The sequence below is a fragment of the Balaenoptera borealis genome, assembly GCF_965194805.1.
Source record: "Balaenoptera borealis genome assembly, chromosome: 5".
In the NCBI taxonomy this organism is placed as follows: domain Eukaryota; kingdom Metazoa; phylum Chordata; class Mammalia; order Artiodactyla; family Balaenopteridae; genus Balaenoptera; species Balaenoptera borealis.
In genome coordinates, this window is record NC_138862.1 from 79,813,503 (window position 1) to 79,885,591 (window position 72,089).

The 72,089-nt window shown below is 44.1% G+C and overlaps 2 long non-coding RNA genes across 2 annotated transcripts; both read left to right on the top strand.

Moving 5' to 3' along the window:
- Positions 1–3,813: 3,813 nt before the first annotated feature.
- On the top strand, positions 3,814–8,891 carry LOC309629383. The gene is made up of 2 exons (XR_014245026.1): positions 3,814–5,685; positions 8,266–8,891. It is a non-coding gene; the product is annotated as an uncharacterized lncRNA (long non-coding RNA).
- A 28,810-nt stretch (positions 8,892–37,701) lies between these two features.
- LOC309629388 lies at positions 37,702–55,855 on the top strand. The gene is made up of 3 exons (XR_014245040.1): positions 37,702–41,035; positions 46,651–55,475; positions 55,785–55,855. It is a non-coding gene; the product is annotated as an uncharacterized lncRNA (long non-coding RNA).
- Positions 55,856–72,089: the final 16,234 nt, after the last annotated feature.

Sequence of the window (72,089 nt, forward strand, 5' to 3'; positions counted from 1 at the left end):
CTATTTCAGCTCTGATATTCAAAGGCCCTGGGGAGGATTTAATAAGAAGCTAACATGAGTCAAGATTATTTTGGTTGCAAATGACAGAAACCTACCGGAAATAGCCCAAGCCAAAGAGGGTATTAATTAACTCAGTAATAGAAAAGCCTAAGAGTAGTCTTGCTTTGGGCTTGGCTGTATCTAGGGGCTCAGATAATATCATTAGGTTTTCTTCTCTCCAGCTCTCTCCATATATGGGCAGGATGATCACCTGTAAGACTCACATTATATCAACTAAGAAAACCCAATGAGAAAAACTAATCATCTTCCCTAAAAGCAGAAAGGTCATGGTGAGCCATTGGATTGACTTGCTTTGGTCTCATGTTCACCGTCATCTTCATATGGTGACCTGGCCCAGGACATATATTTGCCTCTTTGCCTATGTGGGAAGAGTCTGTTTCCATATATAGTACACAGGATAGATTTTCCACTGAATAAGAACTTTCTATATGAGAAGAAAGAGAGAGGGTGCTGGGCAAGAAACAGAGACGTTGACTCCAAGAAACTTCACCTCCCACTTAAGAGGAAGACTGACAAAATGGGCATTCTGGGGCTGAACTTTCATCTCAGAATCACAAGCTGTGCTGTTGGTCTTCAGTATTAGAAATAAGTCATTGCTATATATGTCTTTTGGAAAGTTTTCCTCCATCTTCAGGGACTTTTGGACTTTATTTTGGTTGTTATTTTGGTTGTTATTTTGCCCTATAGTTACAGTTCCTTGGAGAAATATGTACAGCAATGATCTCAGCACAGGTAATAAATTAGGCAATAAATGATCAAGCTTTGAGCAAAGTTTGCCAGAGCTGTATTTATGAGGAATCAGCCAATTAGGCAACTTGGTAATGCCTCTGATTTAATTCACCACCCCCCTGGTTTGTACTGGAGAGGGTGACCAGCCCCTTTGCCTGTTTTAGCTGGCACAAGTAGTTACTTGTGCTAATCAGCAGTAGGGCAAAGGGGCACGAAATATCCACCAACAAGATGTGACGGGTGACAAAAACCTCTCCTGGGCACTGACTTCTAGGACGCTAATGGATAGAAAAGTGTTTGATCAGCCCCCCACTCAAAAACACCTATACTTACCATTTGGATACTCACAGCTTATTAGAGCTAGAAGAATGTTTAGACATTACCTAATACAACTCTTTTATTTTTCAGTTGAAGAAACTGAGGCCCAGGGAGGGCAAATAACTTGGTCAAGGGAGTGCTGCTAAGGAGTAGCTGAACCAGAACTTCAACCCAAGGCTCCTTATTCATTTTCCAAATGCTCATCCCTGCATGGCAAGCTCCCTTTGGTTTTGCCCTCAGGACTCTGGTAAACATTTTGAATTATGGAAGCTTTGCCCAGGAGGAAACTTCATTTAATTTGATCTTCCCTGGAAGTGCAGGGAAGAGAAATAAGAAGTGTCTGTTGCAGTGCCTTAGACTTAAATATTCTCAGCTCTCGCTTCTGCAAGCTCAAGGAAGGAAATAATAGCTTGAGGCTCTTCAACATTAGAAAATCAAAAGGTAATTCATGAATCTTTGAAAGGTACGGAAGGGATATAAGTTATGTTTACTTTCCTAAGTCTATTTATGTTTAGTTAGTATTAAAAGAGTGCTAAAGGAGGAGTTTGGGGATCTAAATTCTACTTGGATGTGGATCTTGATGGGTAATCTTGGCTAACTCATTCTCTCTGGGTTTTGATTTCCTAGTCTGTAAGTTTAGCCAATTCTTAAGACCCCGGTCAACCTCAAGCTTCAGGGGTCTAAAGAAATTTCTATGCTTTGAGTATCATTGTTATGGGTAGAGAAGGAACTTTTTGGATGGAAGGTAGCCAGCCTAAAGCCAGTCTGCCTTTGCAGATTAAGTGCTCTCCTTACTAATTTGGCCCAATGGAGGAAGTACAGGGCCAAGAGCCTAGGACATGACTGTGCTTCCATTTGCTCCCTGACCTTGGGCAAGTTCTTAACTTTCTCTAGGCCTTAAAAAAAAAAAAAAAAAAAAAACTCTCAAATGGTATTAACGCCTTCACAGCCTTGCCTCATAGGGCTGTAGCCTGGAGCTAAAGGATGTAGAAATTCTTTATGATATGCAGGCTCTTTTATATGTGTGACTTAATACTGAGTTTGCCTTTGGTGACTGAGAACAATGCAAAAACAACCTGTAGATCCAAGTTTCCATGTGGCCAAGACCACACTGAGGGAACTAAAATCTTTTTTCCTCAAGGTCATTTTGTTTTCTTGCTTTTCCAGTTATAGTGCAAGTTGAAACAGGGTTTAATAAAATGTCCATACATCCAGTTTGCCTGGTACAATCCTATTTGTTATGGTCATAATTATTAACAATTTTTCACATTCAAAAGTGTCTCTATTCTGGCAGTAAATTACACTGTTACCCTTAGACATAAATATCATTCTATTCAACCTCTTCACTTCACATATTGGAAAATGGAGGCTCAGAGAAGAGAAATGACTTCCCCAATCCACTCAGAGTTTGCCCAGAGCCTGGACTTGGCAAACTCTTCTCCTTGTGCCTGGGAAGAAAGTGAAGGGGAAAGCAGGGTGAGAGAATGCTCCCTTTGTCTGCCCTCTAGCTTCCCAAAGCAACCCCTCAGCAGGAGCAGCACCCCCTCTCTCTTGATTTCCTGGAAAGTTATCAGCAATCCTGTGGCTGCCAGTGGCCCAGAGGGAGCTGGGGGATGGAGCAAGCATTGCAGGATGCTGGAAAAGGAAGCTTTTTCTCTTCTGTACCCAGAAGAACAACCCCAAGGGGAGAACAACTCCCTATTAATAACTAGCTCTTATTTAGGCACATAGGTTTTTTTGAATTAATATTATTGTTCACAGAGCACGTTTATATCCATAATCTTAATCGGTCTAATTCTTACTGCCTTTGGAAAAGGTCTTGGAGACATGATTATTCCCATTTTGTAGTTGAGAAATTGAAGACCTACAAAGACAGTTGATTTGCTTTAGGTTTCACAGTCAGTGTCAGAGATGGGAACAGGGCTTGATCTCCTGACTCCTGGCCCAATGTTCCTCCTACTTCTCCTTGCTTCCTGCAGGGTCTACCTTTAGGCATCTCCTAGGAGAAACCTCATTATAATACGGTATTTTGGTGTTCAAGTAACTAAACCCTTTGGATGCAGCCCAAGGCAGAGCCATCTTATACCCTGAATTTGTCTCTGTGGCAAACAGTAGTGTCAGAACACCGTTCATGATTAGCCATGGTCTTCGTTCTGTTGACATCATCTCTGAGAAAATGAGTATGTGGATGGGGAAAACGATATTGAATCCCGGTATAAGATTTTTGTCTTTAAAATTATTGCTGGGATCATGGGGAATAGACTGTCACGACAGTCCTTAACTGCGCTGTGCTTGCAAATCACTAACCTGATAATTTGCCCAATCCCCGTTTCAGAAAGGTTTGTTCTAGCGGAGACTGAAATTCTTTATTTGGAACTTGACACATCCCAGACCCATAAGAACTCAGCATGACAAGATATGCAGCTACATCCATCATTACTCAGCCCTAAGCCGGCAACAATGCAGGGCAAGGCTTTGATGGGCAAAAGTCAGGGACCCCAGGTACGTCCCCATTGTGTGTGTGACTCGTGTGATGTTAGGAAAGCCACTCTTCTGTTAGGAAGCTCAGTTGCTTCAACTGTCACATGTTGAGATTGGATTAATCAATATGCTGCTAACTTTGAAAGCCACTTGATTCTTTTTTCTGAGAATGCTGTGGGAACCTAGGATGTAGAAATGGTAAAACAGGTAAGGCTAAGGACTTGTGTTGCCATGTGACATCTGCATGGACGATATCAGTGTGGAAATGACTGGATAATTTCCCAAAGCCCTTTTAGTCCCCAACACTGGCATTCCGAGGACCAGTAATATTGTGGATAGATTGAACAGCCGAGGGCTTGCAGTGAGCCCAGAATTCAGGTTCCAGAACTGGGCAGACAGGGGAAGGGGTTATAATGGCGTCACGAAGAGTAGAATTTGGGGTGGAGGGCAGCATGATAACAGTTGTTACCCTTCACAGGTGCACAGCACTTTTTAGTTTTTGTGCATCAGTTATAAGTGTTTGCGCATCAGTTGTCTCTTTCGGGCTTGCCCAGCACTGTATATTCAGATATTTACACGATGACCATTCATAAGGAGACGGTGGTATGACCCATACTGTGGTCGTGCTCGGAATAGAAAGAGGATCCATTCGATCCTCAAGAAGCTCGTCTTCTGATGAAGGAAAAGGCATGTAAACATATCATTGCAATTGCAAAACTGAAAGCCTCTTAGAGAGGTGCGTGCAAACGTTGAGGGGAGAAGAGAAAGAAACGATTCACTTCTCCTGGGGAGGGGAAGAGGCATACTTAGGGTGCGGCTCTGCAGGTGGCCCTCCCTAGGGGGTTAATCAACGTCATTCTACCTGCTCAGTCCCGGCTACCTGAGAAAGCCAGCGGGGGAGAGGGGAAGGGTTTGGGGAACCCGGCCAGCGGGGAGCAAACAGAGGTGAAGCTGTGAAGGTAGATTCACTGGGAAGGGCTTTGCGTGCCATGCAGAGAGTTCGGACCCCGTGGCAATGAGCTCCTAGTTTTCCAGTTGAGGAGACAGGCCCACAGGCGCCTGAAGCTTCGCTGACGCCACAGGCTGCGGAAGTAAACTGCAAGGCCGGCCCAGCCGGCGTCCCGCCGCTCTTCCTGCTACCCTGGGCTGCTTTCAGCAGGCCTGAGCCGGGCAGGCCCCGGTGGGAGAGGCCTCCGGGCTGTTGATCCGGCTCAGTGGCGCAGGCCCCGGCGGGGAATGGAAGTGGGTGGGGTGAGGCGGTGGAGGAGAGGAGGGGCCTGACAACAAGGGCGACATTCAAGGCCTGCACTGCAGGCGGCCGAGGAGAATGGAAAGCTACAGCCTGTCGGAGCGTCCAGCCTTGGCAAGGCGGCCGGGGCCTTATAAGGAAATGTTGTTCTCTCCCAGCCAGAGGCGCTGGGACGGAGCCCTGTGCCCACAGGACAGAGCTGCCCTTGTGGGAGTAGGCCGGGGTGCCACCCGCCCTCGGCTGTGAGTGGGAGCTCTCAGTGGGCCGCTTCTGCAGGCTCAGCGTTCCCTCTCATCCCCAGCCGGCCTGCAGCCTCCACCCGCTCCGTGCCCTCCCACTCCCCGGTGCCCCGGGCTGATTGGAGGAAAGGAAACAAAACAAAACAAAACAAAGACTTGGCCAGATTTCAGGCCTCAGTGCTGTTTGATACCGAATTACCCCGAAAACAGGCTCAAGTCAGATTCCCTCTCCTGTCCCCGCAGGGAGCACGAGGGAAGGGATGGCTCTGTGCCCTCCGTCCCTGCCCTGCGCCCGGTCTCTTCCCTGTGACCACAGGACTCCCAGCGCTGGGCCCTGTGGGCGCAGAGAGCCGGGGAGGAGGAGGCCTGGTGCTGGTGCTGAGGAAGGGCAGAGCCACGGGCGCGTTCGTCGGAGCAGGGCGACTCTTCGGGCTCCTCGCCAGTGCCCGGCAGGCCAGAGGGCCTGGGAGACTCGGGGGGGGGGGGGGCGCAGAGGAAGAACACAGCCAGCCCACAAAGCAACGGAGAGGGCTCCCTGGGAGAGGGCGGCCGGCATGAGTCAGCTCCTGGAAGGAGCCCCTCTCCATAGCTGCGCCACCGCCGTGAGGAGTGAGTTAAAGCTCCCTCGATCCCTAAGGGAGCTCCCTGAACCTGGGATTGGGGGTGGAAGCAGAAAAGATGCTTAGCGCGGCCTTTTGCTTTGCCTATTCATAGCCTCACAGGCACATGAAACCCTGGAGCTACCAGGAAACAGGTCAGCCAGCTCAGCTCTCTACCTAAAGCTAACGTGGCAGAACTTCAGGAGGCCTGTGCTCTCCCCGTGCCCACGAACGTGGTCCCTCCGGCCAGTCCCTCCGGTATCTACAGGTGACCTTGCATGTCAGCCATCACGAGCCCCCTGAGGGCACTCTCCAGGGCCGAGCCATGAGAGGCACACAGGGAACAAAATGCCAAGGAGAAAGTTACGAACACTGAGAAAAACACCCAAAAAATGCTCTTAAGAGTTGAGAGAGAGGGACATTCCTCTTGAATAGGTGACCAGAGCAGTGGACAGTAATGGCCCGGGGGGAAGAGAAAACATTTGCGGTGCAGAAGGGCTCGGAGCTCAAGAAGTGACGTTCTGAAAGCTCGGAGAGTAGGGGAGATGGTTTCTGGGGGGTGCTGGCACAGGTAGGTGGGGGGACGGGACGGCATGGGGCTGGCTTGGTACATGGAGGGACGGTCTTGGCTGCTGTAGAGAGCTGGGAGAGGGGAGCTTTGTCGCCATCCAGGTTAGCACCAGACTTTGGAGGCCCTGAGTGTCAGAGGGAAGAAGAGGCTCAAGTGAAAGACAGCCGGGAGCCATGGAAGGCTCTTGAGCATCAGAGAGGCTGGGTTTTCGGCAGTGTGATCCGGTAGCGCGTGCAGGAAGAGGCATCTTTCTCCCCACTTCAGTCAAGTCAGGAAAGTGCTCCTTCCCCAGGCAGAGCTCCGGGTGGGCCACATTCCCCTTCCTGGGGTCTGGAGGCCTGGCTCTCCAGACGGCCACCCAGACCCCAGGATTTCGAGGGCCGCTGGATTTTCGAGGTGCCTTTTGAACAAGCAGTGACATTTCCCCCAGGAGAGGGCTAGGACTGGCTGCTTTGCTTCATTTCTCTTTTCGAATTGAGGCTTTTGTACACAAGTTGCTCTGTTCAGATGGGGTTAAGAAACCTCATCTTCAGTCCTTTTCAGCAAGAAGTGATTAAAAAGCACCCAGGGTTGAAAGGCAAAGACACAGCGATGCCATCTCATCTCAGAGAGCCTGTCCTTTGCTGGGCACCCACCGATCACACACTGGCGCTTGTCTCGCTGCTGATGGCAGACGGGCGGCCTCCTCCATTTTCCCTCTATTGCTTCCTTCTCTTCCTTTTGAGGCCCGTCCCCATCGTGGCACCACCGAGGAGAGAAAAGGAGGCCCTTTGCAGAGGAGAGCAGGGCTGACCCCTTGCCCGTGGGGAACCCGGAGGGGCTCTCGGGCAGAGCAGCGAGCTCGCTCGGTGTTCCAGCCCTGGGTTCCGTGGTCCACTGCCCGGGATAGCTGCCTCTGCATCAGGCTTGGGAAGAACTTGAGCTTGATCCTCACAGCTGGTTCCTGCCTCGTGGCCTTGAGGGCAGAAACTGAGGAGTTGTTGTTGTGAATCTCAGTAGCACATCTTGCTTCCCATCAACTTTTTCTTCCCCCTCAATGCAGGCACTGACCCTTAGGGTCATGGAGACCCAGTTTCAGTCCTCCTGCAGTAGGCAGGGTTCAGCTTGAATTTGCATTAGATGAAAATGAATTTATCACTTCCCTTTCAAGGGCCCATGTGAGTATTTTATGGTGAGATATTGTCTTAACTCTAAAGAGTGAATTTCAAATAATAATAAGCTCAGACGGTGGCTAAGGTCCTATTATGTGATATCTTCTTGGAACACCTCAATTTTTATTGCCACCTCTTAAATTGCCTACTAACCTCAGCCTCCATTTCAGGGAAATGTCACTGGCAAATCTCTGCAGATTTTCATTTTGTTTAATTTTACCTAACTGTTCATTCCTTATTCACCCATTTATTTGAGTTGGTAATGAGTAGTTCAAAAAAAATAGAAAAGCAGAAAGGGAATGCAGTAAAAGTCTCCCTCTTACCCTTTCTTCAGTTTCCTCTTGTCCTCCCCCAAAGCAGCCTGTGTTACCATCTGCTTGTGTATCCTTCTCCTCTGTGATGATTTTATGGAAACCGTTATCAAGGACTTTCCTCATCCAGTAGATATAGGTTCAGATTCAGAAAGATGCAAGCTTGTTCAAACAAAAGTTTCTAGGGGCAGTTGCTCTCCCAGGTTTGCCTTCCCCGGATGCTGATCCCTGATTCTGGATGTCGGAGAGCCTCACCTGATCCAGGTGTCTATAGAGCAATCCCTGATGTCCTAAAGGACTTTATCATGGCGTGCTGAGGATGCCTGAGAGCAGCCTCTTGAATGAGATTTAAATACCACCCCCTGCGTGATCTTATAGAAAATGAATCGTACAGAGACTGTACAGTGAGTTCTGTTGCCAAATTAGGAAAGATGTGGTATCCAGGTGGCTAGGGTTGAGGGAAGAGTCCCTGAGGGGTTAACATCCTCTTCTCTGGGGCAGAATTCTCTGGTTCTTCATGGTTTGAACTGGACTGAAATGCCCATCACTTGTTCTAGACTTCTACTTACTGACCACAGAGGAATCGATGCCTGCTCACCCTGGGAATGGAAGCTCCACTATCGCTGCAGCAACTCACCCATCTCATGGGAGCACTTCCTTGCCCACCCATCACACGGGAGCACCGCTGGCTCACTGATCGTGCAGGGGCACCATCTTGTTCAGCGATGGTGTTGGAGCTGCCTTTCCTCAGCGAGAATCAGGATTCATCAGTCCTGGCAGCTCTGGTCTCTGCATACTGGTTGCTGGGAAGGTTTTGAAAGACTCTTTGGTGGGAAGACTTCCTGATCCGAGTCCAAACTGAAAATGTATACTCCATTTGCAAAACAGTGACACTTCCAGTGGGGTATCATCAAACATCTCCCAAGCAACAGCAGCCTGGAACATTATTGTTTAACCACTTCTTGCTCAACATTGTGTGGGTTTCACTTACAGAAGGATCTACGTGGTAAGTGAGGTAGGAGCAGGTCAGCACAAACAGAACTATAAATATCTTGATAGAGACAGGTGTATGAAATCGAACTCGGTGGGGAAAACAGACGTAGATAAACAGCTGGATAAGAACACAGGCTTGAACCTACTGAAATACTAAGATGATATAAAAGATAATATTAAAGAAAAGTTACCTGTGGTTCTTTTATTTTTTGCAACAATTTTTATTTTCCACAGTCCCTTTAATCTTGTCCATGTACAGTGCACATTTTTACATAGCTGCAATCCTATCACATATACTATTCAGTCTGTGTTTTTGCTTAATATTAAAAGCACTTACCATATTGCACCAACCTTTATTTTATGGCTGCAGAAATGCCATTGTGGTGATTCACAATACATTTCTTGTTTTTACCTATTGTTTCCATTTTATGTCTCCAGCTGCTTAGTGTTATGGATAATTTGGCAAAGAACATCTTAGGATCCTTTGTGCTTTTGTTGATTTCCTTCAGATCAATTTCATGGAAGGAGATGATTTGGCCAAAGAGTATGGACAGCCTTATGAGGAGTAGCATTCCCTCTGGCACAAGGCTAACTGTTGGGCAGAGCTCTGAGCCTCATACCGATCTTTTTTTTTCAAAGATTTATTTATTATTTATTTATTTATTTTTGGCTGCGTCGGGTCTTAGTTGTGGCACGCGGGATCCTCATTGAGGCACGAGGGATCTTTCGTTGTGGCGTGCGGGCTTCTCTCTTGTTGTGGCGGTGGGTTTTCTCTTCTCTAGTTGTGGCGTGCAGACTCCAGGGTGCCTGGGCTCTGTAGTTGTGGTACACGGGTTCCAGAGCGCGTGGGCTCTGTAGTTGGCAGCACGCAGGCTCTCTAGTTGAGGCGCGTGAGCTCAGTAGTTGTGGCACGCGGGCTTAGTTGTCCCGCGGCCTGTGGGATCTTAGTTCCCTGACCAGGGATCGAACCTGTGTCCCTTGCATTGTAAGGTGGATTCTTTACCACTGGACCACCAGGGAAGTCCCTCATACTAATCTTATTGGCCTGCCGCTCTAAGCCAGCAAATAGCATGTCACTGGTAACTGAGCAGAAGAACAGAGGTTTATTAGGCCCTGAGGGAGACCTGTTACTGCACAAGTTCTCTACTTTTGACAACAGAGTATATATGGGTGCCATTCCAGGGGTCTGCTTTATTTGCAAAGGTTGTTCATCTGTGGTTGCCATATAAGGGCCTCTGAACCAACCATTGTTTGGGAGCAAAAGCAAACCAGTGCTGAGATCCCAGCTCTTGTACTGTGGCTGCAGGGCGAGGGCTGCATGGGGTATAGAGGTGCAAGTCACTGCATTCTTGGTGCAAGGACACGGTGGGCCTCATCAGTGGCACTGACCAGGGGCACGGCCCTTGGGGCAGATGTCCAATTATGTTCAACCCAGATGTCAGCCGAGGCCCTTGGAGATTTTCTTAAACTTGACCCAAACCCCAATGCCAAGCCTCGTGGGAGCCTCAAATCCATCGCCCTACTTGCGCGAGTGCCCACAGTGTATGACGTCACACCTCGCTCAGCCTCCATGCCCGCTCGCTGGAGTGTGTTATTCAGTTCTGCCCCACATCGGTTCCAGGAGCAAAGCCTGGTTCCTTCCCTGGTCTTCACAAAAATCCCCTTGCACCCAGGCCTTTGTGAATTTGGTAACTTTACTGAAGATGGAGGGTCATGGGGAGGAGTCTCCTCGTGGACTGGGCAGCCTTTTTTTCTCTTTAGTGCCGCCCGTCTCTCTTTGTCAACCTCGTGACCCCTGGGCAACACGCAGCTGATTCCCTGCTGTCTTCTTCAGAACAGTTCTCCCACATTCAGGCTCCTTCTGTGCCATCCAGGGAAATACATGTCACTCCCTGAAAGGGATTCTGCTGGATAAGATTTCTCTGTCCATTGTCAGTACCATGGCCTTGCAGGAAGCTGGCAAGTGTGGAGTTTTATTTTGTTTTGTTTTTTAAAATGAAATAAAACTTCACACAGGGAAGAGGTGTTTGCAGGGTACTTTATAGATATCATCTAATTCAGGTCTCCCAGTGACCTTGACAGGTGATCAATTGGACAGGCATTCTTATCCTGACTTAGAGGTGTGGAAACTGTGGCAAGGAGAGGGGAAAGACCTGTCTTAGGCCACTCAGTTGACTATCTGATGAGCTGAAACTGGAAGCCAGATCTCCCCTGGGCTCAGTGAGTGGTCCTTTTTCACATCATGCTGCCCAGCCATCTGTTTGGGCGCCTCATGGAGCTTTAACCATGGCAGGCATCGATAAATGCCCATTGACCGTGCCATCGCCTTGTGCCTGCCTTTAAAGAGTGCAGAGGGAAGGACGTATGAATAAATCGAGGGACTTCTTATTACCCCAGTACCAACTTAGTTAAAACCAGGTGTGATAGACCAAATATGGTATGTACATACAAAGGAATATTACTTAGCCACAAAAAGGAGTGAAGTGCTGACATCATGCTACAACATGGCTAGACCTCAAACACACGATACTAAGTGAAAGAAGCAAGACCCAAAAGGCCACATATTCAAAGATTCCATTTATACAAAGGGTCCAGAAAAGGCAAATCCATAGAGACAGGAAACTGGTGGTTGCCATTCTGGGCCAGGGTGTGTGTGTGTGTGTGGAATTGATGACTGAATAGGTATGAGGTTTGCTCTGGGGGCGGTGAAAATATCTTGGAACTAGATGGAGGTGATGGTTGCACCATACTGTGAATCTACTAAATGCCACTCAGTTGTAGACTTTCATTTGATGTTATGTGGCTTTTACTTCAATTTTCAAAAAAAGGAAAACCAAGCCAGCAAATAAAAGCCAGGTGTGAATTTCATCTCCCCGTCTTCTGCTCTCTACTTCCTTGCCTGGTTCCATGTCGTGATATTCCCTCCCTGCACGAGGAATGAACATGCAGACACAATTCTCAATTCTGTCATTTATCAGCTGTGTGGCCTTGAATAGTTTATGCCTCTCTCTGGACCTCAGCCTCCCGATCTCCAAGATGAGGAGAATGACTCAGATTTTACCCAAAGTGCCTCCTGGGTCAGCTTCTGGGATCTGGAGGGAAGAAAGGGGATGAAATTCACTGAGGGGAGGGAGGCATCCTCTGAGTTTCTTTTGAACCTTTCTCTTCTCAGCTAGTGGAGTGTGGTGACTTTCAATTTCCTCTGTCCTCGGGCACCAGGGAAAGAGTCACAGAGATAACAGCCTTGGCCCCTGACCTGGCTGGCACCGCTGGGGCTCCCACCATGCTTGATTGAGCAACGTGAGCCCCTCAGTAATCCTGTTAAGCCGCTGGGGCTGTGAGTCATTTCCATACCACCCAAGCACCTTTCTGTCCCGAGGAGGAGAGGCGCTCCAGCCAGAACGTTAAGATTTGACCTGCAGCAACATTCTAAACATAAATTGGAGCTTTTAACTGGGCTGTGACTTGGAAACCCATCATGCCCAAATTAGTGTTTAGAAGAGCTCAAGCTGTGCTCATTTGTTTACTTATGACCCCTTTTCTGAGCCTCTGTGACATCCCAAGCCCTGTGCTAAGCTTCAGGAAGACACAGCTATATCTGAGCCTCTGTCTTCAAGAAATTCAAGGACCTCTGGGAGAGACAGACTTGTAAACAGGGGGGAAATGTAGCAGTACAAAGGCAGGGGAAAAAAATGTAAAATAGGACAGGGAGCAGTCCAGAGGAGAGAAGCATTACCTCTGGGGGTGGAGGGAGGGCTGGGGTGGAAGGTCAAGGAAAGTCTTTACAGATGCGGGGACACCTAGGCTGGGTTTTGAAGGATGAGGCGGGCTTCCCTGTTCCAGTGGGGCTCCAAGGGAGCGTGATGTTTAAAGCGGTGCCTGAGCGGGGAGACGTGTTTTGTCACTGTCCGTGTTTAGAATTGCCAGTGCAAGGTGCCAATAAAAAGAAGGCTACATTTTAGTTGGTTTTATTACTGATTTTAAATTCCTACAAACAGTGCACCCCCTTATTGCCTAGTCTGAGCCAGATTGCTCTTTCCCTCACTACTACCAGGCATACAAGGTTGGGAAGGGCATTCAAAACAGTGGGAACAGAATGTACCCAAAGCCCAGAAGTATGAAACTTGAGAATATATTAGTGGAATGGCAAGCAATTTGGTAGGATGGGACATGGCGTATTTGGAGAAGGAGACCTGGAGATGAACTGAAAATGAAGCCTCTTTCCTTGCGGGCCCAAGTTACTGTATTACGTCTGGGTTTTATCCTAGAAGGCAATGGGGAGCCACAGACGGTTGTAAGCAGGAGCACGATATAATCGCCTCTTTTGTTGATGTAGCACTTTGACAGCTGATAGGATAGGATGGAAATGAGGATGGAGGAAGGAGACTGGTTGGGAAGCCCTTGCTGTCATCTGGGAGAGAAGATGAGGATTATATCAAAGCTGGGTCCCGAGGGGAGAAGCAGAAGATGGGCTCTAGGGATACGTAGAACCTCAACTCCAAAGGCTTAGAGTCTGATTGGAGGTGTGGATGGGAGAACGAAGGTCTAAATGATGACTCCGACTTCTCTTCCCATACAAATGTCAGAGTTGGAGGGATGTTCAGGACCACCCACTCAACTGCTGTGGGCCAAGGAAGCTCTTGAGTCATTGGTGGAGTCAGTGGGAATCCCTGTCTCTAAAGCCCCTGTTGCAGGGCTCTCTTCCACTGTGGCAGCCCTCCTGTTGCCTTGAATCTGCCCTCCACCCACCTCTGCTGGCTGAGCAGTGCACTGGACAGGCCTGCGTTCCCGCCCAGATGCTGCCCACAGGACAGAGTGACCTCCAGGAAGACCCTCCCTTCTTTGAGTCTCTGTCTTCCCATCCCCCAACGAAAGGCCTGCAAATGTGTGGTGTCTCCATTTTTTTTCTCTTGCTTTCTGGTTTTTGAGTTTTTATTTCGCTACATTCCGTGGCCATTTCCTCTTGCTTTACATTAAGCTCACTTCACTCATTTATACTCTCTGCTTGGACCTGTGGGCATTTGTGCCTGGGAGTCCCTGGGCTGGATCGCCTCCCAAGCCTCTCCGTCTTATCTCTAGCAATCTGGGCTTGTCCGGGTAGAGGATATGGTTTTCCAGAGCTGGACCTCCTCTCTGGCTCAGAAAGGCTACCTCCTTCTCTTCTGTGGCTCCCCCTGGGTTCTCTACCCTCAGAGCAAAGTCACCGAATGCAGGTGGTGTGGATCTGTAACTGTGTCTGCTGGGCCCAGCGTAGCTCTGACCAAGCTTGCTCAGGAGGAAACAGCTTTGGGGCCTGTGATCTGTGAAGACAGGGCCCTCGGTGTGGATGAGCCCAGCTTGCCTGCTCTCTTGGGGCGTCACAGTCTCTTGGGTCAGGTGCCTTAGAGGCAGATCTCAAGGAGAGAAAGTGGCTCAGGTGGGCTTCCTCATCTAACCTTCTTCCTCCCCCTTCCTGCCCCTCCCTTCCCAAGTGGCAGGAGACTCAGAATGCAGGGAGGGGTGAGGGTTCCCAGAGGCCCTGGGGCCACCCTGGCAGCCAATGCAGGATCACTTCTTCGGCTTTCCTGTCCTTTAGTCTCTTAGCCTCACTTGAACACTTCATATACTTCATGTGTGCCTGTTTGGGGCATCTTGTCCTGTCCTCGTTTAGAACTGTCTTCCAGATGAAACTGCCTTCTTGTAACTCCCAGTGACTGGTCCTCTTAGAACGTACCAGATCCCTCTCTGGCAAGACCGTCTTTTGAATGTATGAAAAAAGGATTTTATATTCTACTCCCATCCAACTCCTTTCTCTTCTGCAGGTTATCACACCTCTTATGTCATGTAGTTGCCATACTCTTGGAATGTGGTGCTTCCAGAAGGCAAAGATTCCAGATATGGGTTAAATAACTTCTGAAACAAACAAACCAGAAATGCCAGTGGCCTAACACAAAGGAAGTGTACTTCTCCATATATAACTGGTCCTGGCCAGTGGGTGGTCTTCTTCCACACGGTGATTCAGGGTTCCAGGTCCCTGCTAACTTGGATCTCCATCATCCCCTCCCCACTGCCAGGGACAGAAAGGGAGGGTGGAGAGGGCACAGAGACCCCCCCCTGGAAGGGCATCTCTAGCCCTCCACTCTCATTCCATTGGTGAGAGCCAGTCACGTGGTCTCACCTCATACTCACATGAACTGGGAACTACAGTCCCCAGCTGGTCTGCTGTCCCTTGGAGACAAATTTATGAGGGGGAGTGGGAAGGTGGGGGACACCTGGAGGGCAGCAGGCCACCTTGGCCACACCTGAGTCACTCTCCTGCCTCTCACTTCTGAGCACCCAGCTTGGGGGACATGTTAGAGGCTGAGAATGGGGCCCCCTCTTGTTTCTAATTGGTAAACAGTGTTTTCCTGAACTTCAGTTCTGCAAACACCACTTTGGAGACTTTGGGTGTATTTGCATAACACCTGTACTGTAATTGACATAATAGTCTCTTTAAATCGATTCACTTTTTAATTTAGTTTCACCTGAATAATATATCTAGGAAATCATGGTTTTGATGTGCTAATTATATTTTTCCTAATATACTCTGAAATAAATTTATAGTTACTCCAGTAAAAATACTTGCACATATACCACCCCAAGTATTTGCACACACAGGTAGTATGCATTGCACATTTGGGGAAATATGATGATTGAGTCTGTATAAAACCCTCCATGATCTAGCCCTAGACTTTCTCTCTGACCTCATGTTCTGCCCCTTCCCACAACCCTCCATGTCCACAGATTTTTTTAGTTCCTCAAACCTGCCAAGCTCATTCCTACCTCAGGGCCTTTGCACCATCTGCTATCTCTGTAAGGAGCACTCCCCCCACCACCCTCACATCTGCACATGTCTGACTCTTTCTAGATATTAAAGTATTAGCTCAGATGGCTCTTCCACAGGGAAACACCTAGTCTAGCTGTCTCACACCCTAGTCCACTCCACCCTTCAAAGTCACTCCTTGTGTCAGGCCCTTCAAAGCACTTTTCAAGATCTGACATGCTCTGTTTATTTGTTTGCTGATTGATTTACTGTTTCTCTGTGCCCAGTAACATGTAGACTCTGTAAATGCAGGGATTTTTTTTCTATTCTATTAACCCCGCTTTCCCAGCACTTAGCACTGGGCCTGACACATAATACATGCTCCATAAATATTTGTTACATGAATAAAAACTGTAGAAAATAGACACATAGGTCACTAGTCAAATGAGATCTAAAATACAATTTTATCAACTGCTTGGCAATCCCTGATATGCATCTCGTCAACTGCTGGAGAAGGCAGCTTGGAGGTGAGGCCACCATGATGTCTCCAATTCCATCCCTGCAATTCACAGGTGTGCTGGTCACCTGACTTGCTCACCCAGACACAGAGAGAGAAGCTGGATAAGGGAGAGCTGAAGAGCCAGATCCACCCCTAGAAGACACTTGCAGCAAGGAGGCAAGAGGTGAGGAGAGAACAGGCCAAGGACCAATCACCCCTGCTTGGGGCCGTGAGCAGCCATGGTGGCTCAGAGAGCCTGCCCACTGGAGCACGTGGTCCAGAGGCCATCAACCTCCTGCCCCTACTCCTTGGTGTGTGTGTGTGGCGGCACTAGTGGGGCTGGAGATGGAGGTGAGGTGTAAATAAGGGATGTCGAAAAACCTGAAAGTACCCAATCCACACCCTTAAATGGGACCTGGGATCTGGGAGTGAAAGTCTCCTTTCTTTATGAAGAGAGTGGTCATAGTTTTCCTTGCAAAAGGAGTCAGTCCACAAAAGAAATCCAAGTTGCGGGAAAAGGTCAACGTTTCCATCTCCTCACCTCTCCGGAAGTACATTTGTCACGGATGCCGTGATGCACCTGCCTGACCCCCCTTCAGAACCAAGGTGCTCATTCCTGCCACTCAATGCTGCTGGATCACAGCTGAGTCTCTTCCCAGGAATCGTCCTAGGCCAAAGGGAGCTGCCTTACTCAAGGTAATACTCCCACCCCGGGGACAGTTCACATTCAATGTGGGGTACAAAGTCCTGGCCCTTTGCCTCGACTGAGGACAATTCTGAAGGGCCAAGCCAGTTTTAGACCAACCTTGTCTGCTGTCCAATCCTCTCCTTCTATCCAATCCTGCTTCCTTCTCATTCCCAATAGACTCCTTGCTTCCCAGATCTTGGAGTCTCTTCCCAGGGAACCCTAGGACAACATGGGTCAAACCCTAGTTGGCTCTGTCCTGCACCATCAGTTGCCCTATTGCCTAAGTGAGAACTAATTTCTCACCAAGTCTTTTATTAGATTTGCTTCCTGTACTTGAAGTTGAGACAAGCCACATACAAACAAATGACGTGTGGGTGTGCCTAAGAGAATGGTGGTCATTCCCTTAAAACTACTCAAGACAATAAAGGTTAAAATTAAAGGAAGGCGATAAAAATAAAGTAATATTTCTAGAGCAGTTGACATTTTTCAAATCTGTTTCACATGAAGCACTGGACTCTGTTTATGTTTTGCCCCATTTGCGTGGCCCCACCTGTTCCCCCTGGGCCCTCCACATACTCAGGGAAGAGACCCTGTGTGTCCTACCTCCACCAGTTTTCTCAGACACCCTCACCCTGTCAGGCTGGGCCTGAGCTTGGACATGACCTCCCCACACTCAGTGCATGGGACCCCCCCACTGTCGCAGCTCCAGTGCCCGGGACCCACCAGACAGGACCATGTAAGCTTGTCTCCTCTCATGGTGTCTAGATGTAGATGATGAGTCAGATCTTGGATCCCCAGTGGCTGCCCAGAGGAATGGGGCGATACCACCTGGAAATCCAGGAAAGCTCGTTCTCCATGGGGTGAAGTTTGACCGTCTAGAGACTGGTAACTGTTTTACTCTCACCCTTCCGCTGTCCCCTCCTTGCCCCAACAATGGATGCCTAGCAGAGGTTCTATCTGTCCTACCCAAGGACGTCTCACCAAATAGCACTGGCCGCATGATCTGGCGATGCTGTGGCCAGTGTGGTGCTCACCTTCGTGGACTTGTTTCCCCTCCTTTCTGCCTCACTTCTCTTTTCACCTCTTGCTACCCTGAGATTACAACCCCTCAGGAAAGCATCAGCATGTAAGCTACATGTAAGCTTTGCTTTGCGTATTTCTCCCTAGACAACCCAGATGAAGACATGGCATTTGCTTATTTGATTGATTTTCACAAAAAGTCATTCTATGGGGGTAGGAATTCTTACTGCCATCTTTCAGTTGAGTAAACTAGAGTTAAAATGAACTACTCAAGACCAAAGCTACACAGTAAGTGGCAGATCAGGATGCAGTCTACCTGTTTCATCTCCACATTGGGTGTTTTTCTTACACTTGAATGTAAGTTTCCATTAAGAGTTACAAGAACCAGTTAACTATTTCTTTTCCTGTAAAGATGGTGTCTAGGGAGGAGGTGGGGCAGTAATTACTAGAAAGTGGATTATTGAAGAGCCTCCTGAAAGGATGAGTTGAGGTGAGAGGCCCATAGACTCTGGCTAGCTTTTACTTTCCGTAGGTTCAAGGTCAAATGTATACAGTTTGGACCGATGAGAGTACAGAGAACAGTGTTGTCAGGTGTATTAGTTCCCCAGGGCTTCCTTAACAAATTACCATAACTTGGGTGACTTAACATCAGAAACGTATCCTTTCACAATTCTGGAGGTCAGAAGTCTCAAATCAAGGTATCGGCAGGACCATGATTCTTCAGGAGGCTTTAGGGGAGAACCTCTCCCTTGCTTCTTACAGCTCCTGCTGGTCGTAATCCTGGACTTGTTGGTTGAATCTCTCTCTGCTCAGTCTTTGTATGGCCTTTCTTCTGTGTGTCTGCATTATCTTCCTTTGCCTTTCTCTTATAAGGACACTTGTGATGGCATTTAAGGCCCTCACGGATAATCCAGGGTAATCTCATCTCAGTATGCTTAATTTAATTACATCTGCAAAGACTCTTTTCCCAAAAAGGTAACATTTATAAATTCCAGGCATTAGGACTTAGTATTTCTGGGTGGCCATTATTCAGTCAACTACACTATATGAGGCCACTTTGCCTGGAGACATCAGTGTGTGCTTAAACATGCTTAAAGACAGTTCTGAGTGTTCCTCTACATTACACTTTTTGTCTTATCCACTGGCACAGCAGAGGAGTAATCGGGGTGGTAGAGGTGGCCGAACCTGAGCTGTCTGCATATTCAGCAGTGAGCTGGAAGGGGCACCAGACTGGAATTTGCCCTGCCCCTCCCTCCTAGCCTTAGTTATGGGAGAAGGTCTCTCAGATATTGTCAAGATGGTGACACAATTCCCCTACTGCTGGGATCGTGGAGGACACTGGGCTGTATTGCTTGTGTTTGAATTCTCAGTTGCCATCAATCACTCTGATCCAAAGTGTATATTTTGCAGAACTATCTCATGGCAAGTTTTGGAGGAAAGACTCCTCCTAATCACAAGTATTTGCAGTACTTGACCTCTTTGCACTTTGGCCAGTGATGTTGAAAATGGGTCATGTGCTGCCCTGAGGGACCCTACAGACATGTCTGTTTGGAGGGTTTACTGGCCATGTCATCTTTAGGCCTCTCGTGGAAAGGACAGAGGTGCTGAAAGGAAAAGAACATGCTGTGCCTGACAGAGGGCCAGATGCCATGCACAGAAAGTCTTCACAAATCCCAGCTTCCTTCTTTTGTTTATTCTCAGGCAGCTTCTATTCCTAGCTTGTTGAATGTTGTTGTTGTTTTTTTTTTTTTTAAATCAGGAAATTGTGTTGGCTTTTGTTAAATGCTTTTTCTGTGTATTTTGAAATGATCACCTTTTTTGTTCTTTTTTTTTTTTAATTTTTTTTTAAAAATTAATTAATTAATTAATTAATTTTTGGCTGTGTTGGGTCTTCGTTTCTGTGCGAGGGCTTTCTCCAGTTGTGGCAAGCGGGGGCCACTCCTCATCGCAGTGCGCGGGCCTCTCACTATCGCGGCCTCTCTTGTTGCGGAGCACAGGCTCCAGACGCGCAGGCTCAGTAATTGTGGCTCACGGGCCCAGCCGCTCCGCGGCATGTGGGATCCTCCCAGACCAGGGCTCGAACCCGTGTCCCCTGCATTAGCAGGCAGATTCTCAACCACTGCGCCACCAGGGAAGCCCACCTTTTTTGTTCTTTATTCTATTAATATGGTGCATTGATTTTCATATGTCGAACCAACTTTCCATCCCTGGGATATATCCCGCTTGGTCATGGTGTATAATCCTTTTTATGTATTGCTCAAGTCTCTCTTTCTCTTATATCTTCCATATTTTTTCCCATTGATTTCTTTCCTTTAGCTGATAAACTTGCTCACATTTCTTTCATAATAACAGAGAACAAAACAAACTTACCTCATGGGCTCTATGCCCCCAAACTACTGTCTTCTCTCTCTTCTTCCATTTTTATTCAAGTTTTGGAAAGGGTTGTTCTCTTTCTGGCTTAATATCGATTTGTAACTTAATCATAATGGAAACTGCTTTCGTTAAGATCAGGAAGGACTTTCTAACTACCGAAGTCCTTATTTTACCAGACTTACATATCATTCTCCAGTTTCCTACTTCCTTCTTCTTTGAAACTTTCAAATTCCTGGTTTTCTTTGTATCTTTTTGATTATAGTGTCTTGCTCTCCTTTGTGGGCACTTTCTCCCCTGCTTATAAAATAGTGGTATTCCTTAATGTTCTGTCTTTAGTTCACTTCTCTTCTCACTTTATACCTTGTCTGGGAAAACTTACAGATACTCATCACTTTTATTATCATCTGCATGCTAATGAGTACTGAATTGTTACCTTTTCTTGGATCCAGCCAGGTATATTCAAACAACACCTCCTGGACATCGCCACTTGAAAGTTCCGCAGGATTGTCAAATATAAGAGGTCAAAACAAAACTTTGAAACCTTCTTATCCTGCCTAACGTGTCCTTCTTCCAGCCTGAGGCAAATCTCTGGAATTTAGGGAAATTTCAATGGCTTCCTAAATGAGGTGAGGATTGCCTTAGTTTACCAAGGCAGGTTGGCAGTCCTGCCTTTTCATTGGTGTGAGATGCTGGGCAGCAGAAAGAGAGAATTCAACATTTTACCCTAACTTCAGAGAGCTTTTAGTCTTAGGTAAGAGACAGGAAGAGACACAGCTGACTTTATTCCAAGGCAGGTTAAGAAAGAGAAACAAAAATGAATGATAATAGGAGATCAAAGGAGAATGAGCTTGAGTCTGCCTGGGAAGGTAGCAGATGGGAGTGGGGAGACCTCCCAGACAGAGATGGTGATTCTGAACTGACACAGGAAGGTGAGCGGGACTTAGACGTGCAGGAAGGTAGAGAATTGGCTGAGCTTTCATAGGGGATAAATCCAGTATGTTCAGGGAGGAGCATATGGTTTGATGTGTCTGGTGGGAGATTGAAAAAGTAGCAGGTAAAAAAAAAAAAAAAAAAAGTAGCAGGTATCCAGGTGAGGGCCAGAATTTGAAGGGTCTTGAATGGCCCCATGGAGAATTTGAGATTTTATTCTGTAGACAGGAGAGATTCATTAAAGCTGTTAGGCAGTGTGGTGTCAGGGTCTGAGCCATATTCCGGGAACACTCAAAGAGTCCTACGCATCTAGAGTTTACATGCATTTAAAGTTATTCTTGGGCCTCTCAGAGTTAGTGATGTGAAAAAGGTCTTGAGAAGTCACCTGTCCTTGTTATTGCTCTGGAAGGTGTGGTTCTTATATTTAAAAATAGGAAAATAATGAAGCTGCATTGGACATTAGCCTTTGAAAGATTGACCATCTCTGCCCAGGGGCTCTTCCTCCCCACACTCTTCTGGCACTGTGTCCTGAAGTGCCACTGAAATGTGTGTCACTATTTTCCGAGGGCGGTAGGAAAATATATGTGAGACAAACAGGAACAAAAGAGGCCCAAAGAAAAACCCACCAACAGCCATACATGGCAGGTGTACTGACTCTTCCTCATTCAACAGCCTTCCCCCACCCTCCCACCCTGTAAAGTTGCTGAGGTCAAAGTAGAACATGTACAAAGAGGGGCTTCCTCAGGGTATAAAGCACAGAACTCTTTGTATGCTTCATAACCTCCAGGGCTCCCTCTTCCTTAAAGACTCCCAGTTCTTCCCCAATAGGAAGAGATCTCTCCCTTCTCTGCTTTCACAAGACACTCTGATATCTGTGAAGTTCTCATGGCATTTGTTCCTGACTGCTGTGAACCCAAGAACAGGACTGTGTCATCCATCACTGTATACTCCATGGCGTTCGGGCTCCTTAGGGCAGTGATCTGCAAATGTGCGCAGCCTTGGGGGATGTAAACAACAATCTTTTGGAGAGTGGGAAGAAAGTATTAGAACTTCATTTATGCTTATTTCTAATCCAAGATAAGCAAGAAATCAAACTTTATTATTCTTTAATATATAGATCGACAAGAGTATGTAGATACAAAATACAAATAAATAAATAATAAATGAGGAAAGCTCAAAAAATTTTGTTGTTGAGATTTGATTAAGAAAATGGGATCACAGCTCTAGGTGCTGAATTAATGATTGTTGCATGAAATAACTCTAAAGTATTTGACGATGAATAGGAAATTTATTGCCAAAGAAGAACCTGGGTCATTAATTTATTCATTTATTCTTGTCAACAAACAGATACAAGCATTACATAGTGCCTTTTATGTACCAGGCAATGTGCCAGACTCTGTGGGTTGTTTTGTTGTTCAAAGATGAATACAACATATGTACGAATACTTTGAAGAAGTTTTAAATCCACATAATATAATAGAATGGGAGCGAGGTTACAGGGGAGCATATGGGGAAATGGGCACCTTTGTCTCTTCAAAGATCTTTAAAAAGTCCATACATTGACCCAGCAAGTCTACTTCTAAAAATATATCTAAAGTATAATTAAGGATTCGTGCAAATATTTAGCTACAAGAGTGATTATCACAGCATCATTTCTTTTTTTTTTTATGTGTACGTATTTTTAATTTTAATAAGATTATCAGATTGCCTTCCCAAAAAGGTTGTCACAATTTCCAGTTCTACTAACAATACACGAGTCCTCTTTCCCCTGTATTCCACCAACAATAGATATTAGGAGCTTTATAGTTTTTGCAAGGCTGTTTGGTATAAAGTAATACCTACTACTTGATTTTTCATATCCCTATGAGTGAATTTGTACATATTTTTGTGTGGTTTTCTTTTTTATGGGGGGAGGGAAATGATGGTATTTGATTTGCTGTTCTCTAAGTTGACTTTAATACTTTTTGCCTATTTTTTTTGAGTTATTTTCTCCTTGTCAGTTTGAAAGATATCTTTATTATATATAATAGCTATCTTAATAGCTATATATTATATATATTATAACTATTAAGTTATATTTTTATTATATTTTTCTCCAAATCTAGTATTTGATTATTGACTTTAACTTTTCTTGCTGTGCATTTTTTTTCTTTTTTTTTAACATCTTTATTGGAGTATAATTGCTTTACAATGGTGTGTTAGTTTCTGCTGTATAACAAAGTGAATCAGCTATACATATACATATATCCCCATATCTCCACCTTCTTGTGTCTCCCTCCCACCCTCCTTATTCCACCCCTCTAGGTGGACGCAAAGCACCGAGCTGATCTCCCTGTGCTATGCGGCTTCTTCCCACTAGCTATCTATTTTACATTTGGTAGTGTATATATGTCCATGCCACTCTCTCACTTTGTCCCAGCTTACCCTTCTCTCTCCCCGTGTCCTCAAGTCCATTCTCTCCGTCTGCGTCTTTATTCTTGTCCTGCCCCTAGGTTCTTCAGAACCTTTTTTTTTTTTTAGATTCCATATATACGTGTTAGCTAGCATACGGTATTTGTTTTTCTCTTTCTGACTTACTTCACTCTGTATGACAGTCTATAGGTCCATCCACCTCACTACAAATAACTCAATTTCATTTCTTTTTATGGCTGAGTAATATTCCATTGTATATATGTGCCACATCTTCTTTATCCATTCATCTGTCGATGGACACTTAGGTTGCTTCCATGACCTGGCTATTGTAAATAGTGCTGCAATGAACATTGTGGTACATGACTCTTTTTGAATTACAGTTTTCTCTGGGTATATGCCCAGTAGTGGGATTGCTGGGTCGTATGGTAGTTCTATTTTTAGTTTTTTGAGGAACCTCCATACTGTTCTCCATAGGGGCTGTATCAATTTACCTTCCCACCAACAGTGCAAGAGGGTTCCCTTTTCTCCACACCCTCTCCAGCATTTATTGTTTGTAGATTTTTTGATGATGGCCATTCTGACTGGTGTGAGGTGATACCTCATTGTAGTTTTGATTTGCATTTCTCTAATGATTAGTGATGTTGAGCATCCTTTCATGTGTTTGTTGGCAATCTGTATATCTTCTTTGGAGAAATGTCTATTTAGGTCTTTTGCCCATTTTTGGATTGGGTTGTTTGTTTTTTTGATATTGAGCTGCATGAGCTGTTTATATATTTTGGAGATTAATCCTTTGCCAGTTGCTTCATTTGCAAATATTTTCTCCCATTCTGAGGGTTGTCTTTTTGTCTTGTTTATGGTTTCTTTTGCTGTGCAAAAGCTTTGAAGTTTCATTAGGTCCCATTTGTTTATTTTTGTTTTTATTTCCATTTCTCTAGGAGGTGGGTCAAAAAGGATCTTGCTGTGATTTATGTCATAGAGTGTTCTGCTTATGTTTTCCTCTAAGAGTTTTATAGTGTCTGGCCTTACATTTAGGTCTTTAATCCATTTTGAGTTTATTTTTGTGTACACAGCATCATTTCTAATACTGCAAAATCAGAGACAATCCAAACTTCCAACAGCATGGAACTGCTTACATATTACGTGTTATATCCATTCAGTGGAACACAGCCCAACCATTAAAATTGATATTTAGATACATATTTAATTATATCGAAAGCTATTTACAACATTTTAAAATCAAAATGGGTTATACAGTATTATCTAATACAGAATGATTCTATTAATATACACAACTATAGGAAAAGATTCAGGTGGAGTGTGCTAAGACTTTTTTTTTTTGAACTTTTGAATTTTATTTTATTTATTTTTTTATACAGCAGGTTCTTATTAGTCATCAATTTTATACACATCAGTGTATACATGTCAATCCCAATCTCCCAATTCATCATACCCCCACCCCCACCCCCCACCGCTTTCCCCCCTTGGTGTCCGTACATTTGTTCTCTACATCTGTGTCTCTACTTCTACCCTGCAAACTGGTTCATCTGTACCATTTTTCTACGTTACACATATATGTGTTAATATATGATATTTCTTTTTCTCTTTCTGACTTACTTCACTCTGTATGACAGTGTCTAGATCCATCCACGTCTCTGCAAATGACCCAATTTCTTTCCTTTTTATGGCTGAGTAATATTCCATTGTACATATATACCACATCTTCTTTATCCATTCGTCTGTCGATGGGCATTTAGGTTGCTTCCACGTCCTGGCTATTGTAAATAGTGCTGCAATGAACATTGGGGTGCATGTGTCTTTTTGAATTATGGTTTTCTCTGGGTATATGCCCAGTAGTGGGATTGCTGGATCATATGGTAATTCTATTTTTAGTTTTTTAAGGAACCTCCATACTCTTCTCCATAGTGGCTGTATCAATTGACATTCCCACCAACAGTGCAAGAGGGTTCCCTTTTCTCCACACCCTCTCCAGCATTTGTTGTTTGTAGATTTTCTGATGATGCCCATTCTAAGTGGTGTGAGGTGATACGTCATTGTAGTTTTGATTTGCATTTCTCTAATAATTAGTGATGTTGAGCAGCTTTTCATGTGCTTCTTGGCCATCTGTATGTCTTCTTTGGAGAAATGTCTATTTAGCTCTTCTGCCCATTTTTGGATTGGGTTGTTTGTTTTTTTAATATTGAACTGCATGAGCTGTTTACATATTTTGGAGATTAATCCTTTGTCCGTTGATGCGTTTGCAAATATTTTCTCCCATTTTGAGGGTTGTGTTTTCGTCTTGTTTATGGTTTCCTTTGCTGTGCAAAATCTTTTAAGTTTCATTAGGTCCCATTTGTTTATTTTTGTTTTTATTTCCATTTTTCTAGGAAGTGGATCAAAAAAGATCTTGCTGTGGTTTATGTCAAAGAGTGTTCTTCCTATGTTTTCCTCTAAGAGTTTTATAGTGTCCGGTCTTACATTTAGGTCTCTAATCCATTTTCTAAGACTTACTTTTAATTTTAGTTTTTAAATCAACATACTGTAATGTACAGTTTTATGAGTTTTAACTATGTATAAATTTGGCTAACCACCACAACAATCAGGACAGCCAGATCTATCACTTCAAAAAAAATCCTTGTGCTGCCCTTTTGCGTTAACTCCAAATCCCTGGCAACCACTAATGTGTTCTCTGTTGCTATAGCTTGGCTTCCAGAATGTCATAAAAATGGGATCATACAGTATATAATTTAAAAACTTACTTCTTTCACTTGGTGTAATGCCTTTGTGATACGGCACTAATAGTTCCTTTCTTTTTATTGTGAGTAGTATTCCATTGTATGGCTGTACCACAGCTGTTTACTCATTCATCTGTTGAAGAACACTGATTTTTTTCTTTTTTTTTTTACTTTGAGGATACTATGAATAGAGCTATAAACATTTGTGTACAATTTTTACTTTCTAAAAACCTACCAAACTGTTTACAGATGGTTTTATGTTTATACTTTCTCACCAGCAATGTATGAGAATACCAGTTACTCTGCATTCTTGCCAGCACTTAGTATTGACAAGGTTTTTTCCTTTTTTTTTTTTTTTCTATTTTAGTCATTCTAATAGGTGTGCAGTGTTCTCTCATCATGGTTTTCATTTTCATTTCATAATGGCTAATGAAGTGAACATCTCTTTATGTGTTTATTTGCCATCAGTAGGTCCTCTGATAAAGTGTCTATTCAAGTCTAGTGTCCATTTGAAAAATCAGACTGTGTGTTTTCTTTTGATTGAGTTTTGAGAGTTCCTTATATATTCTTGTTATAAGTCCTTTGTCAGATGTGTGATTTGCAACTACATTCTCCCAGCATTTACCTTGTCTTTTCATTCTCTTAATATTATCTTTCATAGAGACAAAGTTTTTAATTTTTATGAAGTCTGATCAGTTTATCATTTTTTTCTTTTATGTATTGTGTTTTTTGTGTCATAACTAAGACATTTTTGCCTAACTTTAGGTCATGAAGATTTTCTCTTATTTCACTTTTAAAAGTCTTATAGTTTTAAATTTTATCTTTATATCTGAGATCCATTTTAAGTTAATTTTTTTCTAGAATGTGTGAGAGTTAGGTTGAAGTGGTTCATATACTTGCATATAGATCTTCAGTGGTCCCAGCATGACTTTTTGATAATAAATTAAATTGTTTTTGTGTCTGTGTAAAATATCAACTGACTATGCTTGTGTGAGTCTATTTACGAACTCTGTATTCTGTTCCAATGAACTCTGTGTCTCTTCTTTTGCCAAAACCACACTGTCTGATTACTTTATCATAGATCTTGAAATTAGGTAGGGAGAATCCTCCAATCTTATTCTTCTTTTTCAATTTTGTTTTGGTTATTCTAGTTCCTTCACTTTTCTATATAAACTTTAGAATCAGCTCCTTTGTATCGACCAAAAAAAAAACCTTGCTAGGATTTTGATTGGAATTTGATTAATTCTATATATCAGTTCATAAAGAATTGATATCTTAACTATACTGAGTCTTCCAATCCATGCACATGGTATATATCTCCATTTGCACTAAGATTTTAACAAGGTTTTTGGTTAGATTATGGTCGTTTTCTTTTTGCTTATTTGCTTACTTTGATAGTGTCTTACTTTCAATATTTATTGTTATTTTTAATTCAAAAATTGAAAGGCCTTTCAGTAGGCAATGGACATGGCAGATCAGGAGAAGAGTAGAACTGGAGATTAGAGATGTCCATCATGGAGAGTTGGAAGCAGACCCATTTGCCAGTGGAGTGAGGGATTCCAGTATATAGATATGGCACCTGGAGAGTATGGTATGGGGTAGCTGTTGTTCAGAATCAGGGAGTACCAGGGAGAAGAGGAGTTTCCAGCAGAAAGTCAGCCAATGATGAGACAATGTCACATGCTGGTTCAGGGTCTGGGCATTGTAAGAGGTTAGGAAGCAGGGTCTTAGCTACTGGGATTCAGGAGGGGGACATTCAGTCTCTCATTGTAGTAGAGATGGTTAGCACAGGTCTGGGATAGGAAGCAGGCATTCTGGATATTAAAACTGGAGTGCACACGGGGGGGTATGGGAGAGGAACAAGGCAGTAATCCAGATATGGACTTGACATCACTGTGGAAGGATTGGCCAGATCACTAGATTCTGAGTCTCTTGGAGACCTAAACTAAGGCTCCTGAAATTCTACTTGACTAAGCCCTAAATTGGTCCTAAGAATGGTACAGTGTTAAGCCTGAAGGTGGAATTCAAGTAGCCTCAGTTGTGACAAGAGGAGGAATGTTGGGGTAGAAAGCCAGGTGAAGCATTGCTCACTTGTTCACTTATTCACCCAGTATTTGCTACATGAAAGGCATTCTTATTGTTATTGCTACAGTGGACAGCAATGCTGTCTACTTGTGGAATGAGCAGATAGTATGCCTACACACGCTTGAACACACCCACACATTCACACATGCATGTGCACATGCGCACATGCATGGGTGGTTGCACAGAAGGAATGGCAAGCATTGGCCAAATGCCAGCTGGGAAACCCACAGTGATACTGAGCCTTAGGCACTGGGAGCCCCATGGGTCGGTTCACAAGGTAGCTGCTAACATCAAAGAGCACTGAGAATGTCTCAGAACTGGGACAAAGGTGGCTGTAACCCTTAGGTCTTGTGACACCAGAGAATAAGTTGATGCATTTCCTTGGTATTGAAAAATATTCTAGGTGGCATTTGAACAGCTGAGCCTAAGGACACAATGAATTGGCCAAAAATAGGAAGGGGACCTATAAAAAATATATTAAATAGTTCTTGATTTAGGTAGCAACATGAATGGGGTAATTTTTTTTTTTCCCAACAGGAAAGGGGATTAGCAGCCTCTTTTCAGCATCTAAAAGCAAGAAGACAGCCAGTCTCTTGAACTTGAACTTGCTTATTATAAGCCCTTATCATAAACCATCGCTCTCTGTGTATCGATTTCTAGCCAGCGATTAACTAGATGTGACCTTAGAGCCTTGATAATAGCTGGGGGACTCACTCAACAGAGGGAAGCCTGCTAATTTTATGAACAAAGCAGGTATTTACAGACCCCTTCAGCCTCAGGCGAGTACTTTTCCATCCAGGTGGCATAAGAAGTCACAAACACAGAGCTCTGATGGGCCCCTGAACATGAGTTTGCGTTGACCATCGGGAAGGATGAGGCAGTCTAGGCCTGACTGGAAATGACTCAGTGCCAAAATTGTGAGACCAACCACCTGCTATGGAGGGTTGAAATTCAATGCCTACATCCCCATATAATAAGATTACTGATAATAATGTCATTCACTTTTGCATACATTATGCTTTACAATTTTTTTGCATCCTTTATCATAATATTTTTTTCTCTATGATTCCATTTATATAAATTTGAAAAATAACTCAAGTAAACTATATTGTTCAGAGATGCATGCTTAGGTGGTAAAACTATACAGCAAATTAAGGAAATGATCACAGTAATGTCAGGAGAGCAGTGACTCTGGGGGGAGAGAGCAGGTATGATTGGGAAGGGGCACATGCAAGTCTTCTGGGGTGTGGCGTGTTCTATGTCTTCACTTGGATGGAGTTTACACAGGGATTTACTTTGCAATAATTTGTTAAGCTGTACATTTATGACCTATGCACTTTGTGCATGAGTTTATGTCTTACTTTACACACAACAAACAAAAAGCTGAAAAAGAAAAGAAAATCAGTTTCTTTCCTTTGCGTCATTCCAGCCATGATTGGTTGTTAGTTATTGAGATTCTAGGCTAGAGATGGCTAAAGCAAATGCAATATTTAACATGAGACTACCTTGGTGGTATTTTGGATATATTGATCTTTCATATCCCTTAATTAAAAAATATCAATCTCTCTATATAGTCCCAGTCTGAGAGTCCCATGGAAGGAGTACAGACTTGTTCAAAGTCACCAGCTAATGTCAGAGTTAGAACTCAATCCCAGGAGTTCTGACTCTACATCCAATGCTCTTGGGTGATGATACTCATATTTTTTTTCCCAGCTTTAAAAATTCCACAAATATCTTTATTTCAAATTGAATTGAGTTGGGTATCTTGGCAAATGGTGGAATTGTCTTTTGGTTTTCAAACTTGCTTTAAAAGATAGAGAATGTTTGGCTCTATACTAGTTAGAGATGCCAAAGAAAGGTTCACTTAGTATTGAGAGTTAATCCAGTAGGAAAGATATGCCTGATTTCCTAGTCACCACAGCATCTTAAAAAATTAAAATCTTTTACATGTAAGATTCAACTCATTATAACATTTTTGTACATCAAATGTATTATGTGTTCATTATAAGCATTTAGAAAAATTCAGGAGAGATAAAGAAGGAAATAAAAACCACCCACAATCCCAACCTTCTGAGATAAGCATTGTTAAATTTTGATGTTTTTAATGTGTTTGATTAAAAAGTGTTAGCAAAATCGATATCCTAAAAATACTGTTTTGAAACTATTTTTTATCTTAACAGTATATTATGAACATTTTTTCTTATTAATAATCCCTCTATAACACATTTTTAAGGCCTGCACATTGTACAAACGGATGTATCATGTTTTTCAAAAAACCAATTTCCCTTTGTTGACTAGTTGTTTTTTTTCCAATTACTTCTATTGTAAATAACATCACAATAAGCATCTTTGTAAATGAATCTTTGCATATACCCATTATTATTTCCTTAGAGTAAATTCCTAGAAGTGAAAACATTGGGTCTGGGTCAAAGGGTATACACACTTTAAAGGCTTTTGATATATTTGCCAAATTACCTTTCAGAACGATTGTCTCAATTTATGCTCCCACAAGGAGTATATAAAAGTGTTTCCCCCAGCCAAGCCAATACTAGATATTCTAATCTGAAATGTAAAAAAAAAATTGTTTACTAATAAGGTTCCATTTTCTCCTGTGGTTTTTTAGCCCTCATGTTGATTTAGTCCTTTAGTCCTTCAAGAAAAAATGTGTATTATCTCTCTTATAGGAGTCCTGATGATCAAACATGAATTACAGGACTGAGATATCTCACCTGTCTATGCATGCATGTTTAAAATTTTCCACTTAAAACATGAAGGGAATCCATTATTAATAAAAAGGAGAGTGGAGTTTTGTCTGTGTTAACACTACAGTTCTCAATTGAATCACTTATTTACATACCTAATGCCCCATTAGGCGTTCTAAGCACACTTACATATTGTTAAAATACCTAATGATCATTCTTAGAAATGGGAAGTCAAACAAGCCCAGTGTATCAATTTGCCAGATTCAACAAACTCCTTGGTGGTGTGCTTACAAGACCCTATGGGGGACAGCAGTCAGGAATAGGCTAGACAGCATATTAGCTTATGAATAGAGCTGTCGATGCAATCATAATCTACTTGCCTGCATTTCACTGACATTTTTTTCTGAGCTTATGGTGATAGAAAACTATTTCCCACATTCCTACTTAGGCACTCAGCAGAACGATAGGCAGGTTAAATCCCCATAAAACAAACCTTGCTATGATGCAAATCTTTCTGTAACTGAAAGAATGTTAGGCCCCAGGTGGAATTCCATGTATTTGAAATATTTTTTGATATCATAAAATCCTAACACAACAAAATAATTGGGACAGTACTTTGGTTTACATTCTGTTGGGATTTGACTTATTAGTGATAGCTTGATTAACAAGGCTTCTGGAAAGAAATCTGCTTTGATTAAAACATCAGCCTGGGGGACAGAAGTTTGGGAGAAGGATGGACTTGTTCTTTGTTATTCCAGAGCTCTGGAGGGTAGAACTAAGGTCAATAGGTGGAAACAGAGAGTCTGATTATGATTATAGATTTCTTAAGGAATACATTTCTAACAACCAGAACTGTGCCAAGAGTGGCTGCCTTGTGCGGTAGGAAATGCCCCTTTTCCTGTAAGGGTCCAAGCTCCTGCTGGAGGAGTAGGCAGGGATGCTGAAAAGGAGTTTCCTTTATTGTGGGACCCAGGGTCTGTGTTTTTGGAGGGGATCACATGGACATTGTTGGGATGGGTTGCTCTACCGCTGGCTGTTTACTAAGCAACAAGAAATGTGAGAAATTTCAAGTTCATATTTTTCAAAAGGCTTATTCTTTTTTGAATAATATGCTAGTCAAATACTGATTGCAAAGGTGAAGGCCAACATCAGCTGAGTTAGGCCAAAGTGACAGGTTAGATTACTTTCCCCAAATCTCAAAAACATCTATTTCTTTCTCACAGAAGCTTCGTTGAAGGCTGGAGGGTCCTCCAAGGCAGCTCTCTTTCAATCAGTGACTTAAGGATTTAATCTAGTTTAATTTTGCATCACACCTCTCTTAACATATGACTTCTAGGGTCTCCATGGCAAGGGAAGAGAAAGCATGGAAGACTTACATACATTTTTCTATTCTTTTACTTATGTCACTTCTACTTATTGTCCATTGGTCAGAACTAGTCACATGGTCCATTGTAGTTGCAAAGGAGAGTGGGAAATACAGTCTTCCTGTGTCCCTAGGAAGAGATAAGTGAAGTAGGTCTTGTGAACCTATAGCACTAGTTTTTGCTCCTGAGTTTTCTTTACTTTTATATTCTACCTTGAAGAAAAATAATGTGAACTTTATCCCATCATAGAACAAGTTGTAGCATGACTTAACGCTTTACCACAGTTGCAGAAAGTTTGTCTGGTCTGAGAAGCTGGAGATAGGTTTTCTCCATGTGCATCCTTGCCCTCTTTCCTGATGCTTTATTTATTTGGAGTAGGGTTATCAAGAGCCTCTATATAGTTCTAATATATAGTTCTAATATTTTTCTGACTTTCAGCTCTGGATTCGGTAGTCCTGGGCCTTCTGAACAATCGCTGTTGAGGAAGAAGAGTGTATGAGTTTGCTAGGGTCATCAAAACAAAGTACCACAAACTGGGTAGCTTAAACAACAGTAATTTGTTGTCTCATAGTTCTGGAGGCTAGAAGTCTGAGATCAAGATGTTCTTTCTGAGAGCAATGTGGGAGAATCTGTTCCATGCCTCTCTCCTAGCCTCCGGTGATTTGCTGGCAGTCCTTGGTGTTCCTTGGCTTGAAGAAGTATCTTCTTGATTTCTGCCTCCATCATCACCTGGCGTTCTGCCTGTGTGTGTGTGTCTCTCAGTATCCAAATTTCTCCTTTTTATAGGGACAACAGTCATTTTGGATTAGGGACCACCCTAATGATCTCATTTTCACTTGGTGACCTCTATAAAGACCTTATCTCCAAATAAGGTCACATTCTGAAGAAAGAGACCTGAGTCTCTGTGCTTTAACCTATAAGAAGAGGAGGATGGACGGGTGAACTTTGAACTTCTAGCCTGATCTGAGCCTCTGACACACAGTTAGTGACACTATAAGATATAAAGACATCATGATAGAAGAATTCATGACTAGAAGGGTCTATGTGGCTTTCTGAGTCCCTAATTTCCTATTACAGCATGGCTTAGGTGCAAGGAAAAGAGGTCACAAATTGTGGCTTATGTTTTTAGGGTCTTACCCTGGCAGGCAGGCTTGAATGCAATCTCTCTCTCTCTCTCATATACAAACAGTTATATGCACACAGCTTTATTTTTGAATAGAAAAAGGAGATTTTTTTCATAGTGGGTTTTTTTTTTTTAATTCCTCCCTTCTTTTTTTCCTGGAAAAAGATGAAATCATCTATTTATTCTGGACCAATTACAAGCACTAGAAAGCACAGGAGGAAGAGAAAGCTTGATCACAAATAAATATACAATGGGGGAGGGGGTATGGAGGAAACTGTTATTGATTGGCCTTGTAAAATCTGCTGCTGAATTGATAGCAATTTCTGGAAACGCCAGACATTTATTTTGTGCAGCTTGAACAGCGGAGATAATAATAAACGTACTTATGAAGTGGGTCTCTTGACACTATTTCCTTGAGCCCCTTATAAGAGCACACACACATTATGGGTGTGATAGGTCTACAAGCCATAGTGAATAGACTTCAGATTTAAACCCCAGGCTGAGTTGCCCACCCCAGCCTCTCCACTGTGTTGGACATAGCATTTGAATAAGTCTCTATTAAAGAAACACAAACAAGTCTTGCATGAAGAGGTGGGAGAGGTGTCCTCATCAGCTGTGGAAAGGCAAGCCTGGGCTTATTCTGATGCTCAGGGAAGAAAATCAGATGCTGAAACTGCTGGACCCTGCCCTGCCCTTCTGAATTTCTGGACCTGCTCTGTTCATTGTTTCTTTCTAACAATGGGCAGCATACCTTATCAGGATGCTCCCTCACCCTTACCCATTATCCTCACCTAGTCCCTTCTCCCACTCCTTGTGCAAGCGCATTTGATAATCTTACCAGGGCCAGTAGGCCTAAGAAAAGACTCAGGGGTGTAACCGAAAAGAGAAGTTGCTCGGTGTGCTTCAGCATAGTAAAAATAATTACTGTTTATCGAGTACCTATTAGGTGCTATGTACTTTAAACTCATGACCTCATTTATTTCTCACAACAACATTTTGAATTATTATTCTTTAAACAGTGTTTTGTAAGAAAGTGAAGCTCATCAAGGTTAAATAAGTTACCCAAGATCATGAAGTTGTTACAAAACTGAGCTAGATTTGAACACAGATCTAATTCTAGATTATTTCCATTCTGCTTTTGCCCGCTGGTGTGTAACAGGGACTGTGGGAGGTGAAGTTATAACATGAAGAGGGCCTTGAATGCCTGGTGAAGGAACGTCAACATTACTCCTGTGCAATAGGGAATGTATGAAGGTTTCTTTGAAAACATAAATGGTATAATCAGACTTAAGTTATAGAGAGATCTTTCTGGTGCTTGTGTTTAGGACAAACTGATGCAGGTAAACACAGACGGTGGGAGACCATATAAAGGATACAGTAGCAGATATGGTGGGAGACAAAGAGGTTCAGACTAGGAGAGGGACAACGGAATCACCAAGAAGTGGCTCTTGACAGTAACAGGAGTGGCCAATGTTTCCCCTTTTCCTTACTTTGTCTCTGGCTCCCTGCCCAGCTACCTCACCTTCTCCTATTTTGGGATGGCGGGAGGATTCCCTGGAGAATATTCATTCCCAGCCTGGGCCTCTTGATGCAAAGTCAATGTCAAAGATGTTGTTGGATATGGATGCCTGCTGAGTTAGGAATAGATGGAGATCACTTTTCCATCCTGCTTCCTTAATACATCTCCATTTAGTATGGTGCTGCTAAGGAGAATTTGAACTACTAATTTGGATGGTGGGAGAAGATGTTCTTCTATAAACTGGTAGATTTCCAAATCCCTGGTTGTGTCCTGTCTCTTCACAATGAACCTATATTTTTGTGAGATAGTCTTTAGGCTCTGAAAACCAGTCTTTCCCTTGAGATCGGGATTGGTGGCCATAGTGATGCTTTCCCTCCAATTACTCAAGGAACCAGCTCTTTTCAGATGCTAAATCAATCCCAGTTTCAAGAGCAGGTCCTGAAAAATAGCTCCCTAAATATCTGAAGAAGGGAAGTCAAAAAGACTTCTTGGATGAACTGTCATGTGAGGACCCATGTGAGTTAATTCTTTAGATGCCTTTTGTGCATGTATTTTGTGCCATACCCTGTGTCGGGGCCTATGGAGGAAGCCAAGAAGAATCATACAGGGTTTCATCCTTCACAGTATAGTAAGGGGACATAAGTTCATGTTCATAAATAACTTCTATACAGTTTCACACCACAGAACTGCCACAGATAGTATAGGTCGTAAGAGTTCCAAGGGAAATAGGAAAGATAGGTTGCAGTTTTTGAGTGGTCCTAGAATGAGAAGAAAAATTATTTTGAAGTTGTGGGGTATTCCAGGTGTAAAGAATGACAATAGCCAGGTGAGGCAGTGAGAAAGCACAGAGTGTGCAAGGAATCCCAGAGAAGAATCCAAATTACTGCGATCCCAATTCACTGAGATTCATGTGGCCTATGGAAGGGAAGAGTATGAGATTGAAGAGATGGGTTAGCGTCAGATAGAGAAGAGTTTAAACACCAGGCAGATGCAATAGCTCTACATACAAAAATTTGACAACTTGGATGAAACAAACCAGTTCCTCTAAAACTACTACAGTTTACCCAATACAATATAGACAATTTGAATAGCCCTATAATTATACAGAAATTGTACTCATAATTTAAAAAACTTTCGATAACAAAATCTCCAGTTCCAGATGGTTTCACTGAAGAATTCTTTCCAACATTTAAAGAAGAGTTAACAGCAATTTTACACATCTGCTAGAAAATAGAAGAGGAGAAAACAGTCTACAATTCATTTTATAAAGATAGTATCATCCTGATACTAAAATGACAAACACAGTACAAATAAAGAAAACTACAGACTAACATCATCCCCCATGAATATAGAAGTAAAATCTTAAAAGAAAAGGAAAAAACCCAGAATGGAACAAAATAGAAAAAAATATAAATTAGAATTTATCAATTATGAAAAGAATTAGGCACCATGACCAAGTAGGGTCCAGAGATGCAAACCTGGTTCAGTATTAAATAATCAGTTAATATTAATCCACCATATTAATTATCTAAAGAAAAAAAACCAAATGATCATATCAGTCAATGCAGAAAAAGCATTTGGCAGTCAGTAAGATTAAAAGACAAGCAACCAGCTGGGAAGAAAATATTTGCAAATCATATATCTGTTAAAGAACTAATATCTAGAATATATAGAGATATCTCAAAATTCCACAGTTAAAAAACAAACAACCTAATTTGAAGTCAACAAAAGATATGAAGAGACATTTTACCAAAGATGACAAGTGAACACATAGAATAATAATTCAACATCATTAGAGATCAAGGAAATGCAAATTAAAAACACATGAGATACCACTATACACCTATCAAGAGTGGCTGAAATAACAAAAAATAGCAACAACACGAAGTGCTAGCAAGTATGCAGAGAAACTGGTTTCATGGGAATGTAAAATGATCTCATCTCTCTGGAAAACGGTTGGGCAGTGTCTTCAAAAAAGAAGTAAACATGCAACATCGTGCAACCCAGCATTTATCTCAGAGAGAAGATTTATGCTCACACAAAATCCTGTACATGAGTGTTTATAGCAAAAGTTCACAACTGCTGTAAATTGGAAACAAATGTCTTTCAATGGGAGAATAAACTGTGGCACATTCATACATGAGATACTACTCAATAATGAAAAGGAATTAACTCGATGCACACAACCTGGATAAATCTCCTGATAGAAATTATCCTGATAGGAAAAAGCGAATTCCAAAAGGTTACATATGGTGTGATTCCATTCCTAATTGACAAGATTTTAGAAATGGAGAATAGAATGGTGGTTACCAGGGATTAAGGGGTGGGCAGGTGGGAGTGAGAGGGAATTGGGTTTGTCTATAAATGGGCAACACGAGAGATCTTTGAGGTGACGGAAATATTCTCCATATTGACTTATTAACATCAATATATTGATTGTGACACTGTACTATAGTTTTGCAAGATGTTAACATTGAGGGTAAAGGGCACACAGGCTCTCTCTGTATTATTTCTTATAACTACATATGAATCTATAAATACCTAAGCATAAAAAGTTTAATTAAAAAAATAGTTCAGAGGAGACCCAAACTAGGATGCTGATAGTGGTGGGGAGAGGGGATGAACTGGGGTTGTTCACATGACTCTGGTCGTTCAGCCTCTCTCTTGCCTTCTCACTTACTTGGTAAAGAACCGTGAGGGACTTCTCCACCTAGTGTCCATTGTTGCCTTGGAGTATTGTCCTGTTCAAATTTTCTTCAGTGACTTCTGGAGGCAAATCAAAGAGACATTCATAAGAGCCTTTGAGGGACCAAACTGGCCTCACATTGGTCCCAGTGTCCAAGGTTGGAAAAGTCACATAAAGAAATTTTCTAAAACTCTCCAAGCCAGTAAAGAGGTGGGGGTGGAGGCAGTATGGGCATGAGCTGAATATGAGCTTGCCTGGTAAGCCCATTGGATTAATAAAGAAAAAGAGCAAAAAGTGAGAGAATGCTGGCTTCTGGAGCAGTTGGGAGATCCTCCTCTCCCCTTTCCTTCACACCCATGTCTGCTCCCACACAGGCACTCCACCCTCAAGGACCAGTCAGGGTCAACAGCAAGGGTGTTCAAATGTAAAATAGATAGCTAGTGGGAAGCAGCCGCATAGCACAGGGAGATCAGCTCGGTGCTTTGTGACCACCTAGAGGGGTGGGATAGGGAGGGTGGGAGGGAGACGCAAGAGGGAGGAGATATGGGAATGTATGTATGTGTATAGCTGATTCACTTTGTTATAAAGCAGAAACTAACACACCATTGTAAAACAATTATACTCCAGTAAAGATGTTAAAAAAAAAAAAAAAAAAGCAAGGGTGTTATGGACTCCTGAGTTAGGGAGGGAGCTTTGGCAGGGCTGAGCTGATAGCTTTGATGATCTATCCCTGTTGCTTGCAGGGGGCGGCTCTACTTGGAGGGTGACTGCCCTGGGAAGGCCTGAGGAAAGAAGGCTCAGGGGGAGTTGTACTGCTTTCAGCCTGCAGCCTGAGCACAAGGAGGTCTGATAAGTCCCAGCAGCCCAGATCAACGGGAACTAACGGGGGTCTGGGGGCCGGGCCCAGGCTTGTGGTAATACATCGCTCCTCTGCCGGACTTTGCTGCTGCACGGCTCCCTCAGGAAGAGGTCACGGGAGTTTTTTGCAGCCTGGATCAAGATTCCAGATCTGAGAGAAAGAGAGAGGGAGAGAGACATGGGGTGGGGGGAGGGAGGCAAAACAAGTGAACAGAATATGGTCTTTTTTTCCCTTTCTCTTTCTTTCCTCGTGCCCCTCACTTTTTCTTTCCCTCTCTTCCTTACCTAACTTTAATCCTCTTTACATGCTTTTGTTGTTGTTCTTATTGTTTTATTCTGCATTTTACTTCTTTGTCTCGTTTTATTTTAGTTTTGTCTTCTTTGTGTGGTTGGTTTGGTTTCGGCGTTGAATAAATGACAGCAGATTCTCCAAGTCAATGGCAAGTCTTTCTCACGGCCTCCATGATGTACCCCCAAACTCCCCTCTCTCCTGCTTCCCCCTTGTCCGTCCAATCCAGCCACACCTGACTCCTCACTGTTCCTTGCACATGCCAGGAAGGTACCGCTTCAGAGTGTTGGCACTTGCTGGTTTTTTTTTTTTTTTTTTTGCTGACACCCCTCCCTCCCAACTCCATATATCCCCATGGCTTATTTGTTCACCTCCTCAGGTCTTGACTTAAACACAACATTTCAAGGAGATGGTCACCGAACAGTCTGTGTAAAATTGTATCACATCCCTCAACACTTCTTACCTTCTACATTTTTATTCTTCAAAGCATGTATAACTCTCTTACGTACTCTGCATTTTACTTCTATCTCAGTTACTGTCACAGTACCTCAACTAGAATGGAAGCTTTAGGAAGGCAGGGCTTTTGCCCGTTTTGTTCACCATTGAATGTGCCTAGAACAGAGTGTGGTATAGAGTAGGCAGCCCATAAATATTTGACCAATGAAAGATGGGAATAAGGGAGAGAATAAAATTCTTTCTGGTGCTAGGAAGACATGTGTATATAATATGTAATTTAAATGAAATATATCATTAATTAATTTAATACTTTAAAATATATTTAAAATAAATCTAGTTTAAGTATGTATGTATTGATTAAAAGTCTGTGACCTTGAAAAGAACCTTGGACTGGAGTTTGAAGAGTTGGTGTCAGTTCTGGTGTCTTTAAAACAGATCCGATGGGGCAGAAGCATTTCATCTCCCCGCCTCGGTGTCTGACCTTGTGAAATAGGTATAATGTTCCCTTTGTACCTTACAGGATTATCATGAGAATCAAATAAAATATTGGGCAGGGGTGTGTAAAAACTAAAAGGCAAATCACACATACACTCAAACCTCTGCAGGGATAAAACACTGTTATATTAATGTTTAGTTATCACATAATGAAAGAATTCAGAATGTGATCTTCCTTATCCTAACGGTGATAGAAACACATAATATAAGAGAGCTGGGTATTCTGTAGGGCTTAATCTCCACGTGATACCGTGAGGCTGTCTGAGGAACTTATCTTATGAAACCTGAGTGTTATTTGGGAGCTTATCAGGAATGTTTCATGAGAGGAAAGGAGAACAGAGCTCAACCGTGTCATGGAATATTCCTTCCTCTCTTCCATTGCCCCAAGCCCTGTGCTGTTGCATTTCTTGCTGTGTATTATTGACAGAGGAAATGCTGATTCATGGGTCTGAGTTACAGGAAACCTTGTTTCCTGGTGAAGAAACAAGCCTTGTGGTCCTGCCAGCATCCTCCTCTGCCAGTTTCTGCCACAGACCCTTCTCCCAGGCCGGCACCAAACAGACTGACAAGGGGTAGAGCCAACTTGAGCTTAACCAGTGAAGTTACCTCCCTTGCAACAGAGTTTAGCACCATGCCTCTCTAGACCCTTCGGCTCTGACCCCACGATACTTTTCCAGCTCAGCTCCCTCCTCTTCCTTCTCATATCCTGAGCTGTGGCCACACATGACTACTCCCAGTCCTTTGTGAACACCTTGTATTTTCCAGTCTCATTGCTTTGGCTCATGATGTGCCCTGCCTGGAATGGTCCCTGACCCAGTGTCGGCTCATTGAAATCCTACCCATGCTTCCATCCTGCTCAGCAACTACCTGCTATGTGAAGCCTGCTAACTTTCCTTCTCTTTGTTTTTATTCTTTTTAGTAAGGGTATTTTCCAACATGCACGTAAATGGACAGAGCTGTACGGTGAAATTCTATGTACCCATCTCCCAGCTTCAACAATGACATGATTTCTTTTAAATAGTACTTGATCCCTCCTTCTTTGAGCTCTTCTAGTAGCTCTTATGTTCTGTACTTAACCCATATTTGCTGAATTGAATGAGAAGAAGGTGAACCGGTGGATTTAGAATGCTCTGTTTACCCACCTGCCACAATGGGGAAACTAAGGCCCAGAGAAGGGAGGTGAGTCACCCAATGTCATAAGACAGGGAGCGTCAAGCTGAGACCAGAGTGTTCTGAAGGACACCATGGTCTAATTGGAAGACGTGAATAATACACTTATAACAAGTACATGCTACTGGATCTCAAGCACTACAGGAGTTCAGGTTAAGTGATTAGTACGTGTGTGTTGAGTGAATAAATTAATCTTCTATCCAACTGATTTTTTAAAATAAATTTATTTTATTTATTTATTTTTGGCTGCATTGGTTCTTTGTTGCTGCGTGCGGGCTTTTCTCTAGTTGTGGCGAGTGGGGGCTACTTTTCGTTGTGGTGCACGGACTTCTCATTGCAGTGGCCTCTCTTGTTGCGGAGTACGGGCTCTAGGCATGCGGGCTTCAGTAGTTGCAGCACACGGGCTCAGTAGTTGTGGCACGTGGGCCCTGTAGTTGCTGGGGGACCTAGAGCATGTGGGCTTCAGTAGTTGTGGCACGTGGGCTCTAGAGCGCAGGCTCAGTAGTTGTGGCGCATGGGCTTAGTTGCTCCGCGGCATGTGGGATCTTCCCAGACCAGGGATCGAACCTGTGTACCCTGCATTGGCAGGCAGGTTCTTAACCACTGCGCCACCAGGGAAGCCCTATACAATTGATTAATAAGATGACCTCTTAAGCTTTGCATGGAGCAGCCCCCTGGCCCTCTCCATGCTATAATCTGATGTCAACATGCTGAAGGCCTTGGAGATATCTGACTTATATGGAAAGAAAAGCCATCTAATTCTAAAGAACACTAAGAGTTGGTGAAAAGTTTAAATTGATAAATATTCTAAAACAAATTCTGTGTTATTACTACATGGATTAGAGAGCAGGTATTCTGTGTCTGAAGAAAGTAACCGATTCTGAGTTAACTTGGACTAGAAAGCAGGGAGAGAAATTAAGGGAGTCTTAAGTTTTGTGGTCTGGAGTACTTGTGCCTTTGGTCATTTGGGAGGAAGGTAGGAAGAGAAAGTGTGGAAAGATAAAGCAAGAACTAAAAAGCCAGTAGGGGAATAATGGCAATTTTTCATCTTGATCCCGATTGGGCTCGAACCTGGATTTTGGAAGGACAGCAAGAGGTCATCTGGATGTCCTGTCTGAGATACCCTGACTTTACTGTGTCAAAATGGAAGGAAGGTCATCAGCCAAGAAGCTGTTGCCACTGGGGTGGAAAATAGAAAGTGCGTGTGGATTTTCCTCATAAAATGGAGTTAAAAAACAATTTGAGATCCTTTCCTTGATAAAGATCTTTCCAATCAGATCCTTTCTAAAGGTCACGTATAATTAGGGCACAATCCCTGCCTTTCCTTGGTAAGGCAAAGTGGGCGTGTGCTGTGGGGAGCTGTAGGGGGCTCTGACCAGGCATCTACCAGGCCATCCGTCTGCACTATCGCACTGGCCCATGAAAACGGTGGCAGTCACGCCATGACCGAGGTCCCAGGGATGCTGAGACTCACCCGAGTAACAGACACAAAGTGATTTGTAGGCTGTGAAGTGCCTCACCAAGGTCATGACATCTGCCATTACTAGAAGCACAGGAGTAGTAATCTGATGGCCTTGGAGATGTCTCCCGGAGGCAAGAGGGCAGGATAAGGAGACGAAGAAGAGTTATTAGAATCGTGAGCTCATGTTTCACACTTCAGTGTGGGCCAGAGACTGGGTGAGGAGAACGTAGGAGAGAATTATGAAATTGTGGCCCTTCCCTATGTTTGTCTCTCTCTGTCGGTGTCCCTGTGAAGTTTATCATTAAAAGTGTTGGAAAGAATACGTGGCTGTGTGCCTATTTTAGAGGCAGCAAGTCGAGGGGAGGGTACTCAGGAGGAAGCGGCGTCCTGAGTGATGCTTTGAGTTCTCTAGGTGGTCTGGAATCGCGAAGAGAGGAAAATGGGTAGAATTTATGGATCCCGTAGGGAGGAAAGAGGATTTTAGGTTTAACGGGCAGATGGGTTGGGTGTGTTCCCATTTGGCCCGTGGGAATCCGTTCAAGTACAAGCAGGAACAAAATAACTGCTCAAAGGAGACCTGCAATAGTCACCAAAGATAGATAGGATTCCACTACAGCAGGTGATGGTCTGCCCTCTAAAATCCATGAGAATACACTTCCCTCACAAAGAAAAATATCCCTCCTTCCACCCCACAACACACATGCTACCCGCCTGTTTTATTTGCTTAATGATTCTTTCTTGAAGGGGATATAAAGGTTAAGTGTGCCCGGCACTAAGTAACCATTACAAACTCCAGATGTGGCCCTCGGTACAGCCGATCTGAATTGAACACCACCAAGGGGCAGGGCACTTTCTCGGGCCTCTGAGGTACACAAACTGGAACAAGATCTGAGCCCTCAAAATGCTAAGGCCTTAGCAAACTCATGTGGTTTAGAGCCTTCACAGAGAAGAAGGAAAGGCAGGGCTTTCTTTGGACCCCTGTGAAAAATTCATCTTCTTCCACACTCTCTTTGGTAAGAGACATCAGTGTTTCCAAGCCAGACGCATTCATGGGGTAGTGTGAAGGGCACGGTCCTGGAGGGCCTGGAAGATTTCCATTACAGAGCTCAGGTGAAGGCCTCAGCTCCGGGGGCCTGCCTCACCTGGAGGGAGTCGGGTAGGAAGAGAATGCTTTGGCTGTGCCGAGCAGATCTCATTAGCCGTGGGGTTAATCCTGAGGTTAATGTATATTCGTTAGACTTTTTTGTTTCCTGGTGTCGTGTTTCCACTCTTAAGCTGAAAAGTTGTCCTGTAGACTTTGGCATGGGTTTAGCTGCATTCTCATTGAAACTCAAGGCCGGTTTGTCTGCATAGGAAAGCTTCTGATGCCTTCCCGTAAAAGGATTACACCTGGGTGTTCAGGTCAGATGATCAGGCCCAGAGAAGGTACAGAAAGAATGAAGGTTCCTCACCGGTGTGCCTGTAGCTGGTAAACGAGAGACTCTCAGGGGAAACAGCCCTACTGTAGTGTTGGCTGATTTCGGCTGTGTAGATAGTCTCACCATAGCCAACCTCAAGCTACCAACATGGTCACAGACTGTGGAGTTGGGAAGAGATGTCAAGAATCAGCTTTGTGCCCTGGTAGGAACCACCCCAGCACACCACCTGCCAGCAGTCAGAACGAGACACAGCGGAACTGGCTCAGAGGACCAGGAGGAGTTGGAACCCAGAGACCAGAGGAGGCGGTTAAGTAGGTAAGGGTGTGGGCAGTGCCAGCAGCACATGAAGACAGACAGGAGATGACAGGCCAGGAGGCAGTCAGCACCAAGCCAGCCATAATAGATGGTCATCCAAAGAGAAACAGCTACTGGGGAGGGGGAAGGGTAAGCTGGGACGAAGTGAGAGAGTGGCATGGACATATATACACTACCAAATGTAAAATAGCCAGTGGGAAGCAGCCGTATAGCACAGGGAGATCAGCTCGGTGCTTTGTGACCACCTAGAGGGGTAGGATAGGGAAGGTGGGAGGGAGGCGCAAGAGGGAGGGGATATGCGGATATAGGTATATGTACAGCTGATTCACTTTGTTGTACAGCAGAAACTAACACACCACTGTAAAGCAATTATACTCCAATGAAGATGTTAAAAAAAAAAAAAAGAAAGAAAAACAGCTACTGTTCACTGAGCAATACTGTGGGTCAAATTCTCTGCATTGTCACTAATTCTCAGAGCATTTCTGCCAGGGTATTTTTATTCCCATTTTACAGATGAGGAAATTGAGGCCCAGGGAGATAAAATGGCTGGTCATGTGAGACATGGTGGAGTGAGAATTCAAATCTGAAGTTTGTTTCCACTACAGCATCAGGACAGGGGCGGCCGGGAATAAGGCCTGCTCCTAAACGTGCCGGACAGGATATATGGCTGCTGGTGGCTGACTGATTCCTGGGACGGCGACAGTTTTGTAGGAATGAGGGCACTGGTGGATTATGAAATCAGGGACTCAGTATCAGGGATGAGTCATTGGACCTAGGGTGCCAGGTCAGAGAGAGATGAACTTGCTGCTGGATCATAGTAAAGGCCCTCAGCCTTGGAGTGGGATTGAAAATTATTAAGTTGGGAACTCTCTGAATGTCATCTGACCGGAGTATCCATCACTAAGTCCTTTTTGTAGCCGTTGGCACTTCTGAAGAAGGACCTTATATAGGATGACAATGGGTACCTGTGTTTTATACCAAGATGATGTCTACAGTCCTTTAAAACTGTAGTACAGTCTATGGAAGCTAATTTGAAAATACAAATGTGTACTTAATTAATAAATTACTTAGGACCCTACGCAATTCAAAGACAGAGCTGAGGCTATTGTACAGCTGTGCACTGTGTAAGGCAGGGGTCCCCAACCCCCGGGCCGTGGCCTGTTAGGAACCGGGCTGCACAGCATGAGGTGAGCGGCGGGCGAACAAGTGAAGCTCCATCTGCCGCTCCCCATCGCTCCCCATCGCTCCCCATCGCTCCCCATCGCTCCCCATCGCTCGCGTTACCACCTGAACCATTCCTGCCTCCCCAACCCCCGCCTGGTCTGTGGAAAAATTGTCTTCCACGAAACCAGTCCCTGCTGCCAAAAAGGTTGGGGACCGCTGGTGTAAGGCATGGAGGTTGGATGAGGGAGGAGCTGTGTGGTCCCTGTGGGGATGCAGATCCAGTGAGTTAGGTATCGAAGAGGGATGCGACAAAGTGTCTGGAAATTGGAGACAAATGAAAGCCTAAGGATGAGATCCAGAAGGAGAGAGGGAAGAAGCCCACCCTCCAGGTGGAGGATCAAGAAGGCCCAGCTCTGGGAAGAGCCTGTAAGGCCTCCAGGGATTCCACGTGGGGCTGGCTCGAAAAGGAAGCCTGGGTGGGAATCAGTTGCTGAGAAATCAGGTTTAACTTTACTGGTATTTCTTATCTGTTTATGTTCTGAAGTTTCTTTCCTGAGTAGGAGAGTTTAATCATATCTCTTCACTTTCAGTATTTGTGTGTGTGTTAATTGCGGTGGCACAAGGTGGGAAATTCGAGTATTATTGGAAGGAAAACCCATAGGAGATTGATGGTGGGGCTCTGCGACGTGGACGTCCTGTCTATGGAGGACTAATCTCCCTTCTCACTCTTGGGTGCTAGTGGCCAAAGGCCGTGCCATGCCATGGGCTGTTTCATTTGTGACAACCACTCTGTGAGGTAGGTTCTATTACTATCCTCATTTTAAGTCATAGACAGGAGAGGTTACTCTGCTAATAAATGTCATGGGGAGGATTTGAACCTCAGACACTCTTCAGAGCCCAAAGCTATATTATTAGAGCAAACCATAGGAAATGGTCTTTCTTTTTTAAATTTATTTTTATTAAAAAAATTTTTTTTTTATTTTTGGCTGCTTTGGGTCTTCGTTGCTGCACGTGGGCTTTCTCTAGTTGTGGCGATCGGGGGGCTACTCTTCATTGTGGTGTGCGGGCTTCTCAATGCAGTGGCTTCTCTTGTTGCAGAGCATGGGCTCTAGGCGCACGGGCTTCAGTAGTTGCAGCATGCGGGCTCAGTAGTTGTGGCTCGCGGGCTCTAGAGCGCAGGCTCAGTAGCTGTGGCACATGGGCTTAGTTGCTCCACGGCATATGGGATCTTCCCGGACGAGGGCTCGAACCCATGTCCCCTGCATTGGCAGGCAGATTCTCAACCACTGCGCCCCCAGGGAAGCCCGGTCTTTCTTTTAGATTGAATATTTGTAATTCCATATCGTGCTATTTTTGACCCTCTGGATACCGAGAGTGTCCTTGAAGTAAGCAGATCTTGCTGTTACAGTAAGCAGACCTAGGAACCAACATCAGCTGCAAGGTGGTGGTGTCCTGCCTCTTTTGTCACACGTGATGCCAGCAGTGGGAAGAGAACTTTTTCAGTAGCAAAGGTGATGAACTTGTGAGATTTTCAAACCTGCAGACGTGACTTGAATGGCTTCCCTTTGGGTAATGGACACTGGCTAGAGACCTAGAAAGGGATCGGCCACAGGGTGAACTACTTGAGAGAACCAGCATGGTTTCCAGCACATGGTGTCGAGCAAATGGGGAGCAAAGAACTCGTGCTTAGGTAAGACTTCACACTGGGATGACGTAAAAATATGGCTCTCCCCCATACATTCACCATTCAGCAACTCAGCCTCTTGGCACGTGGTAGAAATTGTAGACCAGAGCAAATTTTGGCAGAGCAAATGGTGATGAGGTGGAAGAGTCAGCATTTGCCCAAATTGTTCTTCCACTGGCTGAGCCAGGTGACTTCAGGAATGTTGCTTACACTTCCTGGGGCCTCTCTAAAGTGGGCAGGTTGATTCTTTCCAGCTTTCTCTCTAGATGGTTGGGAGGATCTTAAGAGCTTAGAGAAAGTAAGTCTTTGTGAGCTTAGAAAGCCAAAAAAAAAAAAAAGTTGTCTGAGGTAGAAAACAAAAGGTTTAATTTTGTAGGAAAAAGAGGGAAGCAATATGGTGGCTGGTTTGGAAGTCTGGACAGGCTCACTACTAGTGGGACAGTGGATGGGTCAAAGGGGACAGTGAGAAAGCACTCCTGACACTTTGCCCAAACCTGGCCCAGGGCCTGGATGTCTACAGAGGCCACACCCTGTGCTGCTGACTCAGTGCCTTCACCTGCTGCAGAGGGTGACTAATTCCAATGCCCACCACCACAGCTGTGGGCTTCCTGCCCCTGCCTGCCCCCGGGCCCCTCTCAGCCTCATTCCTCCCAGCCTCCACCCTTTGCCCCTTTTTGGAACAACTGTGCATAATCCGCTCTCCCCTTCCTTCCCCCTCCCCCAACACTCCCACCTGCCCCTTCTGATTCAGTGCCAGCAGCTGGTCAGTGAGCAGAGCCAAATCAAACAGATGTGTGTGGGACTGGCCGGCACGTGTCATCGGGCTCCCTGTCCAGACCCCTCCCCGAGCAGGGCTCTCTCTCAACTGGTCAGAGGCTGGGTGTCCCTTTTCAGGGGCACTGCAGGGCTTAAGCCGAGAAGCGGTCAGATGCCTCTGCCTTCTGACCCTTCCTGTTTTTCTCCTCCTCTTGCAATTCTCTTTTTCTTTCTCTTAGAGCAGTATCCCTTCCCCTTCTTGATTGCTTGTCTTTTATTCTATTTTTTATTTAAAAAAATTCTTCCTCATTAATCAAACTCATGAGCCTTTTAAGGATTACGTTAAAAAAAGAAGGCAGGACACCTTCTTTTAAAACAGGTTTTAAAGTTCAAATTCTCGTAGATTCATAAAGGACATCACAACAGGTCAGAAACCAGCCAGAAGAAGAATAACAGCTGGTCCTTTTTCACCGCAGCCCGTCCCAGCCCAGGATCTTCAAGACATCACTTCCTTCCTTCCTTTCTTAGTCAGTGGCATGCAAAATTCATGGTAATTCTCAGAAGTAGGCACCCTTGCAAGCAAACATCTTTGATTTTTCTGTGCAATTGGCTAATTCTCCTCACTCCCACCTACCTGTCTATGTGGGGATGACTTGAGAACAGCAGCAATTAACCCAAGAGAGCCCTGTGACAGATCAAAGCCCTCAGGGCACTGAAATCTTGTTGAAAATAAGATTAGCAGGTCTAGCATAATGATACAAAGATTGCTCTGTGTTTTCAAGTATATTTATTTTTTTCTTAAAAACACAAGAAGTGAAACAGCTTGCATTCTAGCTGAGAAACAGTCCCAACAGAAATGATAAACAACAACAAAATGGTGTAATGTCATACAGATTTTTCTAAAATAATGGTCTTAAAGGTTGATAATGGTTACTGGTTACCTGAATGTCTCAAAATTCCACAGCCACGCATACCTTTTGCTTTTGTTAGATGAATAGAAAATGCAAGTTTACTGGATTAGGCCTTGCCTAGTTTTCTGAATATCGCTTAAGAGAGTGTTAGCATTTGAGAAACATTAAATTATAATAATGTGTTTCCTATCTTGCCCTGACTTCCAGGAAGCTCAGAGTTGAATCTAATGCTTAATCTAACAATTATATTAGCCTTTGCCATTTCTTTTTGTTTTAATCTAAATATCTAGTTCTATCTTTTTATACCTCAGTGTATATCTTCTTTTCTTTTTTTCTTTTTTATTTTTTTTAGTGTAAATCTTCTTTAATGTTATAAATCGTTCAAAATTCTTTTTTGGAAAAAAGGATGATATACTAAATATGGGGAATTCCATAAAAATGACTTCTAATAATGATGAAGATAATGATTCATGACACTTCACTTTTCTACCTTTAATTAGTTATTTATGTACTTGTCCTAAGATCCTCATTAGACCTCAAATTCCCTGAGGGGAGAGCCACCAGTGTCCCGGAATCTCCCCTGGGGTGGGCATTTAGTAAGATTCTGTTGGATAAATACAGCCTGAGGGTTAATTTTAGAGGAAATAGAATGAAGTTTTCTTCCCCTTTCTTTTCCATTCCATTCCATTCCATTCCTTTCCTTACCTTTTTTTTTTTTTTTTTTTTTGCTTTCCTTAGAGAAGACTCCATTGATATGATCTTTGCACTCAGGCAGCTTGCAGCTAATATATGGGGAATGCTTCTCCTGTGCCGGGTAAGAGGTTATTTCCTCCTCATTCCCCTTTGAAGCCCATCGTAAATTTTTCTTTCTCTGTATTGTTCTCTCCCTCTTCCTGCCTCATACTCAGTAATGTTCTCCTACATAAATAATAACCACTTACATTTACATAAGCACCGGTAACAGTGGCACATTCCTTCCCAAAAGGATTTGAGATGGCCGGCTTAGAGGATTTTTAAACTTTACAACGCACTCTCAGATGCCATCACTGTTATTAGCTAATATTTATTGCACGCTTGCCATGTGCCAGGCACTAGGCAAGGGCTGTTTGGACACGACCTCGGTTAGCCCTTACAGTAATCCTATGGAGAGGCGACCGATAATATCCCCGCTTTCAATGCGAGGAAACTGCGAGGCTCTGGAAACTGCCCAAGGTGGCACAGGCGGGAGGGAGCAGGACTGGGACGGGAACCCTGACCTCCAACTGCGAAACCCAGGCTCCTAGTCTCTGAATACATATCATCCCTTTGGGTCACTGTTTCAACCCAGTGAAATGGGTGAAGTGGGGGTGATTCGCTCTGTCTTACAGATGAGCGGAAAGAGGAACAATGTTTACTGAGGCCTGATGATGTCCAGGGCTTACAGTTTACTCATTTGGTCCCTCCAGTCATCCTACAAGGTAGACATCAATTTCTGCATCACAAACGAGGGAACAGAAGCTTCGAGTGTTTAGTTAACTTGCATTGGCACTCAGCCGAGGAGGCAGGATTTGAGCCTGGTCACTTTGGCTCTAAAGTCCAAATTTTTTTTTTTTTCATTGTACATGTGGAGGTACAGCCCAAGTTCACACGGTAGTTTCCCAAAAAAACCCAAAAAACAAACCAACCAACCACCAAGCTTGGTCAAACTAGAATTCTTTAAACTGCCCTTTTCAAGTTCTGGTGTCCTGCTGGGGTCAAAAAGTGCAGTGTCTGTCTGGCTACTGAGTGTCTTTCCCCATGTGACCTTGAGAGGGAGGGAGCCTCTTATTATGACTTGACAAGGCGAATGCAATTGAATTTCCATCTCATTCAGAGCAGAGAGAGAATAGCTTTGGGAATGAGGCTAGTTTGAAACAAGGATTCCTGAAGCTAATTAAAAGCTAGGCTGGAGCTGTGCTTTTCATTCCTTAAGAATGTTCAACCTCATTAAATAGGAAAAAGCAAGTGGAATTTTCTGATTTTTTTTTTTTTCAGGTTCTGCAGGGGATGGCCAGTGGGACACATTACTACGGCTTTCAGTCTGCACGGTGCCGGCATCGGGCATCGACATCGCTGTTGTGATGAAGACTTACCCTTCTCCAGCGCTTATCACCCTGAAAGGATCGCAGCTTGGTAAAGCAGTCGCAGAAGGACACACGCTCCCTGCTTCAGGCTCCGGTTCCCCAGCACTCCATCCCCCATAGTCACAGGGGGTGGAGGAAGCGTCTGTGGGCTCAATACAGTGGACCAAGTGGTTGGTCTTCATAAAGGCCCCGCCCACAGACACCTGGAGCTAACAGACACTCACAGGCACGAGGTTCCAGCCAAAAGGGATGGAAAAATTCACAGACTCTCCATGTGGCTTCTGGATGGAATAGAAGACTCCAAAATGGACTTAGAACTCACAGCGGGAGCTGCAAGTCAGGGGCCATATGCTCAAGCCACAGAGTTGCCTGGGACTGCAGAGATCAGACTCGCAGAGGCTGAAACTGGAAATCTTTAGGTTTTGATTTAAAGGTTTCCATTGATGGGACACCTACTGAGTGCCAGGCACCGTGCTAGCAGCTTTGCGTCTATTGTATCTAATCTTTCCAGCCACCCTACAGAGTAGGTGTTATTATCCTCATTTTAGAAGTCAGGAAGCAGAGGCAAAGGCTACGATTTCCCTTTTCATGGTTCTCGGTCTTTACTAAGTTAATGCAGGATGATCAGAGGGTCCTAGTTTTACAAGGTATCAGAACTGGAAGGGATGTTAGAGGTCATGTCTACCATCTGAGGATAACGATGAAAAAAGATCCAAAGTGAGAAAAGTAAATTATTTTGCTCAAGGACACACAGCCGAGCTGGCACCTCCTCCCAGGCCTCTGGGCTTGCCGTGTGGACCTGTCTTTTCTTCTCCGTGTAACAGCAGGGGAACACAGAGATGTCATTGCCGTCTGGGAGGAATGGAACAAATGTCAAGGCCTGTCTGTCTCTAAGCAGTGATCACCACAGACATGGCCGTTTTCAAACCGATTCTCACTTGATCTGCTCAACGTTCCTTAAAAAGGAGGGAAGGGGAAGCTTTGCAGTTTTGGAAGATGAAGCAACTTGCAGATGATGAAAAGGGACATCCGTGTCTATCAAATGTTTTAAGCCCCTCAGGGGAAAGATGCAGGAGGAGGGTGAACTGTTTTGGTATTTTCTTATTTCCATCATCTTGTGATCTTAGGTGTCACACACTGGGAAATCTTCCCTTCAAGACAGTAATGAGTTGCTTTTTTTCACTCCTTGGTTTTCTCCAAACTGCTTGGGGTTGCAGTGGAAAGCTCTTCTAGAAATGTCCCTGTTTCATCTCACCACGTCTCTAGGGAGTGTATAGTCTACATTCACAGCCATAACATAAACCCCAGTCTCTTTGAGCCACACACAGGATTGCCCAGATGCGGGCATCTGGCAACTCAGAAATGGTTCTACGTGCTGGGGTCTGGCTGCAGCACCACATGAAGGATGGTTAAGAAGCATTAGGGCTGAAAGGGATCTTGGAGGCTATTTCAAACTCTTATTTTCTGAATCACATGGTACCTGTTTTTCATTAAACAGTGGCTTTCAGAAATTCTCAGGGATTGAACCTGTTAGTATAGTGACGGTCAGAGTCATTTGCAAAGGCGCAGAATAAGCAGTTTAGATGCTCGGTTCTACTTTTCACTTTGAATGTTCTTTATGAGCCAGTTTTATTTACCTGTTAAATCAATAAAATACTGGATGAACACATGTTTTTAAATGGAATGAAATATAAAATCCACACAAGTCTTAGTCATGGTCCCTTCACTTCAGTCACTGGCTGACTTGCTGGTCCCTGAAATTACCTCATGACAATGCCCACTAGAAATAAGACTAATAATTTCTTCAATTTGCTATCAGTGCTTTACACTCTTATCACAAAGGATTGGAAGCTTTGAAGTTAAACTTTCAGGTCTACTTTCCTGCCTAACCTTCAAAAGCACCCTGCAAAGTAGATGGGAAAGGGATCTTTATCCCCCATTTTGCAGATGAGCCAACTGAGGCACAGCCAGGTGAAATAATCAGACCAAGCTCACGCAGTGTGTTAGACACAGGAATAATGGGTCTCCTGAATTCCGATCAAGAATTCGTTCTTCTGTATTATATAGGGTAAGTGCTTAACGCTCCCAGATTTGGAGGATATGTTTGGCCACTAAAGCTTTCTCCCAAGATAGGAAAAACACCTGGCTGCCGCTTGCCCCACCACAGTAATGGCCCCATGCCTCATGTGCACTCAAGCTTCCCTGCCTTGATTCATTCTGGTCCCTCTGATGTGAATGCCCTCTCCTCCCCTTCTCCAAATGACCAGCTCCTCCTAATCCAGTTTCAGGACAACTCAAATCATACCTCCTCTCCACACGTTCCCTGATTAAATTCCTTTTCTATGTCTTTGCATGCCTTTGCTACAGCACGACAATGGGCACCAAGCAGTAGCCAGGCATTTCTTACGGAGTCACAGAAGGAAGAGAAGCCTGTGACCAACTAGAAGGCCAGCTTGTTGAGATCTGGGAGCAGGTCTTTGTTTTTGTATTTTCATCACTTAACACAGTGCCTGGAATATAGTAGATATTTGACCTAAAGTTGTCCAGCACCTGAAAAATAGGCTGCTCCTAAAAAGAAACAAGGTGACAGGCAAGGAGTGATGTAGTAAAAGTGGAAACCAGGATCTCAGCCTTCAGATTTCAAGGTGGATTTCTCGGGGCTATGGATAAGTTCCTGCAGTGTTGTGCATCTGAGATGGTTATGAACCCTTTGGAGGCTGAGGGACTTGGAACCCCTTGTGAGATGGATCTACCAGCAGTTCCTGTTCTGAGGGAGTGAGAGCCCACTAACGCCTTGAGGGCTGAATGCTGGTGTGCCATGTACTGTTGCCTTAGACCAGATTTTTCCTTCTAAGTGTCAAAAACAACTTTAGATGGAGAAAATGAACTGAGTGGGGTGAAAAAACCTATGAGTCCCAGAATAACCTCCAGCTTGGTAATGATTTATCCTATTTCATTGTTAATTTTGCAATTAAGCAAGAGTACTTTATATGCCTGAATAACCCATGGACCGTATCTTAATCTAATTAATGTGTCTGTAACAGAAGACTGATTCAGTGTTCAACTATTAGGATAACAAATGATGCAAAGCCCAAGTTTTCTCTCTCCTTTCTCTCTCCTCCCCTCACAAAACCCGCTGACACGAAAGGTCAACTGCCTGAAAGCCTGTTGTTTTGATGACTGCTGTGAGATTCTATTGGTTAAAAATGTGAGAAAACTGGCTACCTCCCCTCCCCGCCACTTCAAACCAACTGTATGTATGTGTGACAGTGTGTGTGTAAGTTTGGATGAAAAAAAAATTGTGGTTAATTCTTCTTGCTGTATACTTCCTGCCACTGACATTTGTTGCTGCTGCTGTGTAATGACGTTGAGGTTGGGTAGGAAAATCAGATGCAAATGACCTATTTATTTATTCCCCAATTATGACTACCCTTCTCAACTCCTGTTCTTGGAAAACCTGGAAAGCAGAGAAAGGGGTTCAGGAAAGCCAGCTGAACATGGCATTGCCCTGAAGCAACCCCTAGAACTTTAGGTCATCCTAGTTGATAAGAAATTTGAAAAAATATGATTCTGTTTAATAAAATGGTATATATTTAAAAAAATTATAAGTCATGAATAATGGCTTTTTAATAAAGACTTTTGTGGTTTAGGCCAAGGACCAGGATTTACATCTCCCTGGGCTCAATTCATCAGCTTTTACAGGGACTTCAGCAATATTTTACCACCCTCATCCTCTCCATTTTCCACAATTAGTGGGGTCATTTAAAAATATGTTAATCAGATCACGTCTCTTCCCCGTCTCAAATCTTTCAATGGGTTTCCATTCCACTACTTAGAATAAAGTTCAAAGTTCTTGCCATAGCTTAGAAGGCCCTACATAATATGCCCCCTGCCAGGGAAAGCGGTATGGGGCGGGGTGGGGGGGGATGAATTGGGAGACTGGGATTGACATATATACACTAATATGTATAAAATAGATAACTAATAAGAACCTGCTGTACAGCACAGGGAACTCCACTTTGCTGTACAATAGAAACTAATACAACATTGTAAAACAACTATACCCCAATAAAAAAAAAAATATGCCCCCTGCCTTGCTCTCTGGCCTTTTCTTTTTCCCTGCCCTCCTTGAGACACTGGCTGCTTTGCTTTCCAGCCTGAGGGCCTTTGCACAGGCTGTTCCTGCTGCCTGCTTGCCGCTCTGCTCCTGTCCTGGCTCACAGCATAATGCCACCTCTTTAGATAGGCTTTCCCTCACGTTTCCCTATGCATTCCCCTCTCATTACTGTATCATAACTTGTAATTTTATATTTATTTCTGTGCTGAATTTTAACGTTACTATCTGTTTTCTCACTAGTCTATAGGCTTTATATCTGCTTTGTTTGCCACTGTGTCCAGCTCTGGGCCTGTCATAGGAGCTTAATTAATATTTATTGAAAGAAAGAATGGGCAAACCATTGACTTTCATAATACTTAAAATTCCTTAGCCATAAAATGGGAATAGTCATCTTTATTCTGTGGCTAGCTATGGAATTCATTTTGATATTTGTTTTACACTGAACTTTGAGATGTTAGGATATTGGTTGGACGTGGAAGGAATGTGAGACTGAGAGTTTTGTTTTTTGTTTTTCCCTCTCTGTTCAAAGTTCACTGGCTCATGTGGCAGGGATTAGACACAACCCCTATTCTTCATCCCGAACCTGGCAAGGGTAGCCACTCCACGACTGGATCTCCTTTCCTTCGGCCCCTTCGGTTATCGTCTCTGCCTTTAACAAGCCAGGTAAATCATGGGGAACGTGTAAGCCAACTGTTCAAGACTTGCTTCTGACCGCTCCCTCATTCTTTAGGAGCTTCTCATTGTCTAAATAACCCTGGAGATTTGAAAAGAGGTGCACAAAAAATGTGGGAGAAAATACGAAGTACAAAATGCCACTGTTCCCCCCGCCGTCTCTTCTCAAAAGGCTTCAAATCCAGTCCATCTAATTTCTGCTCGGCCTCCCTTCTCTTCGTCCCTTTCCAGCCCTGGGATGTCAGAGCCGAGAGTTCCAGGTGTGTTCCTGCAGAAACCATGGCTCTGCTTTCCTTTCAGCCCTGAAATTTCTTCCAAGGTGGATACAGAAACCTGAAAGAGGTTGAGAATAAAAAGAGTCAAAAGGAGCTACATGTCTTCTGGAAAGCCAGTGAATGTCTCTGAAAACTGCACGATTTAAGAGTAAATTAAATCACATACATAATAGTATTTTTACAATGTCTGATACTCAATGCTCAATAAACATCAACTGATTATTCATCAACCACTTTCACTTCTCCCTGCTCTTCTTTGGCCGCTCCAGAATGCATGTGATTCCTTCCGCCCCGGAAGGAAGGAGACTATCATTATGTTGGCCCACCTGTTTGTCAAGAAAGTGGGAAAATGGGTTGAGTTTAGAAGATGAATCAGTTAGGAGCATTGACCTCACATTGGATTTTCCATCTCAGCTCTGTGTGTGCGCTAGAGTTCAGCCTCTAGAATTCCAGTATGCGGAGGGGTTTTAATGGTAAGCAAATTCAATCTCCCCCACTCATTCATAACTAGCAATCTAGTGAACAAAGCAGTCTTTGTAGAACCATCCCACTGTCTGACTTTGCAAACATGCTCCATTTCCACTTCCCAAGGGAGAAAATCCTAGAAAGAATGTGAGATGACAAGAAGAGAAAAAAAGAAGATGCCACCCAACTACTAGCAAATCCCACCATCAAAATAGAACCCTAAGCTTGTTATGCTGGCCTAGAGAAAAATAGCTGGGTTCTCAATCAGGAAGAGTTCTTTAAAGAATCAGTTCCCTTCAAACAGTAGGGTCCCTGACCATCTAGAAGCTAAGCGGATGAGGCATGTGGCAAGATGCTTGTAGAAGACCAAGGATCTGCCTTCAACCATATGATGCCTGCCTGGGAGACATGACTAGGCTGGTGACATTTGAACGGGATGAGAGAACTTCCTGGTTTCCAGCTTTTTCTCTCCAATGCTGTGTGCTTTCCAATAGAACTTGGTTTTCCCCTTTCTGCCTTTGTTTTTTCCTATGTCTACTATGCAGAATTCTGCTAAGGTTCTCAGGCTGGGAGAAAGCTTCTGGTTCCGTGCCAGACTCCTCTTCTGGGACTCCCCCTCCTTGAAAAGTGCAAGCCTGGGGACTTCCTTGGCAGTCCATTGGTTAAGACTTCGCCTTCCAATGCAGGGGGTGTGGGTTTGATCCCTAGTCGGGGAGCCAAGATCCCACGTGCCTTGCGGCCAAAAAAACCAAAAAACATAAAACAGAAGCAATATTGTAACAAATTCAATAAAGACTTCAAAAAATGGTCCACATCAAAAAAATCTTTAAAAAAGAGAAAGAAAAGCACCAGCCTGGAATCAGAGTTGGCCCATTTGAGTCAGTGGATCTGAGTTCACGTGCCAGCTCTGTCATTTACAGCAGTGTGACCCATCACCTTACCTGCCTGTGCCACAGTTTCCATATGGTAAATGGAGGAAGGTGGCGTCCACCTCACGGAGCTGTTAGGGGAGATTACGTAAGACATGGAAGAGTGCCCGGCACTCGATCAGCAATCAAGGCTAGTTGGTTCCCTTTCTTGTCCAACCTCCCCTTACTCCGCCATGTTCTGTGCTGTGGAAGGAGCCTGGCAAACCTCAGGGACTACGGGGAAGATTGAGAAGAAAAATTTCAGGTGGAAACGGTCTCCGGGACTTCAAGAGGGAGGTGAGGAGCTCTGTTTATCAGGTTAATTTTGCACATGAAGGAGTCTTGTCTTGAACTTGTACCAAAGTTTGGTTGTGCAGGACTGGGACCTGGAAATAAAATTGAAGCTGTAGACAACTTTCCTAGTCCAGATTTATGGTGCTACTTTGAAATATACCCAAAATTCCAGAGGAAGGATTCCATTTCAAAACGATATGATTTTTATTTTTCCTCTTGCTGAAAGTGATCTTTTCAGCAAAGGGGCAGGAGCATTTGAAGTTTATCAGTTAAAAGACTTGTGTCATGGCAGTATTAGAGCAAATGAAAAGAGATGCCCACTTTGTTGACTTTTCAGCAGAGAAGACAGAATATGAAGTAAGTAGTAATGATGAATTGAGTGAGGGCTCTGAGAAGGGTAGCACAGTGTGCCCTGAGAACACATAGCAGAAGCACGAACGTAGTTTGGTGGAGGTGGTTGCGGGGGAGGAGGACAGAGGTGTGGTCAGGGGAGGCTTCCTGGAGGAGGGGGCATTTAAACTGAGACTTGAAGAGTGAGGAGAGGAAATCTACATGCAGAGAGTCAGAAAGGTAGAGGAACCAGCATATGCAAAGGCCCCCCGGTGAAAGAGCATGAAGCAAGGTAGAGACTGAAGGACGTGTGCTTGGGCTGGAGTAGAGGGTAGTAGGTAGGATGAGTCAGAGAAATAGGCAGGGGCCTGCTCATGAACATTCTGGGAAGCCAAGCTCAGGGGTATAGACTGTATCCTAGAACCAACCAAGTGTTTTGCTCAAAGAGTGATCCTAATCAGCAATGCTGGCTGCTGGGTGGGGCATATCTAGACAAGTCAAGCAAGAGAGGCATGTGGCTCGGCTTCAGGCAGTGACAACGGAGAAGGAGAGAAGACGAGGGACCAAGAGATATTTAGGGGGAACATGGGCAGGAAGCGGCAGGGGGTTGGATGTGGGGTGCTGGAGGAGGAGGGAGGTTGGAGGAGGATACCCAGGAATCAGCCCGGGTGAGGTTCAATGAGACAGTAACCCAGAGCAAGAAGCAGGTGGTGGCAGAGAAGGGGTGAAGTTCAGCCTGGGAGCTGGGTTGAGGGGGTTTAGTGTGTACACAAGAGCTAAGATGGAGATAAAGATTTGGAGGTTATCAGCATGTAGGTCATTGTTTCTCAAATTATATTCCAGGTACCACCTGCACCTGCGGTATTCGAGCAAAAGAGATGACTGGGGAAGGCTGGGATAACGGCTAAAGAGTTGTTAAATATTTTGCCCATAAAATGAGGAGAGAGAATATAAATTTGAACACACTTAACTGGAATGGTGTCTGGATATTCCTGGTGTGGTGAGATGGCAGAACTGCTGAAGAAGCTGGAAGGGTTCCTTTCCTCTCCTTCTATCCTTCTTGTTACCCATTCCACACCCCTTTGCCCCCAGCGACACTCATTTTGTTTGTTCCGTTTTGGGGGGAGGAATGGTGCAAATGAAGCCCAGCCCCATTCTTTTTTTCTTTTCTTTTCTTCTTTTTTTAGTCTAATTCGGGACAGAAAAAGCTTTCATTGAAACAACAGATGTCATCTGCTTTGGTCCTTTGTGGTGGTTTTATTTTATTTTATTAAAAAAAAGATTCCCCTGCAGATGAGGCTAATTTAAACATAATGAAGAGGCAACAAGAGACCTCTCACAGAGAAGGCTCAGATTCAGTCTGACTCAGGGGAGGGAGACCAAACAAGACACTGTCCTGTCCACCGGGCTCCCCTCTGCAGGGCCCCAGCAGCTGCATTTCAGATGCAAATGGGAGAAGAGGGTGGGAGCGGAGGAGGAGAGGGGAAGGGCCCAGGAAGCTGACATGCAGGTGTTAAGGATTCCAGACAGCCCTGTGACAACAGGCTCTGAAAACACAGAGCTCACAGACAGAGCGGGCTTGAGAGCGCTTGCTCGGCGAGCTCAAGTGGCCCCGCAGCTGCAATGGGCATTCCTTTTCAGAGCCATCAATGGGCCCTGTATTGAAAATATGAGAGCCAGCAAATGGCACGTTCGGAGAAAGGAAAGGCTTTGGGAATGGAGCAAACACCAGGCTGAGGGGGCTTCTCTGTGGCCGTGCTCATGATTGAAATCCACGAACAGGCATGAAATAGATATTCGCTGTACGACACTGGCATCCTGGGGCTGGAAGGAATCCAGGAATCGAGTCCATCCCTCTCATTCCGTAGACGAGAAAATGCATGGCAGGGGCCTGCAGGGCTCGCCCCAGGTCACACGGTGCGTGAGAGGAACCGTTAAGAGCACAGAACCGAGACAGTGGCATCTATGGCGCCCTCTCTGTGCTAGATGACATTCAATATTTTGTGCGCACGATTTAATTTGCACAACAGACCTCTGAGAGAATTTTCATTATTTCTGTGTTTAATACGGGGAAATTGAGGCTTCAGTGAATTTAAAACTTGTCTCAAGTCAAAAAGCTAATTTGTCATAGAGTCATCATCAGGATTTGAACCTAGATGTGCATGTCTGATTCCAAAACTCATGGCTTTTTTCGTTACACTTCATTCCTGATTCCTGGGCAAGTATTCTTCTCTTTCAAGCGCACACATGCGCACGCACACACACCTGTGCTTATGCAAATATTGTTACTATTCCCATATATGTAAAATGCATGAATATATATATATATACATACACACACAAATACACACAAACACACACACATATATATCTCGAAAGATGAAACTCTTGACTTCAGGCATATAAATATTAAACTACAGCACTATTGAATTCAGTTACGGAAGAGTATGGTTAAGATTGGTAACAACCCTTTGCATTGTGTCTGGCACAAAGTATGTAGTCAATAAATATTTGGATTTGAATTGTTCTTTTACATTTGAAAAGGTGCTTTTCCTTAGAGACAGAACCTAGTGTCTACTAGTATAATTACTCCTATGAATCCTACATGTTTGCATTGTGCCTGTGTTCACAAGACACATTCACATGTATTAGCTCATTGCATTTTGGTAATACCTATGTAAGGAAGGTAAGCAGGGCCACTAGGGCCATTTTACAGATGAGAAAACTGAGGCTCAGGGAGATCAAATAATTTCCCCAGAGAAAGCTGCGAGGTGAGCTCAAGTCTGCTCACTCCAGCATGTTGACAGGAGCTGTTTAGTGAGGGGCAGCTGATGATGGGGGTCAGAGGAGGAGAGCCATCAGAATACGGGTGCACCTGTCTTATCTGCTGAAATATGCTGTGGTCCGATGGGTAGACCTCCAGATTTTCAGACAGATGACCCAACACTCCGTGGGTCTGTGAGTGTAGGGTTGGTGCTGAGAGGTGCGGGGACCATGGAGATAAGACCTGGGGGTGGTGAGACTGTGTGGGTGACTTCCTTTGCACAGATGTGTTACCCTCTTGTGCCTGCCTGAGGACTGTGGCAATGCCTGTGTGAGTGCCCACAGACAGGCACCCACGGGGGTGGATGGTGCCCATGACCTGCTGGGGATGTGGCTAGAGTCCTGGCCTGTGGTGGTTTCTGGGTCCTCTTGTAGAGCACTGGCTTTGAGCAGTTCTGTGATTTCAATCGGAGCTTCTGAGACAAGCCACTTTGAGTGTGGGTGGACCCACAGTCCCACTCCTTCCTTGGGAAAAACAACTCAGCAATATCTCCTACTAATGAGTGGGCCGGGAGTGTGAGCTGTGTTCTTTGAAGGATGATGCTGTGTAAAATCTGAGGCTGATAGAGTTGTAAGGTACCGGGATCAGATGCCTATTTTACAGATGGAAACACTGAGGATCAGAGGACAAAAGTGACTTTATTACTTCATGCTTGTCTTTAATACTTTATTTATTCAAAAAACATTTGTTACATAGGCATTCTGTGAAAGCACCTGCCTCCAAGTATCTCTAAGTAGAGAGAGACATGTATAAACAAGAAGTCACAGTGCCAACGGGTGCTTAGTGAGAGTGACCATGGTTTGAGAGAGAGCTCAGAGAAGGAGGTACCAGAGCATTTCTGAGTATCTGAAAGGGCCACACAGAGGAGATGACATTTCAGCTAAATCTAGAGAGATAAACAATGTTGCCAAAGGCAGAGAAATGATTACCTGTGGAAAGAACAACATGTTCAAAGACCCAGAGGAGGAAAGAGTGCATGTGATACCAGGACTCTGAGGGTTAGCTCCAGTCTAGGTGGTGTCTCTGTGCATAGGATTTGTGAGGTGGGATCAGCAGACAAAACCAGAAGGTGGGCGGGTCCTGGATCCTGAAGGGCTTCATACACCAGACTGAGGAGTCTGGGCTGTTTCTTGTAGGAATTGGGAAAGCATTGAAGGATGTTAAGCAGGGTGATAACAACATAAGAAGTGAGGTTTGGACATAGCATTCTGTGGACAGTCTGGAAAAGACTGAAGAGAATCAGGAGTCAGGGAGACCAGTTAGAAGAGGCCAGAAAGAGTCGTAGTGAATGATGACAAAGGTCCAGCCAGAGTCAGCTGTAAGTGGGGAAGGAGAGGAGGAAATGGAGTGAGATATTCAGGAACTGAAATTGACATGGATCATGGGGCGATGGGAGTATGGGAAGAGGAGAGGCCCAGGAGGGGTCTACGTTGGCTGGTTGGGTAGATGGTGGTACAACCAGTGAGAAGAGGAACTGAGGGAGGTGGGCGGGAGGGGGGACATTTTCAGGCTTAAACTTGTTGCACATGAAATGTTTGGGGATATCAAGGTGGTAGTGTAGGTGGGAAAAACAGTCTGGAGCCCAGGAGAGAGGCCCAGTTTGGCAATCAGGCAGCTGTCAGGATTAGAACCCCTGCACACTGATTTTGGTGATATGGGACACTTTTTAAAAACCAGTTCATCAAAAGTGGTATTCAAATGTGGCTCAGTCCTTGGGCTGAAAGCCTCCAGAGGGCAGAATGACACCCAGCATCTGCTCTGGAAGGTCCCCCTGGGCCGGCAGGGTTTAGCTCACCGTGAGGTGAGGTGCGGGGGGTCGTGAGAGGGTGCACAGGCCCCTGCCTGTCTGCACCATGTCAGAGCCTGGAACTTACCAGGGCCACACACCTTTATCTTCGAGCCATCCTTCATCATTTCCTCTCCAACCCCCGTGCCCTTCCCACCACCACTACCTCCTCACCTTAGTCACTGGAGCTGAGTCATCCTGTGAGCCTCTTCCTGTCACCTTCCCCTCCATCAGGACGGAAAGGGTTTGGGCAGGAGCCACTGGGCATAGGTATTGCCATCTGCTGGCCAGATTGGAACAAGGGAATGGGTCTCAGACTCCAGGTTCCAATCCCTTTTCTATCGTTTGCTTCCCAGGAGGCCAAGGGAGAAGGCTGGCCTGTCTCTGTGACTCCCACAAAGGAAAGGAGAAAAAGGAACTAATGTGGGCGGAGCACCTCTGGGGTGCCAGGCAATGCCAGACATGTTAACATCCATCCCCCATCACAGTGGCCTTAGGGCAGGGGTGTTATCCTCAGATGGGGAACACGAGGATCACGAGGCTAAGCCATTTTCCCAAGGTCACACAGCAAGTGTAACTGAATGACTTCAAAGCTCACACTATTTCCACTGCATTTCTCTACTATTGCTCTATCATCTCTGGGGGGAGGATGGCATTCCAGTCAACACATGTTGAGTACCTACTACGTGCAAAGCACAGCCCCGGAGTGGTTAATAGATGCATTTTGCTCTTGAGAAGCTCGACATGTCACCTTGGAAACCCTTGATCCTTTGATTCATTCACTCAATATTATCTGGGCACCACCGATGAGCAGAGCCCACAGGGGGGCCGTGGAGATGGAGGACACAGGGGCTCAGCCCTGGCACACTGTAACACGGACCTCAGGATGCAGTGGGAAAGCAGAGGGATTTTTTATATTCTGTGAAGAGTTCACGGAAGATTTCTCAGAGTTATTTTCGACTGACATCAAGGTTGAGGCTTTTATAGACAAAGAAGGTGGGGAAGGGAAGCCAGGGCTGAGGGAACTACAAGCACCCTACAGTGAGGAAGTATAGGAAACAGCAGGTACAAAGGAGAGTAGCATGGCTTAGTAGATGTTGGGGAGATGTTGGATTGTTGAGATAAGCTTTCAAAGCCCCACCAACAAGAGAGAATTACTAAAGATTTGAGTATTTGTGTGTTCTGCTGACCCCTCAGCTCTTCCTTGTATTCACTCCCTTTACTGCTCCCTTGATATCAGGTGCTGGGTGAGGGGTTTGAGGGACAACAGAGAATAAAAATCAGGGACAGTCTCTGCCATCAAGGAGGTTAGAGACTTACATCAGAAGGTCACAATTCAATGGATGTTTGCAAACTTGGATAGTGTTCGGAAAGAAAGGAAGATGGTGTGAGAGACCATGGAACAAGGGGACATGTTTTGGGGGGATAGTGGTGGTAAGAAAGAGCTGCTTGGAAGAAATAGCACTTAAATTGAATCTGTAAAAGTGTACAGGAGTAATTAGATGGTGTGTGTGTGTGTGTGTGTGTGTATGTGTGTGTGTGTCGAATGGGTGGTGGAAACAGGGGGTAGAGGGCAGAGAATATTATCCCAGTAGGATGGCATTAACAAAGAGGAGACAGATGATATAACAAGCATTCTAGCAAAATAAGAATGCAGGATGGTCTGGAAGCTGTTGGCACCTTGTTGGGATCCCTGAATCCAGTCATTGAAGCCATGCCCTTGTGCTTATCCCGAGGAGCAGCAGCTGTGTTTGGTCTTGGTGACATTCCTGGGTTTTGCTCTATGACTAGGACCTTTGTGTTTCAGCATCTTCATCTGTAGAGTGTAATGGAACTCACCTATGTACTTTTCAGAATACTGATACTAGTAAGAAATGACAAAATACAAGTTATCTATAGACATTTCCTGAAGGATTAACAATTTGGAGTTGATGTAAAAAGTCAGAAAAGAGCTTCGGAGTGTTAATTAAACATACATGCCCACATGCATGCGCAGCCCAGGACTTAATGATGTCAGCTACTAGTAGACAGGTGTGGCTCTTCATTTCCATATCCACCTATCTCTAAATAAAGAGGCGGGATTTGAATAGAAGCAGGGCATGGACACCCCTACTGTGCTTCTTAGGAAGCTCCTGAAAAGAGAACACTGCTTTCATTTCCCTCCATTTCTTGCACGCTTTTCCTTCCTGGGCTACAAAGGGGCTTCAGTTTGGAGCCAAAGCACATCAGACACGAGGATTAGTGTCTGAGCTGGGAGGAGAATCCAGATTTCCACAGCACTGAGCTGCCACTTTCTGAGAGCTGAAGCCCTGGCAGAGTTTTCCGGTTTGTTGTATAAGAGCCTAAGAACACTTAGACCCTGCAAACTTCAGAGACCAATGAGAAAATGAGTCCATGTTATTCAGCAAATTCCCATCCCTGAGAGTTTAAGGGCAGGGACAGTCCTCAGAACATCAGTGGGCATTTTGGCCTCTAGTCTCGGTTCTTCCACATATTGATGGTATGACCTTGGACACAGTCACTTCCTGGATCAGAGGCCCTGTTTGCCCAACTCCAAAACAAGGTGGTGGGTCCAAGGTCTCTGACTTGCTGTGTTTCTAGGACTTGAAGCCCTCACAGAAAGACCCTGGGTAGTATTGAACCTGGTTTTGGATCACTGTTTGCCTATGTTTGCCATTGGAAGGGCTCTCTTTCCTGCTCGCTGTTGTCTTATCACCTAATCCCAAGCTGCAAATAAGTTTTTTTCCACACACTTTCAGTACCAGCATTTCATGGATGGCTTCCACATAATTTCAAGATTTTCTGTTGATGAGGGCCCCGGGAGTCTGAACTGATGCCAGATTAAGTTTCATTTATAATACAGGTAGTGCAGTGATCAGTCAGGGCAGGCCGAGTTCAAGGTGATGGATGGCATGATCAAGGAATAGCTGAGTAGGATGGGCAGATTGGTTTGGTCTAAACAACCCGTAATGAAAGCTTTCCCCTTCACCCCCACTATCCAATGCTCTCCTTCCAGCTCCTGACCGAGAGTGAATTTCCCTGACAGTTAAAAGTTTGCTTGTGAAATTTGATAAACTAAAACAAAATTTACAGTTCTACATGCTTATGTATATATGTAATGTAGTACAATACATATAGTTATATATGCGTATGTATGTATATATGTATTATAGACACACTATATATATACACCATATACATATACACACTTTGTATACATATACACATATACATATATATATATACATACATACATGTGTATATATATATATTTTTTTTCTTTGATTTGACTCCTGTATGTACCCTGATTTTTTTTTTTTTTTTTTGGCTGCACCATGTGGCTTGTGGGATCTTATTTCCCCGACCAGGGGATGGAACCCAGGCCCCCTGCTGTGGAAGCGGGGTGTCCTAACCACACTGGACTGCCAGGGAAGTCCCTCCCCTGATTTTGATACAACTGTGCTTCCTAGAGTCGTAGAAAGTGGTAAAAGCCCCAATGCTGTAAGAAAGCCTATTATGAAGGAGCTTTCTCACCTCTCCAAGACTTATACAAAATAAGAAAATAGACTTCGTCCTCCTGAATTGGATCAGGGTAACCCCCAACTCATATCATTTTCTTTGGACGCTCAAGATAACCCTGTGAGGTAGGTTGGTCTGGATGAAGAAAGAGATCTTGGAAAGTCACTCAGCTAGCAGGTTGCAGCACTAGAATTCAACTGCTACCTTAAGAAAAAAAAGAATAATGTAATTGTGTGTCTCTCAATATGCACCTATTCATCCAGTTTTGCAGATGAGGAAACAGAGGTTCCATAGCTGATCTCCAAAGTGCCCTCTGGTTTGTGACTTGGCCTGGCTCTACTGAGGACTTGGACAGATTCCATCACACGGTGGTGCTTCTTTTTGCTCCATTATGAGCGTTACCATTCTGGTGAGACAATTTTAGTCACGGCTTGCATATCTGTCATTCTCTGTCCCTTGGAAAACACATTTCATGGTCCAGTAGAGCAGAGTTTCATCCAATAGCACTTTGACTGGGTGGCTTCAAAGTGTGGTACCAACCTCCGGCTGGGTTTGGGGCAGTAATGCATAACAGTCTGGTAGTTAAATTAGAAACAACAGTAACACAACAGCCAGGTTTGGTCCCAAACCCTAATGATCCCCAAACCTCACGCTGTAAGTGGAAGAAGTGGAAGGGGATGGATGAGTTTGTGATTCTGTAGAATTCCTACCTTGTTCTTCTACAGCCAGACAGAGCAAGAAAGCCCATTTAGCCATGCCCCAAAATCCCACTCTGTGGTTGAAAAAACTTGTGCTTTGTCGACCATCTCTCAAGTCTCAATGCTGACAGGCTGGGAATAAATGGGAATAATTAATTCTAAAATTATCCCAAAGACAAATCTTTTTTCCCAAAGATATGGGTTGCTTTAATGCCTGGAGTGTGTGGTATTTGGGTTTTTCTTCCATCATTAATGCAATTATACATCTAGCTTGGGTCCCAGGGCTCTAGGGTCTCCAGAAATGGAGTGTCCCATTTCCAGGTCAGCCCTTGCATGAGTGCCCCAATGTGACAAGGCAGCGGACTTTCAGAGTTTAATCCCCTCAGATGCTCCAACCAGGGTGGCTTGGTTTGTGGTTCACCTCAGGACAATGCAAACTGAGCTATGCATTTACTGTAATTCTAATCAGATGACTCTATAATTGGAAAAACACCAGTGGCATTCTGTCTTTGGAATCTTCTCCATTAAGTGACTGAACGAGGGCCAGGGGACATTTGCTTGTCCCAAATGCAGGTCCTGATAGAGATGTTTGGATCTGGGTACTATGTTCCATTCTGCAATAGGATCAAGTTCTTCCTTTGTTGGTAAGATTCTAAATCAGTCTGGAATTGGCACATCGTGTGTATAGCAGTCGTTTCCCCTCTGCTTTCAGTAAAATCTGGCCAATTGCTCTTCTAATAGCAAAGAACAAGTGAAATGAACATAGTGTGTGTGTGGCAGGTAGGTGGGGGATCTGTGCATAAGCTTCGTGACAGTGACTGAACATTTTAGATAACCATTTCCAAGTCTAGATCATAATCATATGTGGTCATGGTTGTCTAAAATAACAAGAAAAATAACCGAATTTCTTAATTTCTCTGGATACCCCTGTTAGAGATAGAAAGAAACATTAAAGACAAATGCATCGAGGAACCAGTTTGTAGTAGGAACTTTGCAAAGTATTGTGCGGCTTTGGGTAATATAGAAATGAATCAGACCTAGACCCTGACCTTGAAGAGCTCATATTGGGAGAGAGGTATAAATCATGCTCATAAAAATTATAATCCAAGATAGAAAGTACGAGGCCTGTGGCATTGGGATTTAGAGGAAGGAAAGATCACTCCCTCGTGGGGACATCTGGCTTGACTTCTTGGAGGAGGTGGATTTTGAGCCAGACTTCAAAGAATGGGAAGGATCTGGTTCACGGAAAAACCAGGAGAAGAGATTGTAGGAGCAAAGGTGAGAGGGGAAATGTGAGGATGTGGGGGTTGGTGAGGGTTGTCTTTAAGCAGCCAGGGTGAGGAGGACTTTATGCACAGGGTCAGGAATCTGGGTCATATTCTTTGTCAGTATTTCTCAACACTCAAGTGCAGACCCATGGGGATCTTATTAAAGTACAGATTCTGAAGCAGTAAGTCTGGGGTGGGGCCTGAAATTCTGCATTTGGAATAAACTCCCAGGTGTTGCTGAGGCTGCTGGTCTGGGGACCACTCTAAGCAACGAGGATTTTTTTTAAAGTTTTTTTTTAATTTTTATTTTATATCGGAGTATAGCTAATTAACAATGTTGTGTTAGTTTCAGGTGTACAGCAAAGACCACTGAGGATTTTAAACAGTAGGGAAGGAGTTGCTGCTATAATCAGCCTTACACATCCCTTTAAGGAGATATTCTGAGGTTGCTGACACACACACACATGCGCGCTCACACGCACACATACACACACACACACACACGACTGGTATGGCAAGCAGGGTTCATGTGAGCGTTTGCTTTCTATCCTTCTTTCCTCAATTGTACTGACTCAAAATAAAAATCCAGTTAGAGGGTGAAAGCGGAAAAGGGGTGGAAAGATAGTCAAGACCTGGATTCGAGAAACCAGATAGACACAAACCACAATATAAATGCTGTTTTGGCTTCAGAAATGGTTTCTTCTCCTAAACTGTTTGTTGAAGGGCAGAAGTGAGCTGATGAGTGCCTTTGTATTTGAAAGCAACTTAAATACTGGCCCTCTGGCTTGGTCATTAATACAATTTTGCAATATGATGAAAATACTTTAATTGTATTACGGATGAAAGAATAGAGATCAGAGTCAGAAGATCTGACTTAATCCTCTAACCTTTCTGGGTCTCACATGAAGTTCCCCATCTAGAACATGGGAGAATCATCCTTTCCCTGGTCAGCTCTCAGTTCTTCATAAAAAGCGAATGAGTCAATGGGTATGAAGGTCCTTCTTAGACTGACAAGTGCCTTGCAGGTGAAGCGCTTGACAGGTGCAAGGGCCACCTCTTATTACTACAGATGGAGACGTTAGTCTTTTCTCTGCTCTTGGGAATTGCTGGTGGAATGACAACATCTATGGGGAGGGGCCTGTGACAGCCTCAGGGGCAAGGCCCCAGGTACTAAGGTGTGCGAGGTCCTTCCGTGGAGTTTGCATCCCCTGTCACAGCAGGATGCACCTGCAGCCGGTGGGTCAGACTTGCCCTCGCATCTGGCGGTGTAGCTTCCTGTGATCTCTGGCGAAGTGTTATCAGCAGCAATATTGCCGTGCAAAGCATCCTCTGGGAGTGACTTTGAGGCCAGACTCAGTGCTCGTGAGTTGTTGCCTGAGTTACGTCCTGTGTTCTCTGCTGCCCAAGGAAAGTTTTTCTGGCTCCAAACCCAGAACCGGTAACACTGGCAGGTAGGGATATTTGTTAAATAAGGGTAGAGTCAAGAACATTAGGGCTCCAAGGGCTAAGAGAAAACAAGCAAGACACCAAGAGGCAGTCTTTGGGCCAGATAGAGAGGAAGGCAAAGAGGTGGCATTCAGTGTATGTGGGGAGAGGAGAAGATAGCTCCTGAGAGCCAAACCTGCAAAGTCAGTACCCTGGACCAGAAAGCTCATTTTTAGGGAGGATTCTACTGCATTTCATGCTTGATAGAATTGGGTGTTCTTAAAACAACGGACATTAGAGATAACCATGGGGGTCAGGTTCAATCCCTTCATTTTGTACATGTGGCAACTGAGGTATTTGGCAGGGGCTTGCCCTGGTTAAAGTCTAAATTAATAGAAGCCCCAGGGTGAATGCCAGGTCTCTTGATTACCTATTGAAGTTTGAGAAGGATCATCCTTTTTGCCTCTCTTGGCCTCAGTTTCTTCATTTGGAAAATGAGGGGAATGGAGGAGCTCTTCTTTCCCTTCTATAATCTTCCAGCTCAAGTATTTGATGAGTCCCAAGGACCCAGACTCAATATAGGCTTAGGACATTTCCCCCTACAGGCTGTGCTCTGAGGAATCACATCCTCTCCCCTTATTCTTCCTCGGGAATGTGCAATAATGCTTAATTCTTGCTCCCAGACTCACTTTCGCAAGAGGAAATCAATAGATTCTTCAAGCGGTTGGACCACAGGATGATGCCTGGGCCTAGTTTGTCAACCAGGTGGCTCTGGTGAGGGAAGTCGTATGAGTCATTGTCGGCCAGAAATGTAAATCTAGCCTGAGGCTTCCCTTGAAGCAAAATTTAGGTCATTAATAATAGTGAACGTTACAGCACGTTACAGTTACAAAGCACTTTACATACCTCATTTGTTTATCACAACTATTCAGAGATGTAGGTGTTATTGTTATGCCCATTTTACAGATGAGAAAAATAGGCCTGGGAGGCATGGTAAAACTTTCCTAAGGTGACAGGAAGTATGAGTGGTCAATGTGGGACTTAGTTAAGTCTTTGGACTTCCTAATCCATGCTCCATACACCACCTCTCTTTACATCAGGCTTCCTACTGCCAGTTCAGCCTCCATGGAAATAAACAACAGCAAGTAAGGTCAACCTGCTCAGAGTCATTACCATGAAGAAGCAATGGTGGCAGCACCAGTGTGGGTACGACAATCATGGTGATGGGCCCAGGAACAGACCTAGGGGGGCTGACAGTTTTACTACCTCTGTCCACCTACCCTGCCTCTTTCACCTTCCATTCCTCAGATGGAAGCCCAAGCCTCCTGATTTCCAAACCAGGGCTTTTTTTTTTTTTTTTTTTTTATTTTGTAAAACATGAAACATAATTCAAACTCGTAAAAAGGCTGATGAGAACTGTAAAAAATACCCATTGTGGTAAACTTTCTTGCCTTTAGCCAAATATTTCCGATTCTATCCACTGCTGGGCTTGCAGTGGGATTGTACTTCCTGGCCCCCGTGAGCAAGTGAGGACGATGTAATTAGTTCTGGCTAATTAGTTGTGCGAGGAGGCGACCATGTCACTTCTAATCTGGAGCGTGTAATTTTTCTTTCTTTTCCTTGGCACAGCTGTCAGCAAGAAGGTGGTGGCTGTTCTGTTAGCCTTGGTCCCTGAGTGACAGCAATAAGCAGAGTCCCTCTGTTAACCCACCATGTGTGAGCAAAAAACCAAATCCTTGCTGTTTGAAGCTACTATGATTCCGATTTTTTGTTACTGCAGCAAAACCTAACCTATCCTGACTTTTATATTCATATTTCTACCACCCTGACTTGGAAGAACATTAACGTTTTCTTACACCTGCTTCAGCTTGTAAAAGAAACAAACATCACCCAAAACAACTGAGTCTCTTTCTAGCTTACCTCTTCCCAGCCCTTTTCCTGTTCCCCCAAACAAGCACCATCCAAAGATGGGATGCCTCTGTCCTGTCCATGTTGGATACCTTTACTCCATAAATGTGTCCGAGACAATAGATAGTGTTGTTTCATGTTTCTAAAATCTGCATGAATGATATCATGCTGACTTATTCTGCAAATTGCTTTTTTCATTCAATATTATTATTTTAAATATGCTGATATTGGTACATAGTTCATTCCCTTTAACTTCTACATCACATTCTTTTTTTTATAACTATGTCACAATTTATGAAGCATTTCTCTACTAATGGGCTTTTAAATTTCTTTTACTTCTTATAAGCAATGATGCAGTGAACATCCTTGTGTAAAGCTCTTTGTGTATATGTGCAAGAACTTCTCTCAGTTGTGAACCTGAGAGTGGAGTTGCTGGGATATAAGATATATATATAGGCTCAAATTTAGTAGATGCTGCCAAATTTCTCTCCAAAGCGTCTGTACCCATTGTATGATGATAGTCCTATCATCATAGGTTTGTGCTTTGCTATTGCTTTATATCATTATATAAACACTTCATATTGTCAGACTTCAAAATTTTTGGCTAATCTGATGGATGTGAGATGGCATCTCTTAATTTTTTTAATTTGCATTCCTTTGATTGTTAGTGAAGTTGAGCCTCTTACCATATGCTAAGAATCATTTCCTTTTCGGCACTTTGCATGTTCATATAGTCTGCCAAATTATTTCTATTGTTTTTTCTTCTTCTTATGGATGTGTAGGATTCCACCCCCCATATTCAGTGTATTAATCCTTTGTCAGTTACATATTTTGAATATGCGTCTGTGACTTGCTTTTAATTTTGTGCATTGCCCAGTTCTCATTTTCTTGCAAGCCACAGGCTG